A 71126-nucleotide genomic window follows, 5' to 3' on the forward strand; every position below is an offset into this window, starting at 1 on the left:
TTTATGGGCCAGAAGAAAGGCAATGGGCCCTGGTTGCACCTGGGTGTGCCCCGAGGGGGGCACAACCACCAGGGCGCGCCAGGAGGCCCAGGCGCGCCCTGGTGGGTTGTGCCCACCTCGGGTGCCCCCGGGACCGTCTCTTTGCTCTATAAATACCCCAATATTCCAGAAGCCCTAGGGGAGTCGGCAAAATATTCATCCAACCGCTACAGAGTCCAGAACCACCAAATCCAATCTAGACACCATCTCGGATGGGGTTCACCACCTCCATTGGTGCCTCTCCCATGATGCGTGAGTAGTCCTTTGTAGACCTTCGGGTCCGTAGTTAGTAGCTAGATGGCTTTCTCTCTCTCTCTCTCTTGCTGATTCTCAATACAATGGTGTGTTGGAGATCCATATGATGTAACCTGGGATCTGATGAACTTTGAGTTTATGATCAGTCATATCTTTTTATATCCATGAAAGTTATTTGAGTTTCTTTGATCTCTTATATGCATGATCTCTTATAGCCTCGTATTTCTTCTCCGATATTTGGGTTTTGTTTGGCCAACTTGATCTATTTATCTTGCAATGGGAATAGGTGCCCGGTAGTAGGTTCGATCTTACGGTGCTTGATCCCAGTGACAGAAGGGGAACCGGCACGTATGTATCGTTGCTATTAAGGATAAAAATACGAGATCTATATCTACCGCCATATAGGTAAACGGATCTTGTCTACATCATGTCATCGTTCTTATTGCATTAGTCCGTTTTCCCATGAACTTAATACACTAGATGCATGTTGGATAGCGGTCGATGTGTGGAGTAATAGTAGTAGATGCAGGGAGGAGTCGGTCTACTAATCTTGGACGTGATGCCTATGTAATGATCATTGCCTGGATATTGTCATAATTATTTGAAGTTCTATCAATTTCCCAACAGTAATTTGTTTACCCACCGTTTGGTATTTTTCTCGAGAGAAGCCACTAGTTAAACCTACGGCCTCCGGGTCTTCTTCTTCATATATTTGCCTTGCGATCTGCTTTTCCTTTGCATTTTTATTCAGATCTATTAAACCCAAAAATACAAAAAAATATCTTGCTGCACTTTATTTCATTTGCGTTCTATTATTTCAATCTATCACAATTTTCTCTCGTCACGTGCGTTCTGGCGCCATTACCCGGAAGGGATTGACAACCCCTTTAACTCGTGGGGTTGCGAGTGGCTGTTATTTGTGTGCAGGAGTTGTTTACGTTTTTTTTTGCTTGGTTATCCTACTGGTTCGATACCTTGTTTCATTACTGAGGGAAATACCTACCGTTGTTGTGCTACATCATCCTCTCCTCTGGGGGAAACACCGACGTAGTCTTAGCAAACATCATCATTCATCACGAAGTTCTAGTAGCTTGGTGATTGTGACTAGAGAACTTTGTTAATCACTATCTTGTCTGGAAGATTAACTCCCACTTGATTCAAGTGATTGTAGTGCCCAGACATTCTGAGCACATGCTCACTGGCTAAGCTATTCTCCTCCATCTTGTAGGCAAAGTACTTGTCAGAGGTCTCATACCTCTCGACACGGGCATGAGTCTGAAATACCAATTTCAGCTCTTGGAACATCTCACATGTTCCATGGCGTTCAAAATGTCTTTGGAGCCCCGATTCTAAGCCGTAAAGCATGGCACACTAAACTATCAAGTAGTTACCATATCGAGCTTGCCAAACATTCATAACGTCTGCATCAGCTCCTACAACAGGTCTGTCACCTAGTGGTGCATCAAGGACATAATTCTTCTGTGCAGCAATGAGGATAATCCTCAGATCACAGACCTAGTCCGCTTTATTGCTACCATCATCTTTCTACTTAGTTTTCTCTAGGAACATATCAAAAATAGGGGAGCTATATCGCGAGCTATTGATCTACAACATAGATATGCAAAAACTATTAAGACTAAGTTCATGATAAATTAAGTTCAATTAATCAAATTACAAATGAACTCCCACTTAAATAAACATCCCTCAAGTTATCTAAGTGATACATGATCCAAATCAACTAACCCATGTCCGATCATCACGTGAGATGGGGTAGTCATCAATGGTGAACATCTCTATGTTGATCATATCTACTATATGACTCACGTTCGACCTTTTGGTCTCCAGTGTTCCGAGACCATGTCCGTACATGCTAGGCTCATCAAGTTTAACTCAAGTATTCTGCATGTGCAAAACTGTCTTACACCCGTTGTATGTGAAAGTAGAGTCTATCACACCCGATCATCACGTGGTGCTTCGAAACGACGAACTTTGGCAATGGTGCATACTCGGGGACAACACTTTTATCATGAAATTTAGTGAAGGGATCATCTTATAATGCTACCATCATTATAAGCAAAATAAGGTGCATAAAGGATAAACATCACATGCAATCAAAATATGTGACATGATATGGTCATCATCATCTAGTGCTTTTGATCTCCATCTCCAAAGCATCGTTATAATCTCCATCGTCACCGGCTTGACACCTTGATCTCCATTGTTGCGTGGGGGTCGTCTCTCCAACTATTGATTCTACAACTATTGCTAACGCATAGCGATAAAATAAAGCAATTACATGGCGCTTGCATTTCATACAATAAAGAGACAACCCAAAGGCTCCTGCCGGTTGTCGATATTACAAAACATGATCATCTCATACAACAATGTATATCACATCACGTCTTGATCATATCACTTCACAACATGCCCTGCAAAAAAAGTTAGACGTCCTCTACTTTGTTGTTGCAAGTTTTACGTGGTTGCTACGGGCTTCTAGCAAGAACTGTCCTTACCTACGGCAAAAACCACAACGGTGATTTATCAAGTTTGCTGTTTTAACCTTCTTCAAGGACCGGCCATAGTCAAATTCGATTCAACTAAATTAGGAGAAACAGACACCCGCCAGCCACCTTTTATGCAAAACAAGTTGCATGTCAGTCGGTGGAACCGGTCTCATGTACGTGGACATTTAAGGTTGGTCTGGGCTGCTTCATCCCACAATACCGCTGAATCAAAATAAGACGTTGGTGTTAAGCATAATGACTATCACCGCCCACAACTCTTTGTGTTCTAATCATCCATATCATGTACGCATAGACCTGGCTCTGATGCCACTGTTGGGAAACGTTGCATGGAAAACAAAAAAAATACGCACACGCAAGATCTATCCATCGAGATGCATAGCAACGAGAGGGGAGAGTGTGTCTACGTACCCTCGTAGACCGTAAGCGGAAGCGTTTAATAACACGGTTGACGTAGTTGAACTTCTTCGTGCTCCAACCGATCAAGTACCGAAAGTACGGCACCTCCGCATTCAACACACGTTCAGCTCAGTGACGTCCTCTGCCTTCTTGATCCAGCATGATAGCAAGGTAGTGGATGAGTTCCGGTAGCACGACGGCGTGGTGACTGTGATGGTGAAGTTATCTCTGCAGGGCTTGGCCTAAGCACTATGAAAATATGACTGGGGTGTAAACGGTTTAGGGGGGCGCCGCACACGGCTAAGCAATTGTTGTAGTTGTTCTAGGCGCCCCCTCCCACATATATATAGGTGGAGAGAGGGGAGAGGCCAAGGGGAGCCCCAAGTACGGCCAAATCCTACTTGGGGACTTCCCCAAGCCGCACCCCCCACCTTCCATATATGAGTGCGGGAGGAAGGCAAGAGGAGGAAGGGCCCCCCCTTTACTTTCTCTCACAAGGAGGGAAAGGACGAAGAGGCCACTGATACATCTCCAACGTATATATAATTTATGAAGTATTCATGCTGTTATTTTATCATTCTTGGATGTTTTACAATCATTTTATAGCAACTTTATATCATTTTTTGGGACTAACCTATTGACCCAGTGCCCAGTGCCAGTTGCTGTTTTTTTGCTTGTTTTATACATCGCAGGAAATCAATATCAAAGGGAGTCCAAACACCGCGAAACTTGTTGGAGATTTTTTATGGACTAGAACACCCAAGATGGGCCAGAGCAGCACCTGGGGGTGCCCCGAGGGGGGCACAACCCACCAGGGCGCGCCTGGGGGCCCAGGCGCGCCCAGGTGGGTTGTGCCCACCTCGATGGCCTCCCGCACCCCCTCTTTACCCTATAAATTCACAAATATTCCAAAACCCTTCGAGGTTACCCTAGATCAGAAGTTCCGCCACCGCAAGGCTCTGTAGCCACCGAAAACCAATCTAGACCCATTCCGGCACCCTGCCGGAGGGGGGAATCATCACCGGTGGCCATCTTCATCATCCCGACGGCCACCAAGATGAGGAGGGAGTAGTCCACCCTCGGGGCTGAGGGTTTGTACCAGTAGCTATGTGTTTAATCTCTCTCTCTCTCTCTCGTGATCTATATCATGGGCTTTGTTAACATAGATGGATCATATGATGTTTCTCCCCTCTATACTCTTGTTGTGATGAATTGAATCTTTACCCTTTGAAGTTTTGTCTTGTCGGATTGAATATTCAGATATGAGAACACATGATGTATGTCTTGCGGTATGAATACTTGAGGTGATAATGGGGTATCATATTTATTCACTTGATGTATGTTATGGCACTCAACTTGCGGATTCCGAGGTGACATTGGCGTAATCTATGCATAGGGGTTGATGCACGTTTTTATTATCTTTTCTCTGATAGAAACTTTGGGGTCTCTTTGTAGTTCTTTGTGTGGATTGAATATTACGATCATGAAGTTGTTTGATGCATATCGTAGAATCAACTCACGGATACTCGTGGTGACATTGGAGTATCTAGGTGACATTAGAGTTGGTTGATGTGTGTCATATGGTGCTATTTTAGTACGAACTCTTGATTAGAACGATCGGAAAGAATAGCTTGCGTTATTTTAGTACGAACTCTAGGATAGATTGATCGGAAAGAATAGCTTTGAGGTGGTTTCGTACGTACCCTAAAAACAATTTCTATCTTTTGTTCTCTGCTAATAGGAACTCGCGAGTGATTCTCTATTGCACTTTGAGGGATAATCATATGATCCAACTATGTTAGCATTGTTGAGAGGTTGCACTAGTGAAAGTACGGACCCTAGGCCTCATTTTCAAGCATTGCAATACCGTTTTTGTGCCCGTTTACTATTTGTTACCTTGCTGTTTTTATTTATTCAGATTATAAAAACATATTTCTACCATCCATATTACACTTTTATCACCATCTCTTCGCCGAACTAGTGCACCTATACAATTTGCCATTGTATTGGGTGTGTTGGGGACACAAGAGATTTCTTGTATTTGGTTGCAGGGTCTTTTGAGAGAGACCATCTTCATCCTACACCTCTCACGGATTGATAAACCTTAGGTCATCCACTTGAGGAAAAATTGCTACTGTCCTACAAAACTCTGCGTTCGGAGGCCCAACATGTGTCTACAAGAATAAAGTTGCGTAGTAGACATCAGCCACCCCTCACCTTTCCTTCCCCTATGGTTGTCCGACCATGTAGAGGGGCACACCAGCCCCCTAGTGGGCTGGCCTATCCCCTCATTTGGCCCATTAAGCCCATACACTTACCGGCGGTGTCCGGAACCCCTTCCAGTGAGCCGGTGACTACCCGGTGCACTTCGAAACTATTCCGGTGTCTGAATACCATCGTCCTATATATCAATCTTTATCTATCGACCATCTCGAGTGTGACGCCCGGATAATCAAGCTACAGTAAACCTCTGCTAATGGTGCCACGTCACCTCGGTTACTGTTGATAACTGGAGTTAGTTAAAAAACGATTCAAATTAAAATCTAAAATATAGGCAAACAGTAACATTTTCAAATATCAAAACTAAAATGTTCGGGTTGTGTCAAATAAATCGCAAGTAATTATGGTGGAGAAACCAAGCTTTGATAAAATATTTAAAGGCTCTAAAACAATTAAAACAATAGTGAAAACAATTAAACAAATGCCTATTGAATTTATAAAATGCCAAAACTATTTTATTATGGGTTAAGGATTAATCTCACAGTAGTTTGTTGATAAATACAAATTTGGGCACTAGTGGTAATTTTTGTAAAACTAAAAAAATAAAAGAAACTACAAATAAAAAAAGAAAATAAGAAAAAGTAAAGACAAAACAAATATAAAAAAAGAAGGAAAGCAACCCCCCCAACTGGGCTCCGGCCAAGCAACAGGCCGGCCCAGCTGCGGCCCATCACCACTCCCCTTATCCCCTTGTCGGAGGAACCCTATCCACCCCGTCGCCCCCCACTACCCCACTCCCCCTCGATCCCCCTCTCGCTCTCTCTCCCCTCCCTCTACCCCGATCCAATCGGGATAGGCTCAGATGCTGCCCCGCCGCCGCTCCCCCAGAGGCCGCCGCCGGCGCCGAGCACCGTCACCCCCGGCCTCCTCCGCGCCTCTCCTCTCCCTCGCGCGACGCCCGCCTGGAGCCCCGGCCTCGCCTCGTCGCCGACCCGACTCCGTCGCCGGCGCTCCTCGTCCCCGTCGCTCGTCTCCGACCTCCTCCCCACCGGACCACGTCGAGCCTCGCCGCCCCGCTCCTCTTCAAACGCCGGTGAGGGCATCGCCCTCCCCCTTCCCTGCCTCCGCTCCGTGCCCGCCCCGTCGTTCCCCATGTAGCTCTCGGCGCGCGCCCCGGGCCCTCCCCTGCTCGCCCGCCGCACCGCACGCGCGCCCTCTGACCCGATTCGGCCGTGCCCTGGCCGCGCTTGCGCGTGCCCCCCCCCCCCCCCGCGCCGGCCCGCGCCCTCTTGGCCTCGACCGTGTCCTCCACGCCCGTGCGCGTCCGGCGCCCGCGCTCACGGTGCCTTGCCCGCGCGACCCTGCTCCGCCTTGCCGCCCGCTCGCGGTGGCCTCGGGCCCTGCTTGCCCGTGCTGCCGCGCCGGGGCTGCGCCTTCCGCCGCCACATGCAGCCTGTAGCCACCGGCGCCTACCGCACTCCCCCGCGCCTGCCGAAGGCCGCCACGGCTCGTCTCGCCGGCGCGCGTGCCCCGCAACTCCCCACGCCCGGTGCTGCTCCCGTTGTCGCCGGCCATCGAGGCCCCAGGCGCGCTCGCCCTCGCCTCTCATGGCGTCGGGTGCGAGCACCCGCACCAGTGCGCCCGCTGCACCCCCTGAGCCACTGACACGGGGACCCCACCCCAGAACGTAAAATAAAAAGATATAAAAAAATCATAAAAAAAATCATAATAATATATTAAAAACAATTAATTAATTAAAGAATTAATTAACCTAAATTAATTTTTGATTAATTAAACTAAACTAATTAAACTATTAGTTAATTAATTAATCAGTCAATGACAGGTGGGTCCCGCATGTCAGTTTGACCCAGTCAACGCCCTGTTGACTGCTGACGTCATGATGACGTCAGCAGGCACTATTCTGGATAATGTTGAATTAAATAAATTCTAAAATGATTTAAAACTTTAGAAAATCATATGAAATAAACCGTAGCTCAGATGAAAATACTTTCTACATGAAAGTTGCTCAGAACGACGAGACGAATCCGGATACGCATCCCGTTCGTCCGCCACACATCCGTAGCATAGCAAACCTGTAACATTTCACCTCCGGTTCATCTGTCCGAAAACGCGAAACACCGGGGATACTTTCCCGGATGTTTCCCCTTTCGCCGGTATCACCTATCCCTACGTTAGGTCACCCCTAGCACAACGTATCGCCGCGTCTTGCTTTGTGTTACATTTGATTGCTCTATTATTTATTGTGTTCCCCCTCCGTTACTTCTTTCCGGTAGACTCCGAGACCGCTGCCGATGTTCGTGTGTTCGACTACATCGAAGACGACCCCTCCTACTTGCCAGAACAACCAGGCAAGCCCCCCCTTGATCACCAGATATCGCCTATTCCTTCTCTATACTGCTTGCATTAGAGTAGTGTAGCATGTTACTGCTTTTGGTTAATCCTATACTGATGCATAGCCTGTCATTGTTGCTACAGTTGTTACCCTTACCTGCTATCCTACTGCTTAGTATAGGATGCTAGTGTTCCATCAGTGGCCCTACACTCTTGTCCGTCTGCCATGCTATACTACTGGGCCGTGATCACTTTGGGAGGTGATCACGGGTATATACTATATACATTATATACATGACACATGTGGTGACTAAAGTCGGGTCGGCTCAAGGAGTACCCGCAAGTGATTCTGATGAGGGGGCTGAAAGGACAGGTGGCTCCATCCCGGTAGAGGTGGGCCTGGGTTCCTGACGGCCCCCGACTGTTACTTTGTGGCGGAGCGACAGGGCAGGTTGAGACCACCTAGGAGAGAGGTGGGCCTGGCCCTGGTCGGCGTTCGCGGATACTTAACACGCTTAACGAGATCTTGGTATTTGATCTGAGTCTGGCCATTTGGTCTATACGCACTAACCATCTACGTGGGAGTAGTTATGGGTATCCCGGCGTCGTGGTATCAGCCGAAGCCTTCGTGACGTCAGCGACTGAGTGGCGCGCGCCGGATTGGACTGGAACGCCACTAGGCTAGGTCTGCTTCCGGCCGCGTACGCAACGTGCAGGTGTGCAATGGGCGATGGGCCCAGACCCCTGCGCGCATAGGAGTTAAACCGGCGTGCTGACCTCTCTGTTGTGCTTAGGTGGGGCTGCGACGTGTTGATCTTCCGAGGCCGGGCATGACCCAGAAAAGTGTGTCCGGCCAAATGGGATCGAGCGTGTTGGGTTATGTGGTGCACCCCTGCAGGGAAGTTTATCTATTCGAATAGCCGTGTCCCTCGGTAAAAGGACGACCCGGAGTTGTACCTTGACCTTATGACAACTAGAACTGGATACTTAATAAAACACACCCTTTCAAGTGCCAGATATAACCCGGTGATCGCTCTCTAACAGGGCGACGAGGAGGGGATCGCCCGGTAGGATTATGCTATGCGATGCTACTTGGTGAACTTACCATCTACTCTCTTCTACATGCTGCAAGATGGAGGTGGCCAGAAGCGTAGTCTTCGACAGGACTAGCTATCCCCCCTTATTCTGGCATTCTGCAGTTCAGTCCACTGATATGGCCCTTTACACATATACCCATGCATATGTAGTGTAGCTCCTTGCTTGCGAGTACTTTGGATGAGTACTCACGGTTGCTTTTCTCCCTCTTTTCCCCTTCCTATACCTGATCGTCGCAACCAGATGCTGGAGTCCAGGAGCTAGAGATCCCGAGGATGATTCTACTCGGAGTTCGGCTTCGAGGAGTAGTTAGGAGGTCCCAGGCAGGAGGCCTTGCCTTTTCGATCGTTGCTACTTTTGTGCTAGCCTTCTTAAGGCAATCTTGTTTAACTTATGTCTGTACTCAGATATTGTTGCTTCCGTTGACTCGTCTATGACCGAGCACTTGTATTCGAGCCCTCGAGGCCCCCGGCTTGTATTGTGATGCTTGTATGACTTATTTATGTTGTAGAGTTATGTTGTGATATCTTCCCGTGAGTCCCTGATCTTGATCGTACACATTTGCGTGCATGATTAGTGTACGGTCGACTCGGGGGCGTCACATCGAGACTCCTCGCCATGTCCATGATATCATCCGGGACTCCGAACAACATTCAGTCACCAAATCATATAACTCATATAACACTATATTGTCAACGAATGTTAAGCGTGCGGACCCTACAGGTTCGAGAACTATGTAGACATGACCGAGACACCTCTCCGGTCAATAACTAATAGCGGAACCTGGATGCCCATATTGGCTCCTACATATTCTACGAAGATCTTTATCGGTCGAACCTTATGACAACATACATAATTCCCTTTGTCCATCGGTATGTTACTTGCCCGAGATTCAATCATCAGTATCTTCATACCTAGTTCAATCTCGTTACCGGAAAGTCTCTTTACTCGTTCCGTAATACATCATCTTGTAACTACCTCCTTAGTCATTTGCTTGCAAGGCTTATTATGATGTGTATTACCGAGAGGGCCCAGAGATACCTCTCCGATACACGGAGTGACAAATCCTAATCTCGATCTTTGCCAACTCAACAAACACCTCTGGAGATACCTATAGAGCATCTTTATGATCACCCAGTTACATTGTGACGTTTGATAGCACACAAAGTATTCCTCCGGTATCCTGGAGTTGCATAATCTCATAGTCGAAGGAATACGTATTTGACATTAAGAAAGCAATAGCAATAAACTGAACGATCATATGCTAAGCTAACCGATGGGTCTTGTCCATCACATCATTCTCCTAATGATGTGATCCCGTTATCAAATGACAACTCATGTCTATGGTTAGGAAACCTTAACCATCTTTGATCAACAAGCTAGTCTAGTAGAGGCTCACTAGGGACACGGTATTTGTTTATGTATCCACACATGTATTTAAGTTTCCGATCCATACAATTCTAGCATGAATAATAAACCTTTATCATGATTTAGGAAATATGATAATAACCATTTTATTATTTCCTCTAGGCATATTTCCATCACTTTCTTCTTCGTGAGAGAGTATGCCCCGTGCACACAGTCAGTGTGATTGTCCTGAGCGTTGTTGGACATGAACATTATCGTAGGGCCCGCTCTTGGTGATTGATTATGGACTGCTGATCTTCTCGTGAGGCGGCAATTGCAACATCCGCCTACCTGAGTCCTTTGTTGCTAGGAGCCTGAGTCTTGTGATTAGTTACTGTTGCAATGCCCGTTCACTTGCAAGGTTTGGTTTCGGATCCTCCTTCCCTTGAGGCTACGTTATTTAACACCAACAATTGATGCTTCCATCACTAGCTAGTGGTCTACGCTCAATGCGGCGGCAACCGGAGAGCTCACCGGGAGCTCGATTCGCTGGTTATCCTGACACTTCGATACATTTGGTTGGAACGGAATAGTAGGGTGATCGATAAGGTTGTGATGCTTCTAGTGTTGGTATCGCTACGATGAAGGCGAAATTTGATTGTGGAAGGTAGCGTGAGAGTATCCTTTGTATTCGTCATTGCGCAATGCTGCCTGTTGATAGCATGTGTTGGCAACCAGCAATGACATAACATTCTCTCTCTTAACGATAAAGACGTGCAAAGCTCTAACATGTTCTTGAGAAAAAGATATGTGATTGGAGAGCTCGGTTGGACCGGCAGCTAGGACACCTCCCGAGTTTCTGTGGAGTAGTTTTTTTTTGCATGGTTGCATTTTTGGAGTTTATGGGCTATATATAGCTTGCTCATTTTACCCCTGTTCTTTTAAATGAGTTTATGATTAAATCTGAATGGCTAACTCCAAATACTAAAATTATCCACGAGACATAACAGTGACTTAACTCTGGAAATGCAAAGTTCCAAAGAAAAATTGGAAATGCAGAATATCAGATGCACACAAAAAGGTTAAAAAGAAGCCTTTACTAGTTATTGTTCTTTGTACTTTCATGATTGAAAATAAATTGATTGGAAGTTTCTCGCAAAAAAGCAACTTTTCAAGCCCCCAAACATGCATGCATGCATAGAACATGAATTTTCTCAACTACTCATTCTGTTCCTAAATATAAGTCATTGTTGAGATTCCACTGTAGAGTACATACAGAGCAAAATGAGTGAACATATGCTCTAAAGGTGTCCATATACATTTGAATGTAGTCTCTGTAATGAAATCTCTAAAAGACTTATATTTAGGAATGGAGGGAGTACTAATGAACGGAAGACAACCATCCAGTAATCATTGATTCTACTTCTTTTACCGTAGGATAAGGTTGATGTTATATGCACCAATAATCACGTAGAGAGGATGTGCTTAGAGGGATAAAATTGCAGGCTTGCATATTTGTATTCTTTTCTTTGCCAACATTCCCATAGTTTTTTTGACATCAACCATTCCCATAGGTGATAGGTTGGCTAATCCCCACCTAGAAATCTCTAGTCGAAAACGGAAACCTAGTAGAATCATTAGTGGGGTACTCATGCACTAAGTACAATTAATGGTCCATACACGCCTAACCCTAATTATGTAATCCACTATGTAAAGCAAGATAGTCTTCCCTGTGATAGAATACTTAATTAGCAAGTTAGAATAATTAAGCAGGTGATAGTTCCGCGGGTAGTGCAGTGAATGATGGATTGACGTGCAGGTTAACATCACCTTACCTTAGGAGGTTTGTGCACAGATCAATCTCTATCCTTGATTCCAACTCATGCATGGATGATGACAGATCCCTTCCAACTAATATTTTCATTTTTCTTTTCTTTTGCCCTCTAATTGTCTGTGGCTGTGAATGTGTTCATCTCTCCCTCTTCCCCTCTGTGCGATTATACATACAACTATTCGTTGGTGGGGTGTGGGGTCCGCGGAACATTTTCTCGATCGACCTAAAGACCAGTTGTGTTGAATCGTACTACGTAGCTTTCTTGAGGAGACCCGCAAGAAAAGCGCGTACGTATTTACGAGTACATGTGTGCATCGTGGAATGTCGACAACGAATTTGGAACAGAACAAATGCTCCTTTGCATGTTGGAAGACCAAGTCTGTGGTCCAAATCTCTGAATCCAACACATATAATTGGACATATCGGAATTGCGAAAAGAAACAAAAGATTACAAATTATCCGGAGAAGCGAGCCACCCGCTTTGATTCATCTTATGAATTAAAAAATAGCTATAGGGAGCAGGTCACTGGCTGACCCGAACGAGTCCAAAGCCGCATCGTCTTTACGCCCAACCTTGTCTTCACTTTTGTTTCCCACCCTTGTGTTGTGCCCGCTGGATCGATCGCCCAATATGATATGATGCTCTTCTATCCACGAGATCAGACAGATCCGGCTTGCTACCTTCATGGGTAATCTAATTCGAAAATCTTATTTGTCTAACGCTTGCTGGGATAGAGATGGCAAACGAATCGTCTTTTAATGGCAATTTAGTTCTCAGACGAGATCAAACGGTTTTTAAACGAAAAATTACCTTCTCTCACAAAAACTGCCATATCATTTCGAAGATACTCTCATCTCTTACAACTAAACTGCCAGCAAAATTGAACATATAAACCCTTCTAGGCAACCCGCCCATACGAGGCCATTGCATTTTGCGTTCGATCCGGTTCACCCAATTAGCATCGCTGTAAAGTTTTCAGTACCTTTTAACTAGCTGTCAAAGATCTAGCCGTCAGTTCTAAAATACTTTGTGTTATTGCTGTTTAGTGGATGACACATGGGCCAGGCATCTGGGTGGGTCATCGGTGCAGTGTGCGTTGCATGCGTACGTGTCGGTGAGAAAAAGAGGCGCTCTGCGGGGCGAGCGGGCAGCGTGGGCGAGAGAAAAGAAAAGGGGAAGCGAGAGAAAAGAAAAGGGGGCCAGACCTAGCCCGCGCCCCCGCAACGCCCGTCGCCGCCTCCTCTCCTGCCGCCGCCGCCGCCTCCTCTCCTGCCGCCGCCGCCGCCGCCTCCTCTTCGTCGGTGCTATCGAAGCCTGGGCTACGTGAGCGCGCGAGCCGCTGGTGATGCTCGAGGCGTGACTGTTGGGCCGGGGACAGGTGCGCGCGCTCGCCGCGACGGGAACGAGAGTTGTCCCCACTCCTTCTGTTCCCCATCGCCGGCCTCCTCTCAGCCTTGGCCTCGTTGCTCACGGGAGAGAGAGAGAGAGAGAGAGAGAGGAGGAGAAGGAGGCGGCGGCGGCCGCGGCGGCCAGAAGGAATGAGGGGGTCGGGGCGTTGGTTCTCCCCGACACCATCTGGCCTTCTCCCCGTCTCAGTCGTGTGGTCTCGACGACGCCGCCCTCACGCTCCTTCTCCTCCGCGTCGACAGGACTCTCTCTAGCCTCTCGCTCCACCTCCTCGCACACTCCTGCAGGTTTGCCTCCCCTTTTCTTCTTACAATCTTCCTATAGGTTCATCTGTCTGGCTTCCTTTTTTCCCTCAAAAAGAAAAAAAAAAACTGGCAAACTCGTCTTAGATTAGGTTGATTTGAGCAGGAGCAAGAAGTTCCTTTTTGGGATAATCCTTGATCTTAATTTAGATAATTAGGCTCCTCAATTTCGCTGTAGGTTGTTATGACATTCGTCTTCTTTTCTGGAATAGAGCAACACTGTTCATGGATCAGGACTAAACATGGGATTTTGAAATAACATAATTTTGTGGTAGACTATTGTTTTACAGAGTTAGGAATTTGTTCTTGATGTCTGCGTGTCAGATAAAATCAGGTATACTTTAGCCGCCTTCTAGAACAACAATTTTTATTGGGATAAAAATAGTAAGGAGGGACTGACCTTTCTCCAATTCTCAAATTCATGTGCACATGTACATTTTCGTTTATTCTAAAAAAGGGAAAGGTTAATAGGGCGGCAAAAGCTAATTGCATGCTTGATGTCTTTTACTCATGTATAGATTATCTTGGCAATCAAGCCAACAAATCAAAAGGAGACAAAGGAAAATGTGTGACCAAAGGAGTCAAGCAAAAGCACACCAAGCAAATCACCACCATTGAAGTTTCAGCATCTGTTTTTCGTAGTTGGACTAAATCCGATTAGAAGGAGATGGTGCCCAGCGATGGGGTGCTTGGCCGCTGCCGCCGCCTAGGATGACCTCTTCGTCGGTGCTATCGGGAGCCTGTGCTACGTGCCTGACGAGAACTCCGCGAGCAGGCACGTAACCCATCTTGCTGGCCTTTTCGTTTGTGTAATGTCGTGCTGCCCTTCTCCCGCTTGTTGTTTTGGTGCGATGTTAGGGGAGTTTCTGATGCATGGTGGCTGCTTGCAGGTGCAGAGGAGCAAGTTTTGGTTGGAATTGAAATTCCTGAAAGCAAGGTACTGTCAAATCATCCTTGTTTTGTTGTTCAGTGCTTATTTTCTTGTGGATATACATCTTTACTATCACATATGCTACCGATCTTGAATGATTTTCTGTTTAACCTTGGTTATTCTATTGAATACTGGCCTGATGCACTAAGAATTCCGCCCAACCTTTATTTGCATCACATGTATTTTTGAATATTCTGAACTCTATCTGAGAAAGCATATACTTGCTAACAATTACAGCTCTGCTAGAGAATCTTCTATATTGTTCTATTCTTTGTTATATGATAGAGCCCAAGGAAACTGAAGCAACTGATTTATGCAGGCAACTGAATGGATTAAAGCTTGAAAGCTCATACCTGGATGGTTTTTGTCACACCAAAATGAAGTATAAGAAAACCTTATAAAAGAAGAAACATACCTGTCTGGGCGTCCTTGCTATCGTCGTTTCCAACCCGTCCGCAGGTATTGCAGCTCCTTCCCAGATATGTGCTTAAGCGGCTACTGTTTGCTCAGGAACATTTATCTTGTGAGTTGTGGTGGTGCCATTGCTAGAGTACTATCTCGCTTATAGGTCGCCTTTTCTTGCACGTGGATGAATTTACTTTACCCGGTGTTTGTGAGCTATTGTAGTTCCATTGACCTACAGTTTTTACCTCATCTGTTTCCGCCAATCAATGTATTACAGAACTTTTGACAGTTTATAGGCTTTGATTATAAGCTTGATTACATAATCAGTTTTTAAATTAAATGACCATGAGCAGATGGTCTAGATTTTTTGTCATATGAGCATTGGAAGCACGCTTCTTTGTCATATGAACCGCATGCTACTGATGCTTTATGTTTGATGTGTTCTTTACTTAGGGTCTGCTGCTCTTGGGTGCCCTTTTGGGTAATGGTCTAGCTGTTTCCTTGCATCCATGTTGCTGCAGGGTTGTAGTCGTACCCGTGGCCATGGTTATTACTCATCAACTTGGTCGTGCTCATGTGGACTATTTATTTCCAACAACGCCATCAAACCATCAGAGGTACCGTCCCGCTCACCGTGGTCTCGTTTTGTATTAGTTCACCACCCATAGCAATCATCTGTTTTTTCGTTGCAGGTTCCTCGCCGGTTTCCTTTTGCTGCACCTTTGTTTGGTTGCTCTAGGGTGAGAGAACCTCTCTGCGTCTGTATGCTGATTTGGTCATGGAATTCGAGCCTCATTTACTGCACCTCCGGTTTGTCTATTTTCATGGAATGCCACTCTCAAATTAGTTTAGCTTTATCCACACATGTTATGATGTTTTGTGTCTATTGCTGCCTTTGACATATTTAATCATCTATGTGTCTGCCATGAATTTAACATGAATATATTCATGTTTTTTGTTACTTCTCTTGGCTTGGACTATGTTTGTTCTGCATTTGCCTTTCAATACATCAAGGTGAGCTTCACACATCGTTCCCTCTTTTATTATTTTCAGGCAATGAAGGATCAGTACACGCCCAATCTTTCGTGGCCTCCTCTCACAAGAACTTCTACATCGCTGTATGAAAATAGCTTTTCTTTGTCCATGTGATTATTTGGGGATTTTTGCCCATAAAAAAAGCTTTTGATGCCAACACAGAGATGTTATTGATGCACGTGAGCTGCTCTAATTGACTGTATTTTAGAAATCGTGTACCCCACGATTTTGGAAACCATGTAAATGAGTTACTTGAGGACTGTAAGATCCCTTATGAAATTATATCATTTGGAGCTAACTCATGTTCCTTCAAACGCTTGCAGGGTTGGATTGGATATTCACAGAACTTGATATCATATACTTTGGGCATTGCTGAAACAACTGAATGGCAAAGCTACATGCTTTCTTTTGATTGTTGTAGCCATCCTTCATCGCCAGAGCCATGGGGTATTTTCATACGCCCAGACCCAATGATTTCCCGATGATAAACTGCCTTTTACTTTTGTGTATGGTTTGCTCTGCTTATTTTAGCCCCTGCTAATTGATGCTAACTATGTTGGACATATTTTTTGGGTACCCAGGTGCCTATGGGCTGTCCATTTGTGTGGATGTATTTAGCTGTGGCGTTTATGGCAGCTGCAGCAGCTTGTCAATTAGTTCTTAGTCAAGGACAGGTAATTTGCCTCTTAACCCTTTGCAACCATGTAATGCACACATGTTATCCAAAAGATTTTTTTTGTAGGTTCTTGATTTTTTGCTCTTGCTTCACAGGCACCAATTCATGCTACCACTTAATTCAGGTCATGGTACCATTGATTTTTTTTTCATTTCATATTTGAAAACCTTTTTGACAATAGCCACACAAAAAAAACGTAGGCGGTTGTCTATCTGCTTCTTCCATTGTGTTATTTTCTTACTTTTGCTTGATTGCGAGAACTAGAGACCCTTATACATAGAAAAATGTACTAATGCACACAGAAAAAAAGGAAAGAAGAGGATGCCGTGAATGTGTACCATAACTTTTTTCCTTGGCTCATGTTAAAACCCAGAATACGGCCCTCTCTTCCTGAATATTCTATGCACTTTTCTCATTTACGCTCTTACAGGAGGCAGATAGAAAGTGAAATTTGCGGCGTGTTATGCGTTGCGAGCTATGTTCACTGTCCAAGTGTCCATGCACAAATTAAACACTCTCATATTACTTTTAAGCTTCTACGTAAGTACCTAGAAATTTATGCGATGCCTTTCAGTTGTGCATTAGTTACGAACTTTGCAGCATGTTGTGTTTTTCGAACTGCGTTCACTGTCCATGCACATAGAGCAGAACCTCGATTATTTAATTTTCCTTTATTGTGTTTCTTCATGGCCCTCTCCTCTGTTTAATGCTGGATATAATGCACAGGCTGAAGCGTGTTGATTCTAATTTTTGTAGTTATATGTGTGGTGTGAAGATGGTCGTTCTTCAATTTGAAAGTAAACAAGCGGCCTCCATTAAGGTCTACCGACAATCATGTAGGTGAGTCCATTCATGTATATCACATTCCCTTTTCCTTTTTTGTCCTTTTTATTCTTGATTCAGTACGTGACACAAGTGCTTATTAGGCAATGCGTAGTCTTAACCATAGTTGCCAAGTTCCCGGTTCGAGCGGGTCTAGGTACGGGAACGAGGGTCAAGGATCGCTGGTTGCCAAAACTAGGGATCGGTTTGGGTATACATCTCTGTAACGGCCGTTCGACGGCGGGAACGCGATCCTGTTAAATCGGGGATGATGAGCCCGGGTCGACCAGTCTGATCCTTCCAAGTATTGTATATGGAAAGCAAAAACAGATTAAGGAAAGAGTGCAATATCGTTCAAGGCAAGAGCAAATTAAGGAAGTCCATCCGGTATTAGAGGACCACTGTTATTTTACCTCCTTTCTGGCCTTCTGTTCCTAAATTATCTCGCCTACAGTTACGTCCACGGTGTTTTTTTTATTCCTTGTACCTGCAACGTCCGGTCTTCATGGGAATGCGTACCAGCCGTTGAATCCTATCGACCCGCACTCGATCCCGACCCTCGATTGGGGTCGATGAACCCGGTACATGGGACACGGCGTCGACCCGCGTTCCCGGCTACTATGGTCTTAACGCGAGGAGGTGCCAAGATACACGAGGGGTTGGAGCAGGACTACAGGAGGAGGTGAGGCCATGTTTTGTTTTAGGTCCACCTGATTAGTCCCAAGTTTTTGCAAGGTCTGCTTCTTATGCAGAGGTTTCTTTCGATGGGTCGCCTAGCCAATTAATTACGGTTAGTCCTTGTAGTTAGATTTAGTATTAGGTGAATTATTTGTTTCCGTGTCGATGAACACATGAGTCTGATTTAATTTTGCTTTAGATTATTATTGTTTTCGATGTTGGTTTGAAGTTAAAAGTGAGAAAGAGATTAGGTGACAGGGATTTGGTGTGACAAACTTTTATTTTGTCTTGTGTTTACTCCTATTTAGCTTTTGTAGATAACTCTATGATAGCATCTGTACTGACAACAGTTAGATCATGTATGTCGTAGAATGTTGAGTGCTTGAATTAACTTGATGGCCACAATAATTTGTATAGCTGGAAGAAATAGTGCTTATATTCGAATCACCTCCTTTTAGCTAAGAGTAGTAGGCAATGAGCAGCAGGCAAGTGAGTCAAATAAAAGGAATGCAAGAACTCGAATTTACCCTGATAGAAGGTTATTTAAACCATTTTGTTTTACTTTATGGGAATTGCATAACATACATATTCATACTGGAATGGGCTTCTTTTCTTCCATAATTTACTTTCATCAACATGGTCTCCAACTCCTTATCTTGAAACATCGGATTGGAGATTTCTAGAGAAAAAAAATACTTGTAATAATTTCACAGATTTTAGATGATCCGTACAGTAGGAAGGCTTGCAAGAATTCGTAAGATAGTTTTGAACTCTTCTCAAACTGAAAGGATCATATATTGACGCAAACAATTTATGTATTGTTTTGTACCAGTTTGGATTACTCTGGGCAATTCTCTCCGGAGTTGAGAGTACTCTGAGCACTGCCCATAGCGTGCCACGACGACCGTTTGCACTATAGGTGCCTCGCGACGCAGGTCATCTCTCTCCTTTCTCCTCCAACTTCCCTCCCTTTAGGTCTCATTGTAGCTTTTATGTGCGAGAGGCTTGATCATGGGCATAAGCCCAACAGTTTTCCATTTCATTTGTGCGTGTGCAAGAGCAATGAACTCGGACGGGTTTCTTTTCTAATGTGATTTGCTTCATTCCTAAATATAGCTCATCGTTTGTGCCCTCTTTTTGGTCGATGACGTGGATATTCCTATTGAAACAAAGGTCTGGAATTCACAGTTTGATGGATTAGTAGTCGTTACCGTATTTCTCATTTTTCTGTTTGCCTGGTCTCCCCTTGCTATGTTGAATGAAGTTTGCTTGCCAGCTTTTCGTTTACTATGAGAAGTTACATGCATGAGGCATGATAGATGCATTCCTCATATTTTCTTTCTATCTGCTAACTTTGACTTCCTTTTTCATGCATTGCTCCTTCTACAGTCCTCATATGAGAAGTGGGGATTCCACCAGCATTCTCACAAATAGGTACTATTCATTTTGCTTCAGAGAGATGTCGGTTGATGCTGCATTTAACTGGATTTGGAAAGCCAGGTGCAATATGAAATGGAAAGGTGTTCGCCTGGCTTCTCTTGGCTGACAGGCTGAATATGAATATGCTACGCAGGAGGCACTACAGAGTTGCTAATGACTATACATGCCTGTTGTGTGATAATCCTCCCGAGGAAACCCTGGCAATTCGCTAGGGTGACTTGGCCAAACTCTGAATGTAGACTTGAGATGTTGCACATGGGAAAACAAACTTGGCACAAACCCCTGTTCATGGAAACTTTCATTGTTGCCGTATGGGGATCTGGATGGAGAGAAATGACAAGTCCTTCAGAGGAATGCCCATGCAAGTATTATCCAACAATAACAAGTCTACTTATTCATGCATGCACACCCTCAGAAGACCACAGTCGGCCTAAGAAATCTTCTCTGCTCAAACTATGCATGCTTATCTATATAAGGCATCTCTGCCTATGTTGCTTGCTTTTTGAAAGCATTGTAAATGGCTATCAAAACTTCTTATAATGCTATGTATCAGCATCATACCGAAGTATATATTTCTTTATGACTAAATATTCTGACGAGCTTGCTTCAAATTCTTGGTTTGCTCTCGCCCTTTGCGCCATTGGCGCAACGGGTCATCTAGTCGTTTATAAATGCTGCCTCTTCTGGCGAACCATCTAAGTAATCACCTTTAGTTTCTTCACACTATCAATGCGCAAGTTCGGTTGCTATTGCTAACATATATCGAGTCTTAACTCTTGAGACTTGCGTGTCGTGGATAAATTCTACTCCCTCCTCTAAAATACATTTGTCCAAAAATGGATGTACCTATATACTAAAACATGTCTAGATACATGTATATTTTGACAAATTGAAGGCATGTATTATGGAACGGAGAGAGTATATACTAAGGATTTGCATATGCCATGTTAAGTATCGTGATTATTTTGAAATAATGAATAGCGTAACATTTATTTTATTTGTCTTTTACTCAAAAAGATCATGTACTTCTATATATACGTCCATGAGGTTTAAGCAATACAATCATTGATGCCACAAATCCCCCTCTCTATTCCTATTACATGGTATCAGCCTAACCTTGATCCAATAACTCTAGCCGCCGCTGCTTTCGCACCGAGAGCCTCCGGGGCAGTCAATCTCCATAATCGCGACCTGGCGTTGCGTCCCATGTACTTAGTGTTCGTCTGTCAATCGTGTTGATCAACTGCCCTAAAAAGTCTGTTTCCCCGATCCTTTGATCTGAGTTTTCTCTTTCTCACCGGTCGTCTTAATCAGCACTTGTATTTTGGTTTTCTGATCTAAGATCGGTCCGCCTGACCCGCCGCCTGCCGTCGACCCTCGCGCGTCTCTACTTCGACATCGGCGCGACCACCAGGCCTCTCTATGACACGGCGATCTCGCGCGACGCGGCGGCCCGTAACGGCTGCCGTCCACGCATCTGCCCCGCCGTCACTCTGCGCCGTCCGTCACCGCCCTGCTACAATCGGGACTACTCCATCACCTCCCACCTCTGCTGTGTATGTATGTCCGCCTCACGCACGGCGCTGTGTTGGCCGCTCGAGCATCGGCGCTGGACGCGCTCGCCCGCACGTCAGCCATCGTCACCTGCTTCTGCTCGGACTCCTCCATCACCCCATCTCCGTCGTTTGTGACTTCGACCTCATCACCGAGCAGCACCCCCGACCTCGCACACGATTGAATTGATCACCCGCCTGCCAATGATCCGCTCCATCCGCACCGCGGGACCGACCTGATCAATTAGTTGCGCGCGCCTCCGCAGGTCCCGTGAAGATCATCCCCGAGTACATCGTGCCACTCCATCGATCGAGCAACAGGCTTACCGATGTGTCGCCCCGTCGGGCCACCGCCCCTTGGTTCACCCCGCGGCTGCACCGACCCGCCCGCTACCACTATGTCACCCCTTTGGGCCGTAGTGCCACGGCGCGGTCCACACCGCCGCCCCGAGGCCGTCCCCGCAGTTGCACCGACCCATGCGCTACTGCTGCGTCGCCCCTTCGGGCCATAGCACCGCGACGCGCAGTCCACGCTGCCGCCTCGAGGTCTTCTCCGCCATCGCCCCGACCGGCATTGTTGTCGTGGTGTTGCCCTTCGGGCCGTAGTGTTGTGGCAGGCGATCCACTCCATCGTCCCCGCGCGTCGATTTCTACGTGGTATGCATTGTGCCACCTTCACGGGAACGCCATCGTCCACGCACGGTCTTCGTCATGCTGTTGGGTTCTCCTCGCTTACTTCGAGCATCGCCACCGCACTTCTACCGGTGATCGACGTGCCCCCCCCCCCCCCGCGGGTGCCTTTGGTTCTGCCGACCACATTGCCTCCACCTCTTCGTCTTCATCCAGCGTCAGCTCATCGCCAATGCCACCTTCATCTTCCCTGACCACTTCATTGCTCCAACAACCTCGAGCGACATCGGCACCTTCTACCCCACGCCGGTTAGTGCCGCAAATGCGTCGAGTCCTCCTCTACTGACCCCTCCGACTTGGTGTACAGTGAAGGAAATATGCCCTAGAGGCAATAATGAAGTTATTATTAATTTCCTTATTGCATGATAAATGTTTATTATTCATGCTAGAATTGTATTAACCGGAAACTTAGTACATGTGTGAATACATAGACAAAACATAAGTGTCCCTAGTATGCCTCTACTTGACTAGCTCGTTTATCAAAGATGGTTATGTTTCCTGACCATAGACATGTGTTGTCTTTTGATGAACGGGATCACATCATTAGAGAATGATGTGATGGACAAGACCCATCCGTTAGCTTAACATAATGATCGTTTAGTTTTATTGCTATTGCTTTCATCATGACTTATACATGTTCCTCTAACTATGAGATTATGCAACTCACGAATACCGGAGGAACACCTTGTGTGCTATCAAACGTCACAACATAACTGGGTGATTATAAAGATGCTCTATAGATGTCTCCGAAGGTGTTTGTTGGGTTGGCATAGATCGAGATTAGGATTTGTCACTCTGTGTATCGGAGAGGTATCTCTGGGCCCTCTCGGTAATGCACATCACTATAAGCCTTGCAAGAAATGTGGCTAATGAGTTAGTCACGGGATGACGCGTTACGGAACAAGAGTAACGAGATTGAACTAGGTATGATGATACAGACGATCGAATCTCGGGCTAATAACATACCGATGACAAAGGGAACAACGTATATTGTTATGCGGTTTGACGGATAAAGATCTTCGTAGAATATGTAGGAGCCAATATGAGCATCCAGGTTCCGCTATTGGTTATTGAACGGAGACGTGTCTCGGTCATGTCTACATAGTTCTCGAACCCGTAGGGTCCGCACGCTTAACGTTCGATGACGATTTGTATTATAAGTTATGTGATTTGATGACTGAAGTTTGTTCGGAGTCCCGGATGAGATCATAGACATGACGAGGAGTCTCGAAATGATCGAGAGGTAAAGATTCATATATTGGAAGGTTGCATTCAGACATCAGAACGGTTCTGAGTGATTCGGGCATTTTTCCGGAGTACCGGGAGGTTACCGGAACCCCCCGGGGAAAGATATGGGCCTTATGGGCCATAGGAGGGAGGCTAACCAGCCCACAAGGGGCTAGTGCGCCCCCCACAAGGGAGGAGGCCGGATTGGACTTGGGAAGGGGGCGCCACCCCCCCTTTCCTTCTCCTACTCCCTCTCCTTCCCCTTTTCCCCTTCGGTAGAAGGAAAAAAGGGTGGGGCCGAATCCTACTATGACTGGAGTCCTAGTAGGACTCCCCTCTCCCTGGGGCGCCCCTTGTTGGCCGGCCTCCTCCTCCCCTCCTTTATATACGGGGGTAGGGGGCACCCCAAAGGCACAACAGACAATTGTCTTAGCCGTGTGCGGTGCCCCCTCCACAGTTACACACCTCGGTCATATCGTCGTAGTGCTTAGGCGAAGCCCTGCGCCGGTAACTTCATCATCACCGTCGCCATGCTGGCGTGCTGACGGAACTCTCCCTCGTCCTCAACTGGATCAAAAGACCGAGGGCCGTCATCGAGCTGAACGTGTGCTGAACGCGGAGGTGCCGTACGTTCGGTACTTGGATCGGTTGGATCGCGAAGACGTTCGACTACATCAACTGCGTTACTAAACACTTCCACTTTCGGTCTACGAGGGTACGTACACACACTCTCCCCGCTCATTTCTATGCTTCTTCTAGATAGATCTTGCGTGATCGTAGGTAATTTTTTGGAAATACTACGTTCCCCAACATACATCTCATGCTAGTCCTCGTCTACGCATGCCCGATGTTGGCAACGCCGACGGGTGCCTTCGTCCATGATGTGTCCCTGGGCTTGGCAAACCTAGTGTGGGGCCTGGTCAACATCGACTTCTTCCCGTCTATGCATGCCCGGTGCTAGCAACACCGGAGCATGCATTCATCCCTGACGTGTCCCCGGGCTTGGCAAACATGGGGAGGTCCCTGGTCCTCCCTGTCTTCGTCCTGGCGCACCACTACACCGTGAATAACATGGTGCGTCCTTGCGCCCGCCGCTCCATGATTACCACCTCGACACCGGCCACCCCGACTCGACATTGACCACAACGTCCCTTGCACGGCTACCTCGACCACGGCTACACCACCCTACGCTCTTAGCTACCTCGACGGCACAAAGGGCTACTGCCTTTCTTGAGCAATTTCGTCAGTTTTCACTCCAGTCACAACTTCCGTGATGCATCAATCGTTACAACTGTGGGGGGATGTCCGTTGGCTTACAAACTTCGGATTATTCTCCAGTCTCACCATATGCATCACTACCGTTGTGACCACGGGGGATATTGAGTACCGTGATTATTTCGGAAACATAGGATAGCGTATGATTTATTCTACCTTGCCTTGTACTTCAAGATGATCATGTACTTCTATATATATGCCCATGAGGCTCAAGAAATACAATCATCAATTCCACCAATCTCCTCGTCTATTCCTCTTATATGTTGTTTCCGACATGCCTTCGGTTCCCTAGATATTATTCTATTTGTGGCTAATTGCTTTCATATTTCATAACGTGTTTGTCGATTGATGCTCTTGAAAAATCGACCGTCTGAGCTCTTCCCATGTAAGCCTAGCGCTCATCCCTCTACAACAGAAGCCTTGTTCCAAACAATCTGAACCGTTATTTCCTTCTGAAGCACAGACCCTTGTTGCAGCAAGAGCCTTGTTGCAATTGTAATAGGACCCTTGTTGCAAAAAAACCGCTATAGCTCGCAGACATCTACCTCACTACTGCAACAAAGGTTATGTTGCAAAAAAAAGCATCGACCGATTACGGCGGCAATCAACGGCGGTTGCATGCGATGGTGGCGGCCAATTGCGAGAGGGTGGTGGAGCTTGGGTAGCCACAACAGCCCGCAGCTCGGCGCGTGGCAGGCGTGCATGGCGGCGGTTGGTAGAGTGACGATGGAGGGTGAGAGGGGGAGCCGATGAAGGTGAGCGGAGCTCGGGGGTGCGCTCGATCAGACACGAGAAGGCGAGGAGTGGAAAAGGAGGAAAGGAGCAAGGGCAGCGAGCAACGAACTAACTCGCGCCTGTTCGGTCTGCAACTGACCCTGTGTTGCAATCGAGTCCACTGGAACAGGGACCAAGTTGCAAAAACTGAACTATGGGTAGAGATTGCTTTCGAGCCATCCGATCAAAATTAGATGTAACGTCCACGGAGGCGGTCAACGCGGGCAAAAATATCACCCGGTTGAACAAGAGTTTTCGTTCTTTCTTTGGAAATTCTTGGTGTCAAACGACTGATAACTTGCAATCGTCGGCCGTCCCCATGGTCGTAGGATTCGAGTTGATTGGATGGCATACAACGCTACTCTTCTCACGCGACCACACAATTTCATAAGCAAGAAAAAAACTATTCGGCGAGGACTACAACAAGGCTTGTGTTACACAGCGTTGAGTGAAACACGAACCTTGTTGAGGGGAATTGAGGATAATTTGCAGTCGCAAAAACATTGTTTGGCAGGGATTGCAACAAGGCTTATGTTGCAAAGCCTTGACAGCAATACAAACCTTGTTGCAAAGAATTACTTGCAGTAGTAGTCGTAGAAAAAAACTATTTGGCGGGGATTGCAACAAGGCTCGTGTTGCAAAGAATTATTTGTAGTAGTAGTCGTAGAAAAAAAACTATTTGGCGGGGATTGCAACAAGGCTCGTGTTGCAAAGCGATGAGCGCAACTTGAACCTTGTTGCAAAAAAGGTTGCAGTCGTAGAAAAAATTTGTTCGACGGAGATTGCAACAAGGCTTGTATTGCAAAGCGCTTTTTAAGCTCAACACAAACCTTGTTTCAAAGGCTCGAGGGCTCACATGGGGGGATCGAACGGTTAGTGACGGCTCCATCGAACGTCTGCCTGCACGGTTGATCTTCTAGGATTATCATCCGGCCAACATGTAGCGTCCCCTTCCTTCTTTCGTTTTTGCAGAAGGCCCAACTTTTTGAAACCGTGAATCTTATCGAACTCATGAACATTTTCTTAATCCCTAATTTTTTTTAAAAAACACACACATTTTCTTGAAAAGTCAATGATCAATGGTGGACCGGTCAACCATGACCAATGAACCGGAAAATCTAGAAACCGAGAATCTTTTCGAAGTCGCTTACATTTTCTTAATCCCTAATTTTTTTAACAAAAAAATTCACATTTTCTTGAATAGTCAATGATCAACGGTGGACCGGTCAACCATGACCAGCGAACCGAAAAATTCAATGCGTCCCGAGCGAGCGCTCGCCTTCTTGTTGGGCCGGCCCACAAGGGGGTGCATGAGCGTTGGCTACCTTCTTCCCCTTGGCGGTTAAAGCACTGGAGAGGGACGCCCCTATGTCTCGCTAATACCGAGACGTAGGGTCGTAGAGAAGCCTCGCGTCAAGGGGTCCACAGATGGGCCGATCCAGATGCGCTGGAGACCACAACCTCTTTTTTTGTTTGTTTTGTGTTTTTCCATTTTTACTTTTGTTTACACTTCCAAATATCCTTAATAAAATATGTTACAATTTTTTTATAAAAATATTAACCAAGCATTTAAAAAATGTTAAATGTGTATAGAGAAACTTTTTCTCATGTATATGAAAAATATACAGTGTGTGTGAAAAAACTTGGTCGTGTATTTAAAGAATGTAATCATTTAAAAAATAATAAATGTGTATAGAAAAAATGTTGACCATGTATTAAAAAATGGTAATCTTGTATTTAAATTTTTAATCAATCATTTGAAAAATATTAAATGTGAATAGAAAAAATGCTGACCATGTACTCAGAAATTGTTAACCTTGTATTTCAAGAATGTTAATCAATCATTTGAAAACAATATGTATATGAACAATATTGACCATAATTAAAATAAGTTAATCTTATATTTGAATAATGTTAAATATGTATTAGATATATACCAAAGTTTTAAAATATATATGGGAGAAAGTAGAAAAAATTAAGTTCTCAAAAAATGTTAATCACGAATTTAAAAAATGTTAAACATGTATTAGAAAAATGTATTAGAAATACCAGAAATGTACAGTGTGTATGGAAAAAAGACATTAAAAACTATGATTTCTAAAAAGTATTAATCATGTGTTTAAAAAATGTTTCAGATGTATACGAAACTTATTGAATGTGTACTGAAAAATGTTAACATACATTGAACCAAAAAGAAACCGATGGAAAACGACAAAACAAATAAAACTGAAAATACCCAAATAAAATAAAAAAAGAATAATGTAAATAGAAAAAACCGAGAGAAAAAACCCATTAAAACCAAGAAATAAATAAATGAAAATCGAAGATATAAAGAAACTAAAGCAAAAAATTCAATGAAAATCAGAAAGAAACAAATATAAACGAAGAAAAACGAACATCGGTGAAAACCGAGAAAAAACGAAGAAAATCGATGAAAAAGCAGACAAGAACGTGAAAAGACAAAGAAAAAAGAAAAAAGAAAAAGAATCCGGGAGAAAACGGACCGAACCGTTCAACAACCAAGCCACCGAGCGAGATGATCGAACGAAACCCAGCGAAGAAAACAAGAGAAAAACGAGCCGACCTATTAGCTACAGCGCGGGGGCAAAAGCTTGAATGAGACAGAAGAAGCACTCACACCAAACGAGATACATTGACTGTTTGGTTTGTAGCATTATGTTGCCATGCCTAATCTTAGTCATGCCACAACGTCTTAGGCATGTGTTTGGTTTATTGCCATACTTTTTTAGCTGCATAGTCCACATATCATAAGCTAATTTTTCATCAAATCTTGCCACACTTGTGGTCATCATTATATTAGCCACACTTTTTATGACGGCCACAATTTCTCTAAGATAAGTTGTGGCAAAGTTAGTCATGATCCAAACATGCCCATAGTCCCTGCGGCTGTGGACGAGGTCTGAACTTGGGAAAGTATCTGATGCACCGGAGCATTTGGTGCTACCTGTGCACCCGGTCTCTATAATTACCATTTGAAACATTGAAAAAACATTGGGCCCATTATGATCATCACATATTTTGTCATTTTCGTTTCCTGTATTATGTTTTGACTTTGAATCTGAAAAAAATGTAGCATGATGTATTCTTGTTACAATTACAACATAAAAAACATTCAGACTTATTTGACATTTGTAAAATGGCTAAATCAACGAGTGCATCGGTAGCATCAAATGGCTCGATGTACTAGTTGTTTCCCGTCTCAACTTCTTCCATGTGGTGACCTGTAGCGGCTCCCGGCCACAATGCATCTAAGATTAGTTTTGAGTTAAATACACTGTGAGTGCCTAAACTTGCCCTGTGCGGTCAGTTTAGTGTCTAAACTTGCAAAATACACAAAAGTGGTGCCGCAACTTGTCCCGTGGTTCAAATACAGTGCCTCCAGACGTATTCCGCGGTATGCACTGCCCGCGTGGCACGCCAGCGTGTCACCGGCCCACATGTCAGTGGCTCGGGGCGACGGAAGGGCTGGGTGAGGCGCACAGCCTGGTTTTTAAGCAGAAAACCTCCTGGGCTTTAATTAATTCTCTCAAAAAAGCCCTCGATCTGTATAAGACTCGATCCCCAAATCCCCCCGATTCACAAAACAAAAACCAAATCCCTAAACGTAGGTAGGCGGCGGCGGCGGCGGCGACAGTGGAATTCTTTGGTCGCTAACCGGCGACGAGCAGTTGAATGAGAGTAGGAGGCCAGGGTGCGGCGGGAGTACTCGCGCAGCGATGTGAACTCTTTCTCTGCTCCCCCTTCTCCTCTGCTACTAGGCGAGATGGGTGGCGCCGACGTTCCGAAGCGCGACGACGAGGAATGGAAGCAGACGGCGGTGTACAACCGGGGATCAAAGAGAAGCGCTCAGGTGATGGTTCCCCATTCTTGTGAATCATGTATGCATGTGTGTTGTGTTATTTGCTTACAAAGATTTGATTTTTAGGATGAGGAGATGCCGGGATTGGACTTGAGAAGGAGGCCGAGAAGCATGCTGATAAAGAGAAGCACAAGATGGAGAAGAAGGTCATTGCTAGGATCAACAAGGAGCAAATTATATGCAGAGATAGGATGCTACTGTTTGTAATCAGTATGTGTGCTAGCTTGTGTGTCATCCTGTTTGCAGTAGCAGGAAAGTCGTAGAAGTGGGATGATGTTTGCAATACGAGGAAATGAGTTTGTATTATGAACATGATCTATGTGTAAATGGCAAATGATATGTTTGTGCGTTTATTTGGAATTTGGCTTATAACAATCACATTTTCAGTTGCATTTTAATGTTTGAACTCATAAAAAATTGCTGCTTCAGTTGCAAACTAACATACATTGACTGACTGAAGCAGCAGCAAACTAACTGAAGATAACTGAAGTAATCTAACATACATCGGCTCGTTGTGTCTGGCAGCGATGGCGCGCAGGTTGGCCGCCCTGCGCTTGGCTTGTGCAATGGATAGAGAAGCCGCGAGGATGGCCTGGTTCAGCTACCGCTGCGCTGCTCGTCGTGCCTCCTCTGACTGCGCCGCGGCAAGCACGAATTTGTTACAGAAACAAATGAGCATATAAATTTAGCTACAGTTATTATGAAAATATGCCCATGCATTGCATACTGAACTGGCATTACATAACCATTTGAAGTAGCATTTGACAAACCAAATCCTTTGCCAAACTAGCATCTGAACCATACCAAAATATCATTTGAAACCAATTTTTGTCTCTGAACCCCAACAAAAGGAGCAGTTCATTTATGAACTTAACTAAGATGCTTGACAAGTTCATTCATGAACTAAAACACACATGACTTAAACTAAAGTGAAAGAAAATCATGAAGATCATTAGGCCAGCCATCCTCGTAGAGAACATTTGGTGCATTCTGGCTAACAAGAACTTCCTCCTCTGCTTGCATGAACTGTGGCGCTTGATGTGCACTCCCTCCATCATTTCCAAACAACAGATTGTAGAAGCCAGGGGCAGCAGCTCTAGCTCCTCTTGGAGCATTTGTTCCTCCAGTGCCAGAATCTGTTCCTCCTGTGGTAGCATGAGTTTCACCCCTTCCAACATTTCTCCCTCCTCTTGCAGCATTTTTTCCTCCTCTTCCAGCACTCCTCCCTCCTATTGGAGCTGTAGCTCCTCCTCTTCCAGCACTCCTCCCTCCTCTTGGAGCTCTAGTCCCTCCTCTAGCCTGCCTTTTCCTGGCACTAGATTCTGCTGCTGCATCTGCATTTCTTCTGACCCTGCCACTTGCCATTGCTGTTGTCACTCTTGCTACTGGGATTGAGTCTCTTGCATTTGCAATGAAGGTAGATTCTGGAAGAGGACCAAAGTCTCTAACTGTTGGGTATGTGAACTTCTCCTGGCACATGCATTTTATGTGAGAACATTGCAAGAAATTAGGTGGCAATAAATAAATATGTGGAATTTGATAAGTTACCTTTTCCTGCATCTTGTACACCATACAATCTGGCCTTTGTGTTGGGTCCAATTGAGGAATTACTCTGTGTGGCATAATGTTCTGCAAGCAATCATAGTAAGGTCAAAAAAATTAGGTACAAAGGGAAATAAGTACAAGAGAAAATGAACTTACAGCAGTGATGCTTGGATCAGCATAATCTTCTTCCTCCTCTGCCTCCTCTGCCGGTACTGGTCTTGGTTTTTCATTAGGTGATTGTGGTGTCCCTTCTTGTTATGGTCAGCAGCTCCACATATAGAATAGTGCATTGTAACACCATGTTTGGAAATTTTCTTCAGTCCATTCTTATCTTGTTTCTCTTCTGGCTCTTTCTTTCTATTTTTCTTTGGCCTACCCATGACTTTTGTGTATATAGGTGGGAAGACAGGGATACCAAGCATCTTTTCCCACTTCTTCATGTCACTCATAGGCATCAGGTTCCATCCATAGCAATCCTTGTAGTTTTCCACTGTATAGCACTCATGAACCATGCTCTCTGGTTCAATCCTCTCGTGCCTGAAACATGCAATAGCATGATGGCAAGGTATGGCAGATAGCTCCCATCTCTTACATTCAGAGCTATTCATGTTGAGATCCACAACATATGTGTTGTTTAGAGACATAACCTGAAATACACCTTTGCCATATTCTTTTACCCTGCAGTTCTTTGCCCACTCAACATATTTGTCTAATTTCTTCTGAATTTTGGGGCATAGTCTACCAGTCCACTTCTCAGCTTCTCCCTGCTTCCCAACTATCCTGTTAGCTAGCTTGTGGAAAATATAGTCCAACATGGACTTTATTGGCAGATCTCTTCCATCCAGAATATAACTGCGAATCAATATAATTGGATCAATGATTATGTAGGCAGAATAAAAGGAGGATTATCCCGCAAAAAAAGAATAAAAGGAGGATTATAAAAAATGAATGCATCTACAAAAGAGGATTTTGGATCAAACCTGTAGAAAACTTCACTCATGTTGTTTAGAAGGATGTCACATTTGCAGAAAGGGAAAAAAATGATTTGATCCATGTTTTAGGTGCCAACTTCTCCACCCACTTGTATGCAGCAAGGCTGTGTTCCTTCATCTGCTCCATGTTCTTACTATAAGCAATTTCATGTGTAGATCTTGCTATTGCCCATAGATCATTCTTGAGTTGGTCTCCCTTGTGTATTTTATGAAAGTTCTGGTAGATGTGCCTAACACAGTGTCTGTGTTCAGCATAAGGGAAAACTTTTTGCACTGCTGCTATTAAACCCTAAAAAAGAAATGTCATTTGGTGAGTAAGTATTGTAAGCAGATGATTGTCATGCAATAAATTAAAGAGGTAGCAAGTGCTAACCTTTTGCTTGTCGCTCATTATTGTATATGGAGAAGAGTTGCTTATATTCAAGTCATCCTTTAAAGTGGCTAAGAACCACTCCCAACTATATGTTGACTCAACTTCACATAGCCCAAATGCTATGGGGAAAATACAATCATTGGGATCAACACCAACTGATGTAAGTAAGTTCCCTTTGTATCTAGTTTTTATGTGGCACCCATCGAGAAAAATTATTGGTCTGCAAGCCTTAAGGTACCCTCTCTTACATGCATTATATGACCAGTACAGTGTTGAGAAGTGGTCTTTTGTTTCTTTAGTTTTATCATCAAAAACCTCCTTAGTGCACAGGAAGAACTTGCTTCCTGGGTTAGTCCTCCTAAGCTCTTGGCCATAGTCCCACAACATATTGTATTGGTCATCATCTTCACCTCTAATTTGTTTAACTGCTGCTCTTCTTGCTCTTCCCAGCTTACTTCTCTCTGCAACCATGTTGAATTCCTGCTCCACTTTATCTGAAAACTTTCTCAAAGGCATCTTCTCATTGTCTCTGAATTCTTCTCTGAATTGTGCAGTCAGGAATGGTGCAGTCAAAGCTTTTAGATCCCAAGCCTTGGTGCATGTGTGATTGTCAAGGTATTTCTTTATCTGAATGCTAGTACTCCTGTTATCTTTGCCTGCCTTCAAGTACCAAGTACATCCAGGCTTGCATACTGCCTCAAATTTGGTGGCCGTATTCCTTATCTTCTTAACCTTTACTCTGTTTCTTACACTGTATGCAACCACAGCAAGCCTTAGCTCTTTCATATCAGCAAAAAGCATGCCAACTCTAAAAGTTGGTGCTTTAAGGTCAGTGGACGGATTGAATGTGTTGAATTTGTATCTAAGCTTGTCTCCTTCTTCTTTTGATAGGTTTAGATGACTGTCATCTAGGGCATCTTCAGGAAGTTCTCCTTCAAAGTCAGGCACAATCTCCTTCTGTCTATGGTCATCAACATCTTTGTCTACATAGCTCTCAAACAGATCATCATCACCTTGTGCTACTTCGTAATCACTCTCATAGAAATCCTCATCAGTTTCAACTTCTGCATCTACATGTTCTTCACTACTGTCACCTGCATCTTCAGCACCACTATCATCACTGTCACAATTGCCATCTTCTTCCTCAAATTCTCGATCTGGAACCCTAGAGCTACAGCCCTCACCAAATGACATGAATCTCTTTGCTTTCTTGTAGTTACATCTCATCTCTGTTGCAATTTCTGGTTTCTCAAAGTTGTCCACATTTTCTTTTCCCTTTGCTAACTTAACTGGAGTAATAACCCTTGGCAGCTCAAGCATCCCCTCTACCAACACATCATCAGCAGTTAGTGACTCCAGGGTGTCACCATGGTCTACAAGCAAGACCAAGTTCTTGTGATCTACTATTGCAGCAATCATAAGGACAATGTCTGCATCACATGCAATCAACTGAAGGCCATCACACAAAGACTTTCCAGGTTTGCTCCAATACACATCTATCTTGGACATTGCTCTGTCATAGCCCAATTGGAGAAGAAAATCATCAATCCATAGAACTGACCAAGTATCACTGTCGCAGCTATCAAACCAGTCCACTTCATGATCCATGTAGGTCATGTTGCTATCACTTCCACAAAAAAACCTTTGTGATGTATCTCAACTGAAAACAGTCCATCAAATTGCCCTGCATTATGAAATAGCACATACTTTTAGTTAAATGCATCGCACACATTTAGAAAAATTCAGTTAAATGTACTGCAAACATTCAGACATATTCAGTTGACATAATGCGCATAACTTCAGTTAAATGCACTGCACACATTCAGACAAATTCAGTTAAATGTACAGCACACATTCAGTTAACAGAGTCTGCACAAATTCAGGTAAATGTACTGCACAAATTCAGGTAACAAAGTCGACACATTCAGAGTCCGCGCACATTCAGTAAACTCCATTCACATTTACTACATGAATCACACTACAGCTTCAGTACTAATCTGAATCAATCTAACTAAAGGAATCATAACACTTCTATACCCTGTTTCGATGGCCACATAACCAAGACCATCACCTTTCAAAGAAAAAGTACGCTGACTGATAACCCCCAAATAAACCCTAGCCATATTTTGACGTGAAAAGGGCCCAATGCCGTCCACAGCAATCCGCATCTTGTAAATAACACGGATAAGATGAACACCAACCACGAGAAATCGAAGCCCATTACAGTGGTTAACCCTACCCCTTGATTACGTCGTACATGCGCGAGAAAATCGAGAAGGAGGAACAGAGTGACGATGCTACTAACCATAGGAAGGAACTGCCTCGCCTGGACGTCGACGACGCGGGCCATCCATCGCCTCCGTCGCCGGCCGCCGTGCCGTGCCGCACCACCTCCGCCACCGCCTTGGACTGGTCGAGACCGAGGGAGAGGAAAGGAGAGGGATACGTAACGGTGGGGACTGTGAGCGAAGGGGCACGGGATTAAGGGTACCAAATAGAAAAACTGAACACGGTCCTTGTTTCTGCTTAAAAACCAGGCTGTGCGTCTCACCCAGCCCCTCCATTGCCCAGAGCCACTGACATGTGGGCCGGTGACACGCTGGCGTGCCATGCGGGCGGTGCATACCATGGAATACGTCTGGAGGCACTGTATTTGAACCAAAGGACAAGTTGCGGCACCACTTTTGTGTATTTTGCAAGTTTAGGCACTAAACTAACCACACAGGACAGGTTTAGGCACTCACAGTGTATTTAACTGGCAAAGTTAGCCATGAACCAAACATGCCCGTAACCTCACAACAGAACAGCAATGCTCCCCTAAAAAAATAGCAGAACAACGGCCCTCCGCGATTCAGACTTCAGAGTCATCCTGAATTCTCAGCGAACAACCTACCTTGTGCCAGCTGCTTTCCGCGGTTTTATTTGCAGGGATCAATTCCAGGACATGGTACAGCAGCGGGACACCGATCTGCGACCTCGAGGCGAGCCGGGATTGCTCCCTGCCTGGAGAATGATGGGGTTGGATTGCTCCCTGCCTGCCAATTCCCTATGCCTAATGTTCTTGAAGGTGAGATGAGCCACCTCGATGTACATCATACGCGTGCCGTTGAAGACTCGGTGGTTCCGCTCCTTCCAGGCATTCCACATAATGTAAATTAGGTAGCCGCTGAGGCACCTCCTTTGACCGTCATCCAAATGCCACACACATCCCTCCCACCATGCGTCCTCCGATGGTGAGGTGGATGCCATTACCGGCGAGAAATGTCCGTACGCCCAGGAGAGCACCAGCAGGCGGATCGCCGAAGTGTTTTTTTTTTTCTTTTTTTTTAGGCGGATCGCCGAAGTGAATGGGCAGTCCAGACAGAGGTGGGAGACGGTCTCCGGGGGCCTAAGGCAGAGCTGACAGACAGGATCTGTTGTGAAGGCGAGCCAAGAGAAAAGTCTGCACTTCGGCTCAGCATGGATGAGAGCCAATGAATTGCGACGTGTAGGTGGAACTAGCCGAATATTCGCCACTGGCATGCCTGTTCCAGGAAATGGAGTCAGGTCGAAATGGAGCCATGGTTTCTGTGAAAGCATCATCCCCATACAGAATTTCAATGTGACTTGGCCTGCATTTTCTCTGAATTGTTTCTCTTCAATGAGGACACAAAAATTGCCTATTGCCTACTACCAATTTCTAATCATGAACTCCTATGAACTATGATTTGCTTCTGCATCTATTTTGTATCAGGATAGAATCCAAGAGTAAACTGATGCTACTGTCAGCAGAATGTTGCTTTTAAACATATAATAAAACCCTATTTGGCAAAAACCAAATCTTGGACCAAAGAAACAGGACATGTCCCCATTCACAAATTGTTACTATCATGTAAGGAAATAATTGGGAATGAAATCGCTATGGTCTCCATTATTGCTTGAAACCTTGTAGAAGCACACAATCAGCAGGTGATGTTGTACAATGGATAACTCATAACTGAATAGTTAGTGCACACAAATGTGCGCAGTCATGAAAACCATATACATCAAGATAAATAAACTCAAGCCTCGGTCACAAACTTTAGTGAAGCTATATACACTCTCAAAATAGGGAACACACACTCACACACAAGATTCTCAAATTCTCTCCACTAGATTAGTTATGGGGACCCTCCAAACTTTGGTGGAGTCATGAGACTTTTCGTCAGCCATATCGCGGTCTCTCTAGATGACACAGCTCCTTCGCCGAACGGTCGAAGAACACCTGCGAGCTCATCAAGCCTCTCCTGCTCCAGTAGCTTTGCACAGATCTCAAGAAGTGACTCCAGAGCATCAGCTCTCTGCTGCACTATGTTCAGATGATCAAACTCGGCAGGTGCGCTGCCTGCATTTCCCAATTTTAGCGTGCTCACTGGTGATGATTCCTCTGTAACAACATCTACATCACCCATGCCTTGTTTTACTCCTTGACAAGACTCTGTCTCCACACCCTTCCTGTGCTCTTGCACCACTCCAATCGTCATTTCCTCATTTGGTACTGGTGCCTCATTAAGCTTTTGACTTGCACTGTTAACCGACGCAGCCTCTACTGGACTGCGGGTTCTGATAGTTTTAAGACGTATTGTCTCATCAATCTGTCCATCAGTTGTTGCTGCCAAATTCTCCTCTACATGTTGAGGTGATAAAACATGAGCTGTTAGCTCTTCCTTGTTTCTGGCTTCAGGATCCACTGACATTTGCAAAATGCAGGCATTCTGGGTACCAACAGTTGATAGATCTGAATAGTTTGTCGAGCTGTCTCTTGTTTCTGATGTTTGCTCTGCCGCTGCTTGTAATGCTTCGCTGGATCCGCTGGCTTTGCCGACTCTCTTTCTGCCACCACTTGGTTTTCTTGACTGCTTGTCTCCCAGGTTACTCTTGTTGGGTTTTACTGGAAGGTAGATTGGAGAGCAGTTGATTGATTCAGCCAGATATGGCTGGAAATATGGGTGTCTCAATAGCTCCCCAGCCTGTAAAATATATATTCATTTAATTTGCATGCTATTCATGTATCGACGGCTTTGATTGAAACAGTTGAACAAAGCTTCTGGTACTTACAGTTGGTCTATGTTCTGGATTTTTCCTCAGCATACTCTTAACTATCTGTTTCCTGTGAAAGAATGCTCAATTTGGTAAAAATACAGTTGATCCGCAGTACTGAGAGATCATTTAAAGTGAGGTACTCACAGTGACGATGAGTATATTGGGGGCATTGGGGATATTGACGATCTGTTTATTTTGTTGACTAAGGTTGCCATGTCCTTCACACACACATAAAAGAGTATTTCATGAGTTGCCAACATATATAGAGAGAAACTGAAGCAGGTAATAAAAAAATTGTGTTGTATAATCACTAACTGTAGCTTTGAATGCAGAGCGGTGTGCTAAAATCTCAAACATACAGCAACCTGACAGTAAAAGAAGAAAGACAAGCTTTTTGAGCAGCTGTTTAATTCTGTCAATCATTATCACAGAAGACTAGAGTTAACTTCAAAACTAATAGTACTGGGAGCTCACCAAGCGACCATATATCAGATTTGTAACCATAAGGTATGTCCGCGAGTATTTCTGGGCACATGTAGTTTGGGGTTCCTACTACCTGAAAAACATAAATTTCAAAGATTGAAAATTGAGAAGTGGAATCTGGCCAATCGTTTATATATCTTATAAACTTTGGTCGGTATATCCCTGGGCACATGCTATTTACTTATTTTCATGAACATTTATTCATGTTATACAGTTTTTGCTTTCACGTTTAACTACTGTCAATACTTAATTGGGACTATACACAAGTTACAAGTAACAGATGGTTGTGAATGACTGAACATGTCCTGCCAATAATATGTACATAAATAATAAGTTAGCAAAAGGTTGAGGCGTACCGACGAGGCAAGATCCTCCATGAGTAATTTTGCTAACCCGAAATCAGCTGTTTGGAGAAAGAATGAATACACACGTCATGATATTTTCATCTGACCAATGAAGTTGTGTAGTAATTTGAGCCTATATATATGTATCTTACCAAGTCGTATGTTGTTATCCTTGGTTAACAAGATATTGGAACACTGCAATGCAACAGGTGGTGAGGAAAATGTTAGCCAACGCTAATACCTTGTACTAGAAATGAAATGATGGATCCATGGGGGCCGGCAATTATATTTTACCTTGAGGTCACGGTGGAGCACACGGTTGCAGTGCAGGTAGTCAAGGGCCAAGAGCAACTGTGTGAACCACCGGCACACCCTCTTCACATCACACAAGCACCAAACATACAGTAAGTTTCTGAAGCCTGAACATGTAGGAGTAGCATATTTATTCATCTGATTACAGTAAGTAATAGCATTGGTACCTCTTCCGAGAAGAGGACGCCTCTTGCCTTCTTGATCCTCTGCGCCCTGTGAATTCGACGTTAGTGAAACCAGCAGGTAAGGTGACTTGATTACAGTGAGGAGGCAAAGTGCAACGAGATGTTCTTACATGTCACCTCCTTCGCAGTAACTTGTGACGATGCAAACGGAGGTCCCCTGCAACCACGAAACAGATTCAGTTCAGTCTTGGCCGACAAGAGGAACACCCACCCCAATCAAAATTCTAGTCTAGTCTAGTTTAGAAGAAGAAGAAGAAGAAAAATGTGCGGTACCTCGTCGACCCATCCGTCCTTGTACTCGACGATGTAGGGGTTGCTGAGGCTGGCCATGAGGGACATCTGCAGACGGACGGACTGCCAAGCTGAGGCGTGGGATTTGCGAGGGTTTATTAAGGTTTGAGGTGATTGATTGATTGATCGATTACCTCCTGGTAGGCGGTCCGCTGGAACTTGTCGTTCTGCTTGGTCAGCCGGATCTTCTTCATCACGTACCTGCTTGGTGAGCCAAAGATTGGGTTGGTTCAAGGGGAAGGAACGGCGGAGAAGAGAAATCTGAAGAAGCGAGGCTGCAGCTAGCTGCAGAGGAGAAGGAAGATTGAAGAGAAGAAGTAGAACCTCTTCTTCTCGGCCTTGTGGTGGACGAGGTAGGCGGTGCCGTAGGCGCCCCGGCCGATCTGCTCCACCACCTCGTACTGCTCCATCGGATTCCTCACCTCTTCCTCTTGCTTGCTCGTCTTGTGGCGCAGTCAGTGTTGCTGGCGGTGGCGGCTGGGCGCGTATAAATGATTCTTCGATGGCGCTCAGGTGAGGACAGGACACGGGCACGGCGCTGCCCCTGGTAATGATGGTCGCGGAGAGGAGAGGAGAGCGGGCATGCACTGCACGGCTGCACGCGGCCCGTGTCCACGCGTGTGGAAGTGGCACAATAATGGCCGCCGCGCTCGCTCTCTCTGTGTGTCGGGTCGGGTGTGGTCGAGGAGGAAGACGGAGACCCAGGGAAGGGAATGGAGTGCAGCAGTCCGTGTGTTTGTTTGCTTTCCCTTGATTTTAGGGGTGGTTAGGGCGTGCTTTATGTGGAGCTCAACTAATTAATCCGTCGTCGGTTTCATCATTCGATTCCATTCCATTCTCTGGCGGTCGCGGTGCGGTGCATAGATTGAGTTGAGTAGTGGAGGAAACGTTGCGCCTGCGGGTGGTGGAGTGGGCCCCTATTGACTCACGGTGGATGGAGTAGTATTTTCTCTTCTTCTTTTTTTTAATAAAAGAGTCACACTTGCATCTCTCTCAAGTCTGAAGAAAGAAATCCACCCAGAGAGAGAGAAACGTGTGCGTGTGTGGTGGGGTCGGCTGCCGCTGCTCCTGCTTGCCTTTTCCCAGTGAAAAGAGCACCGACCCTTTCCTTTGGTCTGGTCTGGCTGGCATGCAGAAGAATCAAGAAAGGTTTCTCCGTTTCACACTCTCCATGGCATGTGACAACTGTAAATGCCGTCAGCTCCACTCCACTGCGCTGCGCTGGTGTGTGTTTAATACTACTCCATGGGTAGCCAGTGTAAGTAAATGGCGAGCAGTTTTACCTTGTGCCCACCCATGCAGCAGCAGTTGCATGTGCCTTTCCTTCGGGCAGCGTGCATTGTGGATCAGCGCCACTGCAGTACATGTCACGGCTCCTTTTTTTTCTATGTTGGTCATTTAATTCATAGGATTGGATCCCGTAGGAATTTTTCTTATGGAATCTTTTGTACTACATCTCATAGGAAATCTAACATCCACTTCAATCTTTTTTTACAATTCCTTTGTTTTTCCTGTGGCATCAAACACTCATTGCTAATCCTATAGGATTCAAGTGGGCATGCCACTCCAACTCTATACTTTTTCTATTTCTATGTTTTCAAAATCATACGAATCAAAGAGGCTTTCAATGTCGAGATTTTGCGCCACTGCAGTCTGCACGCAGTCCTGCTCTCTCTGTGCTCCGGTGAAGATGCTGATTGCGACACAAGACAAGGGCACTAGTAGGCGTCGAAACAAATTCACAAAATAAACTCTCCACAAAAAGTATTTCACCCGGCTAATCTTTTTAGACAGTGTCCCATCCATCGGCGCTATACTACGCTGCACAGCGTCCTGTCTGATAGGTGCTACACGTCTCGCCAGTGTGACATCCCAGGGTCAGGCCGGGCCCCACCCCTAGTGAAGTAGCGCACAACTCATTTCATCCGAAAAAATGCTCACATTTGCTCAAGTCTTTCAAGTTTAGGCAAACCCTAGTTCTTCATGTGTTTTGAAATGTGTATGGAAATATGAAATGATTGTTGGGTGTTTAGCATATGCATTGGAATTTTGTTAGGGTTAGGGTTATAGTTCTTGTTATGTTGGGGTTAGGGTTATTGTTCGATTTCTATGTTAGGGCTAGGGTTTGGTTATGTGACTAGGATTTTGTGTTAACCTTCGCATGAGTACTATGAAATGTATTTTTGTTGTGTTGTTTTAATTATTTTAGGGATGAGGAGAACATGTGTTTATGTCCATCATCTTTGACCGGGAGGATTCAGAGAGGGATTTGAGAGGGGGCGAGAGAGGAAACCATGGCGCCCCCTTCTCTGTTCACCAACTTTGTGTGCACGCTGGCTAGAGAGGGCCGGCCCGTGTCGGTTACTAAGTCACAGTGTATCGCCTTACGGAGAGGCGCTACACAAGGTAGTATAGCGCCTATGAGGCGACGCTACTTAACCAGAGATTGGGCCCGGCCTAGCTCAGGGAGCCACGCTGGCGAGGCATGTAGCGCATGTTAGACGGGCGCTATGCAGTGTAGTATAGCGCTGATGCGGCGGACGCTACTTGAAGGGTTAGTTGAGTGAAATAGTTTCGCGAAGAGTTCATTCTACGAATTTGTTATGCCTCTGGGTCATTTTTGCCAATTTTACCGCACTATTAAGAGTACTTACCACACATGAACATTCAGAAAAAACAAATTAACAAACTTAATTTATTTAAACTAACAGTTACATCGTCCTATAAGAAGAGGTAGAATTTCGCTCAGAGGATGCTCAAACAATCCTTAGTGATGAAAACCTAGCTAATCTAGCAAGTTCCGGAGCAACCTTATTCGCTTCTCTATAATAATGTTAAAAACTAGTGAGAGGAACAATGTTCAAAACAAGTGAGAGGAAAATTACAAGAAGAAAAAAAGAACAATCAGCAAAAATTGCCGCCGCCGCTCCCACGAAACGTCCTACGTTCTTCATGATGTCGATGACCTCCACATTATCATAATTAATAACAAGATGGTTGCAGCCCGCCTTTTGTGCAGATAAGCAATATCTTAACACCAAAGCTTCAACCGTCAAAATATCAACACACCAGTCAATCTTCCAATTTCCTCCAGCAATGATTTTTTTTCTTTGCCATCTCTGATTAGAACATCAGCTATCGTCTAAGAAGGTATTGATCAAAAGATGTATCAACATTAAATTTTGCAAATCCCGAGGAGGCCTAACCCATCCCCCTCTTTTACTACTCCCTCCGTCACGGTTTAGAAGGCGCGCTTGGAAATTCTCTGAGACCTAGGTGGTTATCTATTGGTTGTGAGATGGGCTAAAAAATAGCATTCACACTACGCATGCATATAGAAATAGTATATCAGAGTACTAATTAGCTACTAGAAATAAATGCAATGCGCCCTAAACTTTGTCTATTGTGGAAACGCACGCAAATTTAACTGTGCCTTCTAAACTATGACGAAGGGAGTAGTTGCATTGGGGGAGGAAGCATTAACACAGTTTGATGTTGTAGCACGAATCCCATAAAAAAATAGATACACGTTTTGAGTCTTCCCATCGTAGACCATCTTAGGTTGGTTGTAATAGGGAGTATCATATATTAGTATCATGCATATGGTACTATTGTATGATACTACCTCCCTAATGCATAGTATTATATATTAGTATTATGTAGTATTTTATTTATTGCCATGCATGACACATATAGTAGCTTACTATTTATTATGATACGGTATCATGATATGATACTCAACTCTCTTTTTCTTTACTTAATTCTATGACACCTCATCAAAATTGCCTAGTTGGCATGCATGATACTAGTTATGATACTCCCATTACGACCAGCCTTACATAGTATTTCTCACCATAAGTACCAAGAAGTGATAGTGATTGACTCACGAACATTCTGAAGGCTCAGAATACACAGATCTTGCTCTGGCAAAAGGAGTAAGGGCATCTCCAATGCCAACCCTCAAATAACCCGCATACTTCGAACCGCACTGTCCGGATCGCGAAAGCCATCAAACACGGATCTGTATCAGTCCGCAGGACGGTCCATACGCACTTTCTCCCGCAAAAACAGGATAGAAACATGGGGGGCTTTACGGGCATTCGGACATCACCCACGCGCGCTTCTGACCACCCTGGCCCACCCAAAATCATTCTCCCTCGCCCGCGCGCGTACCCGCCCGGCACTAGCTGCCCGCATTCATGCTACTGTATAGCGGCCGCTCCACATTGAAGTCAGCCCAGAGCGAACGCGACCTCTCACTGGCTCCGCCATTGAAGCGGCGCGCCGACTGAGGGCGCCGCACGTGACGCATACTTGATGTCCGCGTCTGTTCAATTCCGGAGACACGTTACTGGACGGGACAGATATCTACCATGCCCATTCAATGCCCAGTCCATCCGGATGCCGCCATTAAGCAGGCTTACCGGCCGAGAAACCCACTCCGATGGCACGCTTTGACACACCCGGACGCCTCGGCTCACCGGAATCTGCTATTTAAAGGTGGCCACACCCAGCTAGCTCCACGTCACAACGCAAGCCGCTCCACATCCTCCTCCCTTACATCGCATCCGCCATGACTGCATGCGGCAACACTTCGTGGGAGAGCCTTTCCATGGAGATGAAGCACGAGGTAGCCGCCCTTGCGGCCGCCTGGCAGAGCCACCATGCCAGGCGGATCGAGGCCGGCATGCCGGCCAACTCGCCTGAGGTCTCCGACGACGAGGACGAACCCATGATGGAGACGGGCTCCGACGATACTGCACCGGAGCCCGCACCTATGCACGCTGGCTTCACCATGGAGCAGGCGTAAGCGCACTTACAACGCTACAATGGCGGAGGAGCAGCCTGCGTCGGCGCCTATGTCGGTGTTGCAGCAGGCACAGGAGGAACAACGATACAACCCGTTCCTCGTAGAGCAACACCGGCTGGCGGAAGGCCAGATCGACGGCGAGCGCGTGAGCGAGGAGGCCATGGCGGCCATGGCCGCGGTGAATCCCAACTTCGTCGCGGAGCAACGTGCGATCTACAAGGCCGTCCGCGCTCAAGCCGCCACTCGCCAGGAATCGGCCGCCGCGAAGGCACAACTACAGGCGATCCCGGACAAGAACAACACCACGCGCCACCGACAAACTACCAGGCAGCCCGGTGGGATGACGACAGCGCAGGAGCCACCATTTCCATCGTGGACCTCATGTCCACTGGTGACGGACAAGGCGTGGACTCCTTCGAGGATGAGTAGGGCATGGGAGGCGGCATGGCCTTGCATCCCATGTGGGCAGGTCCGTCTCCCATGTTCTACTCTTCCTTGCCGGAGACCGCAGCTTCACTTCATCGGTGTTATCGTCGGTGTTCATGGAGACGGCAGATGGAGGACGACAAGGGCTTGGACGCCGGCCGCCGCCGTAGGATAGGTTTAGGGTCAGCTCTGCATGTTTTGTTTTTCTCTAAATGTTGAAAATCTAATGAAAATCTGTCGTGTTTGCATGAAGGTCGTCTAACCTGTATGAAATTCGCCGTGTTCGCACGATTTCGTTCGGTTGGTTCATAAAGTAGTTGAAATGTTTGCGGACTATCCCCCTTGTTTGCGAACGGGTGTGGGAAGAAATGCGCGGGTGACCGTTGAAGATGCCCTAAGAACTCAATTTCACAAGCTTTTCTAATCACGCCATCTATTCCCAAATTACACCAAATTTCTATTGCCTTCTAGCAATGAAACAACACGTGTCCTCTGGCCTCTTAGAACAAGAGGAACAAATGAGCGAGACCTTCATATGTCTATTGACAAGCATAATATGACATGTGCGTCAAATAACTTATTTACCTTTGCTGAACAATATAGTTTTCAAATCTTACACCGAACAGGGTTAACATTAGTTCATCCCACACCATTAGTAAGTGGTGGACATGATCATGCTACCACCACAAGTGTTAATTTTCTTGTGCAGTGGCATCATTGATGCTACCCTATCGCAGCTACTGATACAGTAGTACGTTTGGAGCCCCCCGCCCCCTTTTTTAAACGTCAGCAAGAGGAATTGCTGAATTCTTATTCTGTTTGGAGCTTATAATCCTGGACCTGGAGGTTACAATTCTCTTTTGTTTAGTCTCGGGCGATTCCTAGAGCGAGATATTATGCTGGTATGAAATGAAACGCCACCAAAGCGCTCAGCCCTCAATTATCAGATGCTTCTCTTTTCCTAAATGATTGATTGGTTTGGTTGGCCGATGATTGGCTAATTGCTGCTCGTACCTTTCGACCTGACGTCCACCACGATATATATACATGTGCTACTCTAATAGTGGTGCTCTACCTAAAATGCAGTATGTGGTAATCCCTAGTTGATGGCCACGGTCCGAGGTGAGGCCAACTTCACCGCATGACCCTAAACGGACGTCCGATTTGACCGGATTTTATCCCTTTGGGGCGCTGATGGGTTCACTCGTGTCCGGTCCGTACCGTAAATCACGTCCGCGTTGGACATGATTTAAAAAAACAGAAAAATGTAAATAAAATGACTAAATAAATAAATAAACGCAGTTTAATAAACATAAAACTTAGTTACGGAGGTCACGACCACAAAACGACCCAGTTTAGCAGTTCACTTGTCTTAATTAACATAAACAAAAAAAAAACGCCGCCGCACGCTCCAGCCGTGCCCGTCGATGCCATGGCCCTCCCGTCTTCAGTGGCCGCCGGTGTCGTCGTCGTCGGTGACGAGGTCGACGTAGGCCGGCGGCGTCCAGAGGTGGGACGGCGGCGCGTGGTACACAGGGGCGGCCTGGAAGGCCGGAGGTGCCTGCACTACCTCCTCTCGTGGCGAGGCCTCCCGCTCCAGTGACCGCGGCGGCGTGGGGCGCCAGTTCACGCCCCCCACGGCGTCGAGCATCTCCGGCGCGGTGCACGACCAGCTCCATTGCTGGCCCACCAGGCCGGGGTGGAACGCGGCCACCGGCTCCGCCTCCATCGGCTCCTCCTCCATCGGCTCCTCCCTCCTCTCCTCCTCCTTGACGGCCACCATCTCCATCTCGGGGAAGGCGACGTCGCCGGCGGCAGAGAGTGCCAGCGCCTCCTCCAAGCCGTGCCATTGGCACTCGTCGTGCGTGTTCATGGAGTCCTTCATGACACGCTGCATGAGCCGGGCCTCCTCCTCCGCTGTCATGCGAGGAGGTGGAGGTGGTGACGGAGAAGGGGAAGGCGACGGCGTGGGCGTGAGGCCGCGCACCCGCGTACGCCCGCACACCTCTCGTCATGGCCGCCGCGGTCCCGACACCGTGCCGGCGAAGTAGGACGCGCGGCGCGTGTCGTGCTCGTCCTGGAGCCATGTGTCCCAGAGCACGGAGTCGGGGGCGTACCTGTCGTCGTAGTACAGGTCGTCGGGGAGGAGGCGGCGGCGGCGCTTAATCTCATCGCGGCGCGCACGGCCGCCCATCGGCACCGGCGGGATCGGGACCCGGTCGGCGCTGAGGTGCCATCCGTTGGGGAGGTGGACGTCGCTCCACGAGACCGGCGTCCTCGTCTCCCAGTACCTCCGGCACACGTCCGCGCAGAGGTACTGCCGGGCGCGCTCGCCGGCGGGCCTAGCGGCGATGGTGAAGGTGGCCGGCGCGGGGGCTCGACGGGAGGAGCGCGGCGGTGACGCGGGCTCCTCCTTCTTCACGGAGCCGCGGCGGCGGCCCGAGGAGTAGCCGGCCTCGCGGTCGTGCTTCCCCTTGCGGCTGTAGTTCCATAGCCCCATGGCTGCTGCCGGCCGGCGAGTTCGAGGACGGGGAGTGGCTAGGGGTTGGGTATGTCGGCTTTCGAGGGGGCAGAGAGGGGCCGGAGTGGGAAGTGAGGACGACGACCGGTCCACGGGTCCCATTTAAGAAGGACGGCGACCTTCCACTGGGCCGATGACAGGTGAGGCCGGCTGCCCGTGCGCATTGATGTTGGCGGGTGGGAGGTAGGTGGCCGCCCCGCCACGCGGCCAGACGCGGACGAGCGGCGCGTCCGTTCGGTGTCCGCGGCGACCCAAACCCGGCGCAAGTTTGCGTTCGAAATGGGTCGGTCCGGACATAAAACGGATAAGATGAGTCCGGGCCGTCGCGCGCTGGGCTGCCCGATTTTTTTTTTATCCTAAACGAACGGGGCCGAATAAAATGGGGTCGTGCGGTGGAGTTGGCCTGATTGATCGATGATGATGCTGCTGCTGCTGCATCCACCCTACCGATGATAGTACGTAGTACGTGTTCGTTGGCCGGTCAAATCGTCACTAAGCTAACATACAAGCTGCTTTCTCTAGTTCTTTATGTATCTACGTATTTTATTTGAAGCTCAACCTGGCTTCGTTATATTATATTATCAAGTAAGCTCTTATCCGTCCATCCGGGGTGATTGATCAGTATCGATGGGATAGATATGCTGTCCTTCAGCATCCGACCAATTTTTTTATATCGTGATGTGTTTGCCCTCTCCTTTCCACAGGAAGAGAACAACCTGTGTTACACTTGTGGATTGTGGTGGTGAGAACTGAGGGGTGTTTGTTTACAGGGACTTTTTGATGTAGGGACTAGAAAAAGTCTTTTTTAAAGATTTTTTAACCAAACAGGAGGGACTATTAGGGATTAAAAATTGTTTTTTGGGACTAAATGAAGAAGACTTTCAAGGAGAGTCTTTTTGGATTTTTTAAGACTTTTTCAACAATGCCCTTCCATGCATCCATTGGCCCGCCGTCCCATAATGTTGTTTGGTTGTTATTTTTCTGTATACTAAGGTAACATGGTCATTTAATAACCTCTAGGGAGGGACTAGGGATTTTTTAGTCCCTGAAAACAAACAGGAAGGGACTTTTTAAGGACTAGAGACTTTTTAGTTGGGACTAGAAAAAATCCTAAGACTTATCAACCAAACAGGGCCTGAACCCCCACTGCCGAGCCGATGACGCAACTTGTTTGACATTTTGGGCACCCCCCGTACGTACCAGGACGAGTGTATAAGTGCTACTAGTATTAACTGCTTGGATCTCTACCCTTTTAAGAAAAGCATAGTACAGTAGTATTACTAGCAGTACATCACCTAGGCCAAGGCCAAGCTCTCCCGTTTCCGATCATGTCCTTGTAGCCTTTGTTTGCCTGGCTCGATCACGAGTGGGAGTACCTCAGCAGTACTAGCAGTAGAGTTATTATATCAAGAAGAGATCAGGGCCATTTAGTAGGAGTACTCCTACGTACTACTACGTGTAGCCTTTCTTTTTTCTTTTCTTCCTTCGCGGGGGGTACGTGTAGCGTATCGGTGCAGGGGATATGCAGTACTGTACTCTCTAGCAAGCACAAGAGGCAGAGGGTGTGGGATCTATGAGGAAGTACGCACGCCAAAGTTAATACGGTTCAGCAATAGCTATCGTCTAGTGTAGACACAGGGAGGGAGGGAGGGAGACCGGCTAGCTGCTCCTACAATGGAATGGAATGGATGGATTGCCAGCCGGCCCGGAATCCGGATGCGCTCCGTCCGTATGCAACCCGTGCAGCACTGTATTTCCTACTGGTGCTACCAAACTCGTGTGTATCACCTGCAGAAAGAAAAGAAAAGAGGGCTACCTACAACCATGCGGTACGTGAGCTAGGAAAACAAAGGTTTATCTACTTTCATGGGCTGCTTAGCACTCATCTTGTTTTTTCTTATTGCATGGGAAGAGCTTTGCTATTTCAAAGTTTTGGGCGTCCTCGAAATGCAATTTTTTTGCTCGGCTTACCATAACAGTTGAGTTTGGACGGCGGTCCGCCTTGTGAACCGTGGATGGCCGCTTTGCCCTTTATGCAAGAGGACTCAAGAAAACGGTGGTGCATTTGCTCTTTCAATGCGGCTTCTCCCTTAGCATTTGGAGCATGGCTAAGGATTGGCTTGGAATTCCCGGCCTCGACTCGCTTTTTTGGCAACCTTTTAATGATGCCAAGATTTGATGGAATCACTTGGTGCACAATGGCCATTGTTGCTATCCGTGTGTGTTGGGAAATTTAAAATGAACGCAATGTGAGAGTATTCAACAACAAATTCAAGCCGTCTTCAATCATCTTCACTCAAATCCGGAGGGAGGCTACAAATTGGGTTACCACGGGTGCGAATCATTTGTGTAAATTATGTTGCGAGAGTAGTTGAAAGGATCGATACGGTTGACTAGAGGGGGAGGTGAACATGAGACTACAAATTTTAAGCTCATCTTTCAATTTTAGGAAATTGCAGATAAAGTAGGTTCTCTACATATACAACTAGATGAACACAACCTATACGACAAGCAAGTTCAAGGCAAATATGCAAGGTAACAAACTAATTAGCAAGTCAAAAGCATACAAGGCAAGTAAAAGTGCAGAAAATGATTAACCACAAGTAGCCGGGGACATGTATCCATCCACATGTTCACATTTTTTGGGAAGTGCCCATCTTCACTGGAGCGGTGCCGAAGCCAAAACTCCGGAACAACACCAACGCTCATCGTTACTCCCTCCGGGTCACCCCATCGGATGAGCCTAGAATCACTCGAGGTTGATCTTGACACTGAAAAAAAAGACACATCCGTGACATTATGACCCGAACGGAAAAAAATTGTCATGATTATGACACTTCTATGACAATAATTATGACAAAAACACGTATCATGTAGATGTGGTGGGCTCATACTTCTATTACAAAAAATCATGACATAAAATGGATTTTTCGTCCTGGGCGGGCCGCGGACACACCTGCATGACATTCTTTGGGACGTCCATCACATAAAAAAGCATGGTAGAAGTGAGGGCGAGGAAATTTTCGCGGAGTTACCGGTTACGGTGTGTGGTCGGGGCCGAGTTATGCAGTGTAGTTTGCGCATTTCTCTCTCGCATGCGACCGTGGTGCAAGCCGTGTTCGTTATAACTAAACCCGAGCAAGATGTTCGCTTACTGAACCCGAGCGGTCGCACTGCTACGTACTGAAGCCGATCGATTGATCCCTGCACTACTAACTGAACCCGAGCTGTTAACTGAACCTAAGCGATCCCTTCGCTGCTTACTAAACCCGATCTCGCCCTCGTGCGAGATGTAGCTAGCCGGTTGGGTTGCCTCTGGATGAACAGTGCTCGTTGCTGCCACGCGCGCGATATGTAGAACGAGTCGAGACATGGTGAGTCTAGCCGGTTGGTTGCCTGTGGATGAATAGTTCCCGGTGGGGGTTGGATGAACAGTACCTCGATCGTGTGTAGGCGGTTGCCGCTTGATACGTTTCCGTCATATCTATAATTTTTTTATTGTTTCATGCCAATATTATACAAGTTTTACATACTTTTGGCAACTTTTTATATGATTTATTGGACTAACCAATTGATCCAGTGCCCAGTTCCAGTTCCTGTTTTTTTTTCATGTTTTTTGTATCGCGGAAATCCATATCAAACGAAGTCCAAACGCGATAAAAATTTACGGAGAATTATTTTGGAATATATGTGATTTTTGGGAGTTGGAATCACCGGAAACGGAGTCCCGTGATGGGCACAACCCACCAGGATCCGACCCCTGAGCCAGGCGTGTGGTGGTGGGTTGGGCCCACCTCGTACGTCGGTTGGAGCTCTACTTCGGGCGCAAGGAAGCTTATATCCGGAAAAAAATCGTGTTAAAATCTCAGCGCAATGGGAGTTACGGATCTCCGGGAATATAAGAAACGGTTTTCGGCCATATCTGGGGAACGCGAAACAGAAGAGAACAGAGAGGGAGATCCAATCTCGGAGGGGCTCCCGCCCCTCCGCCACCATGGAGACCATGGACCAGAGGGGCATCCCTCCTCCCATCTAGGGAGGAGGCCAAAGAAGAAGAAGAAGGAGGCGGGCTCTCTCCCCCTCGCTTCCGGTGGCGTCGGAGTGCCGCCGGGGCAACGATCGGGACGGCGATCTACATCAACAATCTTGCTACCGTCAACACCAACTCTCTCCCCCTCTATGCAGCGGTGTAACACCCCTTCTCCCCGTTGTAATCTCTACTTAAACATGGTGCTCAACTCCATATATTAATTCCCAATGATATATGGTTATCCTTGCTGGGGAACGTAGTAATTTCAAAAAAATAATCCTACGCACACGCAAGATCATGGTGATGCATAGCAACGAGAGGGGAGTGTGTTGTCCACGTACCCTCGTAGATCGAAAGCGGAAGCGTTATGACAATGCGGTTGATGTAGTCGTACGTCTTCATGATCGATCGATCCTAGTACCGAACGTACGGCACCTCCGCGATCTGCACACGTTCAGCTCGGTGACGTCCCACGAACTCATGATCCAGTAGAGCTTCGAGGGAGAGCTTCGTCAGCACGATGGCGTGATGACGGTGATGATGAAGCTACCGGCGTAGGGCTTCGCCTAACCACTACGACGATATGACCGAGGTGGATTATGGTGGAGGGGGGCACCGCACACGGCTAAGAGATCAATGATCAACTTGTATGTCTATGGGGTGCCCCCCTCCCCCGTATATAAAGGAGTGGAGGAGGGGAGGGCCGGCCCTCTACTATGGCGCGCCCTGGGGAGTCCTACTCCCACCGGGAGTAGGATTCCCCCCTTCCAAGTAGTAGGAGTAGGAGAGAAGGAAGGGGAAGAGAGAAGAGAAGGAAGGAGGGGGCGCCGCCCCTCCCCCTAGTCCAGTTCGGACTAGGCCTTGGGGGGGCACGCGGCCTGCCCTAGGCAGCCCCTCTCTCTCCACTAAAGCCCAATAAGGCCCATATACTCCCCGGCGAATTTCCGTAACTCTCCGGTACTCCGATAAATACCCGAACCACTCAGAACCTTTCCGATGTCCGAATATAGCCTTCCAATATATCGATCTTTACGTCTCGAACATTTCGAGACTCCTCGTCATGTACCCGATTTCATCCGGGACTCCGAACAAACTTCAGTCATCAAATCACATAAACTCATAATACCGATCGTCACCGAACGTTAAGCGTGCGGACCCTACGGGTTCGAGAACTATGTAGACATGGCCGAGACACGTCTCCGGTCAATAACCAATAGCGGAACCTGGATGCTCATACTGGCTCCCACATATTCTACGGATATCTTTATCCGGTCAAACCGCATAACAACATACGTTGTTCCCTTTGTCATCGTATGTTACTTGCCCGAGATTCGATCGTCGGTATCTCAATACCTAGTTCAATCTCGTTACCGGCAAGTCTCATTACTCATTCTGTAATGCATCATCCCGCAACTAACTCGTTAGTCACATTGCTTGCAAGGCTTATAGTGATGTGCATTACCGAGAGGGCCCAGAGGTACCTCTCCGATACACGGAATGACAAATCCTAATCTCGATCTATGCCAACCCAACAAACACCTTCGGAGACACCTGTAGAGCATCTTTATAATCACCCAGTAAAGTTGTGATGTTTGATAGCACACAAGGTGTTCCTCCGATATTCGGGAGTTGCATAATCTCATAGTCATAGGAACATGTATAAGTCATGAAGAAAGCAATAACAACATACTAAACGATCAAGTGCTAAGCTAACGGAATGGGTCAAGTCAATCACATCATTCTCTAATGATGTGATCCCGTTAATCAAATGACAACTCATGTCTATGGCTAGGAAACTTAACCATCTTGGATTCAACGAGCTAGTCAAGTAGAGGCATACTAGTGACACTCTGTTTGTCTATGTATTCACACACGTACTAAGTTTCCGGTTAATACAATTCTAGCATGAATAATAAACATTTATCATGATATAAGGAAATATAAATAACAACTTTATTATTGCCTCTAGGGCATATTTCCTCCAGTCTCCCACTTGCACTAGAGTCAATAATCTAGTTCACATCGCCATGTGATTTAACACCAATAGTTCACATCACCATGTGATTAATATCCATAGTTCACATCGCCATGTGGCCAACACTCAAAGGGTTTACTAGAGTCAGTAATCTAGTTTACATCGCCATGTGATTAACACCCAAAGAGTACTAAGGTGTGATCATGTTTGCTTGTGAGAGGAGTTTAGTCAACGGGTCTGCCAAATTCAGATCCGTATGTATTTTGCAAATTTCTATGTCTACAATGCTCTGCACGAAGCTACTTTAGCTAATTGCTCCCACTTACAATATGTATCCAGATTGAGACTTAGAGTCATCTGGATCAGTGTTAAAACTTGCATCGACGTAACCCTTTACGACGAACCTTTTGTCACCTCCATAATCAAGAAACATATCCTTATTCCACTAAGGATAATTTTGACCGCTGTTCAGTGATCTACTCCTAGATCACTATTGTACTCCCTTGCCAAACTCAGTGTAGGGTATACAATAGATCTGGTACACAACATGGCATACTTTATAGAACCTATGGCTAAGGCATAGGGAATGACTTTCATTCTCTTTCTATCTTCTGCCGTGGTCGGGCTTTGAGTCTTACTCAATTTCACACCTTGCAACACAGGCAAGAACTCTTTCTTTGACTGTTCCATTTTGAACTACTTCAAAATCTTGTTAAGGTATGTACTCATAGAAAAAAACTTATCAAGCGTCTTGATCTATCTCTATAGATCTTGATGCTCAATATGTAAGCAGCTTCACCGAGGTCTTTCTTTGAAAAACTCTTTCAAATACTCCTTTATGCTTTCCAGAAAATTCTACATTATTTCCGATCAACAATATGTCATTCACATATATTTATCAGAAATGTTGTAGTGCTCCCACTCACTTTCTTGTAAATACAGGCTTCACCGCAAGTCTGTATAAAACTATATGCTTTGATCAACTCATCAAAACGTATATTCCAACTCCGAGATGCTTGCACCGATCCATAGATGGATCGCTAGAGCTTGCACATTTCGTTAGCACTTTTAGGATCGACAAAACCTTCTGGTTGCATCATATACAACTCTTCTTTAAGAAATCCATTAAGGAATGTAGTTTTGACATCCATTTGCCAGATTTCATAAAATGTGGCAATTTGTAACATGATTCGGACAGACTTAAGCATCGCTATAAGTGAGAAAATCTCATCGTAGTCAACACCTTGAACTTTGTCAAAACCTTTTTCGACAAGTCTAGCTTTGTACATAGTAACACTTGTTGGAAATATGCCCTAGAGGCAATAATAAATATGTTATTATTATATTTCCTTGTTCATGATAATCGTTTATTATCCATGCTAGAATTGTATTGATAGGAAACTCAGATACATGTGTGGATACATAGACAACACCATGTCCCTAGTAAGCCTCTAGTTGACTAGCTCGTTGATCAATAGATGGTTACGGTTTCCTGACCATGGACATTGGATGTCGTTGATAACGGGATCACATCATTAGGAGAATGATGTGATGGACAAGACCCAATCCTAAGCCTAGCACAAGATCGTGTAGTTCGTTTGCTCAGAGCTTTTCTAATGTCAAGTATCATTTCCTTAGACCATGAGATTGTGCAACTCCCGGATACCGTAGGAATGCTTTGGGTGTGCCAAACGTCACAACGTAACTGGGTGGCAATAAAGGTGCACTACGGGTATCTCCGAAAGTGTCTGTTGGGTTGGCACGAATCGAGACTGGGATTTGTCACTCCGTGTAAACGGAGAGGTATCTCTGGGCCCACTCGGTAGGACATCATCATAATGTGCACAGTGTGACCAAGGAGTTGATCACGGGATGATGTGAGTTACGGAATGAGTAAAGAGACTTGCCGGTAACGAGATTGAACAAGGTATAGGGATACCGACGATCGAATCTCGGGCAAGTAACATACCGATGGACAAAGGGAATTGTATACGGGATTGATTGAATCCCCGACATCGTGGTTCATCCGATGAGATCATCGTGGAACATGTGGGAGCCAACATGGGTATCCAGATCCCGCTGTTGGTTATTGACCGGAGAACGTCTCGGTCATGTCTGCATGGTTCCCGAACCCGTAGGGTCTACACGCTTAAGGTTCGATGACGCTAGGGTTATAGGGAAAGTATGTACGTGGTTACCGAATGTTTTTTGGAGTCCCAGATGAGATCCCGGACGTCACGAGGAGTTCCGGAATGGTCCGGAGGTAAAGATTTATATATGGGAAGTCCTGTTTTGGTCACCGGAAAAGTTTCGGGTGAAATCGGTAATGTACCGGGACCACCGGGAGGGTCCCGGGGGTCCCCCAAGTGGGGCCACCAGCCCCAGAAGGCTGCGTGGGCCAAGTGTGGGAGGGGACCAGCCCCAGGTGGGCTGGTGCGCCCCCCACCAAGGCCCAAGGCGCATGGGAGAGTGGGAGGGGGCAAACCCTAGGTCCAGATGGGCCTTAGGGCCCATCTAGTGGGGCGCCCCCCCTCTCCTCCCCTTGGCCGCCCCCCCTTGATGGGATCTAGGGCTAGCCGCCTCCTCTTGGGGGTGGAAACCCTAAGGGGCCTCCCCCCTATATATAGTTGAGGTTGTGGGCTGCCCAAGACACACGAGAACGTCTCTCTTTTGGTGCAGCCCTACCCCTCTCCCTCCTCCTCCTCTCCCGCAGTGCTTGGCGAAGCCCTGCGGGATTGCCACGCTCCTCCACCACCACCATGCCGTCGTGTTGCTGCTGGATGGAGTCTTCCCCAACCTCTCCCTCTCTCCTTGCTGGATCAAGGCGTGGGAGACGTCACCGGGCTGCACGTGTGTTGAACGCGGAGGCACCGTTCTTCGGTGCTTAGATCGGAATCAACCGCGATCTGAATCGCTACGAGTATGACTCCCTCATCCGCGTTCTTGCAACGCTTCCGCATCGCGATCTACAAGGGTATGTAGATGCACTCCCCTTCCCCTCGTTGCTAGATTACTCCATAGATTGATCTTGGTGATGCGTAGAAAATTTTGAATTTTTGCTACGTTCCCCAACAACACTACTATCAGCGTTCGTCTTCCTCTTGAAGATCCATTTATTTTCTATGGCTTGCCGATCATCGGGCAAGTCAACCAAAGTCCACACTTTGTTCTCATACATGGATCCCATCTCAGATTTCATGGCCTCAAGCCATTTCGCGGAATCTGGGCTCATCATCGCTTCCTCATAGTTCGTAAGTTCGTCATGGTCAAGTAACATGACCTCCAGAACAGGATTACCGTACCACTCTGGTGCGGATCTCACTCTGGTTGACCTACGAGGTTCGGTAGTAACTTGATCTAAAGTTACATGATCATCATCATTAGCTTCCTCGCTAATTGGTGTAGGAGTCACATGAACAGATTTCTGTGATGAACTACTTTCCAATAAGGGAGCAGGTACAGTTACCTCATCAAGTTCTACTTTCCTCCCACTCACTTCTTTCGAGAGAAACTCCTTCTCTAGAAAGGATCCATTCTTAGAAACGAATGTCTTGCCTTCGGATCTGTGATAGAAGGTGTACCCAAATGTCTCCTTTGGGTATCCTATGAAGACACATTTCTCCAATTTGGGTTTGAGCTTATCAGGATGAAACTTTTTCACATAAGCATCGCAACCCCAAACTTTAAGAAACGACAACTTTGGTTTCTTGCCAAACCACAGTTCATATGGTGTCGTCTCAACGGATTTAGATGGTGCCCTATTTAACGTGAATGCAGCTGTCTCTAATGCATAACCCCAAAACGATAGTGGTAAATCGGTAAGAGACATCATAGATCACACCATATCTAATAAAGTATGGTTATGACGTTCGGACACACCATTATGCTGTGGTGTTCCAGGTGGCGTGAGTTGCGAAACTATTCCGCATTGTTTCAAATGAAGACCAAACCCGTAACTCAAATATTCGTCTCCGCGATCAGATTGTAGAAACTTTATTTTCTTGTTACGATGATTTTCCACTTCACTCTGAAATTCTTTGAACTTTTCAAATGTTTTAGACTTATGTGTCATCAAGTAGATATACCCATATCTGCTCAAATCATCTGTGAAGGTCAGAAAATAAAGATACCCGCCGCGAGCCTCGACACTCATCGGACCGTATACATTAGTATGTATTATTTCCAATAAGTTAGTTGCTCGCTCCGTTGTTCCGGAGAACGGAGTCTTAGTCATCTTGCCCACGAGGCATGGTTCGCAAGTATCAAGTGATTCCAAAAACCCATCAGTATGGAGTTTCTTCATGCGCTTTACACCAATATGACCTAAACGGCAGTGCCACAAATAAGTTGCACTATCATTATTAACTTTGCATCTTTTGGCATCAATATTATGAATATGTGTATCACTACGATCGAGATTCAATAAACCATGCACCTTGGGTGTATGACCACAGAAGGTTTTATTCACGTAAACAGAATAACAATTATTCTTTGACTTAAAGGAATAACCATATTGCAATAAACATGATCAAATCATATTCATGCTCAACGCAAACACCAAATAACATTTATTTAGGTTCAACACTAATCCCGAAAGTATAGGGAGTGTGCGATGATGATCATATCAATCTTGGAACCACTTCCAACACACATCATCACTTCACCCTTAACTAGTCTATGTTCATTCTGCAACTCCCGTTTCGAGTTACTAATCTTAGCAACTAAACTAGTATCAAATACTGAGGGGTTGCTATAAACACTAGTAAAGTACACATCAATAAGAAGTATATCAAATATACCTTTGTTCACTTTGCCATCCTTCTTATCCGCCAAATACTTGGGGCAGTTCCGCTTCCAGTGACCAATCCCTTTGCAGTAGAAGCACTTAGTCTCAGGCTTAGGTCCATACTTGGGCTTCTTCACTTGAGCAGCAACTTGCTTGCCGTTCTTTTTGAAGTTCCCCTTCTTCCCTTTGCCCTTTTCTTGAAACTAGTGGTCTTGTCAACCATCAACACTTGATGCTTTTCTTGATTTCCACCTTCGTCGATTTCAGCATCACGAAGAGCTTGGGAATCGTTTTTGTTATCCCTTGCATATTATAGTTTATCATGAAGTTCTAGTAACTTGGTGATAGTGACTAGAGAACTCTGTCAATCACTATTTTATCTGGAAGATTAACTCCCACCATTTTGTAGGCAAAGTACTTGTCAAAGGTCTCATACCTTTCGACATGGGCATGAGTCTGAAATACTAATTTCAACTCTTGGAACATCTCATATGCTCCGTGGCATTTCAAAAACGTCTTTGAAGCCCCGATTCTAAGCCATAAAGCATGGTGCACTAAACTATCAAGTAGTCATCATATCGAGCTTGCCAAACGTTCATAACGTCTGCATCTGCTCCTGCAATCGGTCTGTCACCTAGCGGTGCATCAAGGACATAATTCTTCTGTGCAGCAATGAGGATAATCCTCAGATCACGGATCCAATCCGCATCATTGCTACTAACATCTTTCAACTTAGTTTTCTCTAGGAACATATCAAAAATAAAACAGGGGAGCTAAACGCGAGCTATTGATCTACAACATAGATATGCTAATACTACCAGGACTAAGTTCTTGATAAATTAAAGTTCAATTAATCATATTACTTAAGAACTCCCACTTAGATAGACATCCCTTTAATCATCTAACTGATCACGTGATCCATATCAACTAAACCATGTCTGATCATCACCTGAGATGGAGTAGTTTTCAATGGTGAACATCACTATGTTGATCATATCTACTATATGATTCACGCTCGACCTTTCGGTCTCAGTGTTCCGAGGCCATATCTGCATATGCTAGGCTCGTCAAGTTTAACCCGAGTATTCTGCGTGTGCAAAACTGGCTTGCACCCGTTGTATGTGAACGTAGAGCTTATCACACCCGATCATCACGTCGTGTCTCGACACGACGAACTTTCGCAATGGTGCATACTCAAGGAGAACACTTATACCTTGAAATTTAGTGAGAGATCATCTTATAATGCTACCGTCGATCTAAGCAAAATAAGATGCATAAAAGATAAACATCACATGCAATCAATATAAGTGATATGATATGGCCATCATCATCTTGTGCCTTTGATCTCCATCTTCAAAGCACTGTCATGATCACCATTGTCACTGGCGCGACACTTTGATCTCCATGTAGCATCGCTGTCGTCTCGCCAACTATTGCTTCTACGACTGTCGCTACCGCTTAGTGATAAAGTAAAGCAATTACATGGTGATTGCATTAATACAATAAAGCGACAACCATATGGCTCCTGCCAGTTGCCAATAACTTCGTTACAAAACATGATCATCTCATACAACAAAATATAGCATCATGTCTTGACCATATCACATCACAGCATGCCCTGCAAAAACAAGTTAGACATCCTCTACTTTGTTGTTGCAAGTTTTACGTGGCTGCTACGGGTTGTGCAAGAACCGTTCTTACCTACGCATCAAAACCACAACGATATTTCGTCAAGTATGTGTTGTTTTAACCTTCACAAGGACCGGGTGTAGCCACACTTGATTCAACTAAAGTTGGAGAAACCGACACCCGCCAGCCACCTGTGTGCGAAGCACGTCGGTAGAACCAGTCTCGTGTAAGCGTACGCGTAATGTCGGTCCGGGCCGCTTCATCCACCAATACCGCCGAATCAAAGTATGACATGCTGGTAAGCAGTATGACTAGTATCGCCCACAACTCACTTGTGTTCTACTCGTGCATATAATATCTACGCATAAACCTGGCTCGGATGCCACTGTTGGGGAACGTAGTAATTACAAAAAAATTCCTACGCACACGCAAGATCATGGTGATGCATAGCAACGAGAGGGGAGAGTGTTGTCCACATACCCTCGTAGACCGAAAGCGGAAGCTTTATGACAACGCGGGTGATGTAGTCGTACGTCTTCACGATCCTAGGACCAAACGTACGACACCTCCGCGATCTGCACACGTTCAGCTCGGTGACGTCCCACGAACTCACGATCCAATAGAGCTTCGAGGGAGAGCTTCGTCAGCACGGCGGCGTGATGACGGTGATGATGAAGCTACCAGCGCAGGGCTTCGCCTAAGCACTATGATGATATGACCGAGGTGGATTATGGTGGAGGGGGGTACCGCACACGGCTAAGAGATCAATGATCAACTTGTATGTCTATGGGGTGCCCCCTCCCCCGTATATAAAGGAGTGGAGGAGGGGGAGGGTCGGCCCTCTACTATGGCGGGCCCTGGGGAGTCCTACTCCCACCGGAAGTAGGATTCCCCCCTTCCAAGTAGTAGCAGTAGGAGAGAAGGAAGGGGAAGAGAGAAGAGAAGGAAGGAGGGGGCGCCGCCCCTCCCCCTTGTCCAATTCAGACTCGGACTTGGGGGGGGGGGCGCGCGGCCTACCCTAGGCAGTCCCTCTCTCTCCCCTAAAGCCCAATAAGGCCCATATACTCCCCGGCGAATTCCGTAACTCTCCCGTACTCCGATAAATACCCGAACCACTCGGAACCTTTCCGATGCCCGAATATAGCCTTCCAATATATCGATCTTTACGTCTCGAACATTTTGAGACTTCTCGTCATGTCCCCGATCTCATCCGGGACTCCGAACAAACTTTAGTCATCAAATCACATAAACTCATAATACCGATCATCACCGAACATTAAGCGTGCGGACCCTACGGGTTTGAGAACTATGTAGACATGACCGAGACACGTCTCCGGTCAATAACCAATAGCGGAACCTGGATGCTCATATTGGCTCCCACATATTCTACGAAGATCTTTATCGGTCAAACCGCATAACAACATACGTTGTTCCCTTTGTCATCGGTATGTTACTTGCCCGAGATTCGATCGTCGGTATCTCAATACCTAGTTCAATCTCGTTACTGGCAAGTCTCTTTACTCATTCCGTAATGCATCATCCCGCAACTAACTCGTTAGTCACATTCCTTGCAAGGCTTATAGTGGTGTGCATTACCGAGAGGCCCCAGAGATACCTCGCCGATACACGGAGTGACAAATCCTAATCTCGATCTATTCCAACCCAACAAACACCTTCGGAGACACCTGTAGAGCATCTTTATAATCACCCAGTTACGTTGTGACGTTTGATAGCACACAAGGTGTTCCTCCGGTATTCGGGAGTTGCGTAATCTCATAGTCATAGGAACATGTATAAGTCATGAAGAAAGCAATAGCAACATACTAAACGATCAAGTGCTAAGCTAACGGAATGGGTCAAGTCAATCACATCATTCTCTAATGATGTGATCCCGTTAATCAAATGACAACTCATGTCTATGGCTAGGAAACTTAACCATCTTTGATTCAACGAGCTAGTCAAGTAGAGGCATACTAGTGACACTCTGTTTGTCTATGTATTCACACATGTACTAAGTTTCCGGTTAATACAATTCTAGCATGAATAATAAACATTTATCATGATATAAGGAAATATAAATAACAACTTTATTATTGCCTCTAGGGTATATTTCCTTTAATCCTATGATGTTTGAGTAGATATATTTTGTCCTATGGGTTAATCGTGATCTTGGTTGGTATGATTGTATATTTTATTTATAGTGCTGTCCTACAGTGCCCTCCGTTCTCGCGCAAACGTGAGGGGGCCTGATACGTCTCCAACGTATCAATAATTTTTGATTGTTCCATGCTATTATATTATCTGTTTTGGATGTTTAATGGGCTTTATTATACACTTTTATATTATTTTTGGGACTAACCTACTAACCCAAGGCCCAGTGCAAATTGCTGTCTTTTTGCCTATTTCAGTGTTTCGCAGAAAAGGAATATCAAACGGAGTGAAATCTTCGGTAGCATGATTTTTGGAACAAACGTGATCCAGAGGACTTGGAGTGGATGTCAAGAAATCAATGAGGAGGCCACGAGGCAGGGAGGTGTGCCTGCCCCCCTGGGCGCGCCCCCACCCTCGTGGGCCCCTCGCAGCTCCACTGACCTACTTCTTCCTCCTATATATACCCATGTACCCCGAAACCAACCGGGAGCACCACGAAACCCTATTTCCACCGCCGCAACCTTCTGTACCCGTGAGATCCCATCTTGGGGCCTTGTTCGGCGCTCCGCCGGAGGGGGAATCAATCACGGAGGGCTTCTACATCAACACCATAGCCTCTCCGATGATGTGTGGGTAGTTTACCATAGACCTTCGGGTCCATAGTTATTAGCTATATGGCTTCTTCTCTCTCTTTGGATCTCAATACAAAGTTCTCCTCGATCTTCTTGGAGATCTATTCGATGTAATTCTTTTTGCGGTGTGTTTGTCAAGATCCGATGAATTGTGGGTTTATGATCAAGATTATCTATGAACAATATTTGAATCTCCTATGAATTCTTTTATGTATGATTTGTTATCTTTGCAAGTCTCTTCAAATTATCAGTTTGGTTTGGCCTACTAGATTGATCTTTCTTGCAATGGGAGAAGTGCTTAGCTTTGGGTTCAATCTTGCGTTGCTCGTTCCAGTGACAGAAGGGGAAACGACACGTATTGTATTGTTGCCATCGAGGATAAAAAGATGGGGTTTATAGCATATTGCTTGTGTTTATCCCTCTATATAATGTCATCTTGCCTAATGCGTTACTCTGTTCTTATGAACTTAATACTCTAGATGCATGCTGGATAGAGGTCGATGTGTGGAGTAATAGTAGTAGATGCAGGCAGGAGTCGGTCTACTTGTTGCGGACGTGATGCCTATATACATGATCATGCCTAGATATTCTCATAACTATACACTTTTCTATCAATTGCTCGACAGTAATTTGTTCACTCACCGTAATACTTATGCTATATTAAGAGAAGCCACCGGTGAAACCTATGGACCCCGGGTCTATTTTCCATCATATTAATCTTTCGTCAACTAGCTATTTCTGTCGCCGTTTATTTTGCAATCTTTACTTTTAATCTTTATCATAAAAATACGAAAAATATTATCTTATCATCTCTATCAAATCTCACTTTTACAAGTGGCCGTGAAGGGATTGACAACCCCTTTATTGCATTGGTTGCAAGGTCCTTATTTGTTTGTGTAGGTATGAGGGACTTGCGTGTGGCCTCCTACTGGATTGATACCTTGGTTCTTAAAAACTGAGGGAAATACTTACGCTACTTTGCTGCATCACCCTTTCCTCTTCAAGGGAAAACCAACGCATGCTCAAGAGGTAGCAAGAAGGATTTCTGGCGCCGTTGTCGGGGAGTCTACGCACAAGTCAATACATACCAAGTACCTATCACAAACTCTTATCCCTCGCATTACATTATTTGTCATTTGCCTCTCGTTTTCCTCTCCCCCACTTCACCCTTGCCGTTTTATTCGCCCTCTCTTTCCGTTCGCCTCTTTTTCGCTTGCTTCTTGTGTGTTTGTTCTCTTTGCTGCCGTCATGTCTAAAACTGGGGAGGTTATCGTTGATAAGCATAATAATATGGAAAAATTTGATGTTTTTGATGATCCTCTTGAAGATCCTACTATTTTACACACTAATGTTTTTTGGTTTGGTAGCGGTAATATTATTGGGAAAGGAGTTATTCAAGATTTCTTTACTTGTGTCGGTGCCTAGCCCTCTATGGGTGGGTCTATTCTTCATAGAACTAGCAGTCTTGCGGATGCTATATCCTTGCTCGTAGTTGAACTTGAAAGACAATTTATCCATCTGCATCCTTGCATACAAAGGATTTTTCTAGAGTTTTCCAACATCGAGCATTCTTCCGTTAAGCGAGCGGCTACTATCTTTTTGGCACATGAATTCAGATTTATAATGAAAGAGGCCAATGAAATTTTTGCGCATTATAGGGTGGACGCTGGTCCTCCTCCCATTGAAGCTATCCTTTTTAATCAAGAAGACTTAATGCGTTTACGATCTTTAGATCATGTTGCCTACAATGAAAACCTTACAAAAAGGTTCCTACCGATGTTCTAGTTGATAGAATTTCTGAACTCAATGATGACTTTGCTATTCAGAACAACGGGTTAGGTTTTTCTCTTTAACAAAGGCTCATGACTTATTGCCAAAAGAATGCTTATAATGATGAATTGGTTGTGCAATATAAGGGGCCAAAGGAGGAACCTATACCTCCTGAGCTTGATCTTGGGGACTTTTGTCCCATTAAATTTAGTCCTTTTGATTACTTTTGCTTGCCACAAAGAAAACTTGCTGCTGAACATAGGGAATATGAGATGAGTTTTCGCGATTTACCTTACCATTATTATGGCAATACCTAGATCTATCCTTGCCTTTATGCCTAGCTAGGGGCGTTAAACGACAGCGCTTGTTGGGAGGCAACCCAATTTTATTTTTGTTTCTTGCTTTTTATTTCTGTTTAGTAATAAATCTTTGATATAGCCTCTGGTTAGATGTGGTTTTATGTTTTAATTAGTGTTTGTGCCAAGTTAAACCTATAGGATCTTCTTGGATGATAGTTATTTGATCTTGCTGAAAAAGTCAGAAACTTTCTGCTCACGAAAACAATTGTTAAAATCACCAGAACGTGATAAAATACTGATTCCAATTTCAGTACATCAATAAACAAATTATCTAGATCATCCTATTTTGGTAGAATTTTTGAGTTACAGAAAGTATGCGTTTGATACAGATTACTACAGACTGTTCTGTTTTTGACAGATTCTGTTTTTCGTGTGTTGTTTGCTTATTTTGATGAATCTATGGCTAGTATCGGAGGTTATGAACCATAGAGAAGTTGGAATACAGTAGGTTTAACACCAATATAAATAAAGAATGAGTTCAGTACAGTACCTTGAAGTGGTGTTTTGTTTTCTTTCGCTAACGGAGCTTATGAGATTTTCTGTTAAGTTTTGTGTTGTGAAGTTTTCAAGTTTTGGGTAAAGATTTGATGGATTATGGAACAAGGAGTGGCAAGAGCCTAAGATTGGGGATTCCCAAGGCACCCCAAGGTAAAATCCAAGGACAACCAAAAGCCTAAGCTTGGGGATGCCCCGGAAGGCATCCCCTCTTTTGTCTTCGTCCATTGGCAACTTTACTTGGAGCTATATTTGTATTCACCACATGATATGTGTTTTGCTTGGAGCGTCTTGTATGATTTGAGTCTTTGCTTTTTAATTCACCACAATCATCCTTGCTGTACACACCTTTTTGGAGAGACACACATTAATCGGAATTTATTAGAATACTCTATGTGCTTCACTTATATCTTTTGAGCTGAATAATTTTGCTCTAGTGCTTCACTTATATCTTTTAGAACACGGTGGTGGTTTTATTTTATAGAAATTGTCGATCTCTCATGCTTCACTTATATTATTTTGAGAGTCCTTTAGAACAGCATGGTAATTTGCTTTGTCTATAAAATTAGTCCTAATATGATAGGCATCCAAGATGGATATAATAAAAACTTTCATATAAGTGCATTGAATACTAAGAGAAGTTTGATACTTGATGATTGTTTTGAGATATGGAGATAGTGATATTAAAGTTGTGCTAGTTGAGTAGTTGTGAATTTGATAAATATTGTGTTGAAGTTTGCAAGTCCCGTAGCATGCACATATGGTAAACGTTGTGTAACAAATTTGAAACATGAGGTGTTCTTTGATTGTCATCCTTATGAGTGGCGGTCGGGGATGAGCGATGGTCTTTTCCTACCAATCTATCCCCCTAGGAGCATGCGCGTAGTGCTTGGTTTTTAATGACTTGTAGATTTTTGCAATAAGTATGTGAGTTCTTTATGACTAATGTTGAGTCCATGGATTATACACACTCTCACCCTTCCATCATTGCTAGCCTCTTCGGTACCGTGCATTGCCCTTTCTCACCTTGAGAGTTGGTGCAAACTTCGCCGGTGCATCCAAACCCCGTGATACTATACGCTCTATCACACATAAACCTCCTTATATCTTCCTCAAAACAGCCACCATACCTACCTATTATGGCATTTTCATAGCCATTCCGAGATATATTGCCATGCAACTTTCCACCGTCCCGTTTATTATGACGCGCTTCATCATTGTCATATTGCCTTGCATGATCATGTAGTTGACATCGTATTTGTGGCAAAGCCACCATGCATATTATTTCATACATGTCACTCTTGATTCATTGCCCATCCCGGTACACCGCCGGAGGCATTCATATAGAGTCATATTTTGTTCTAGTATCGAGTTGTAATCATTGAGTTGTAAATAAATAGAAGTGTGATGATCATCATTAATAGAGCATTGTCCCAAAAAAAAGAGAAAGGCCAAATAAAAAAAGAAAGGCCCACAAAAAAAGAAATAAAAAGGGACAATGCTACTATCCTTTTTCCACACTTGTGCTTCGAAGTAGCACCATGATCTTCATGATAGAGAGTCTCTCGTTTTGTCACTTTCATATACTAGTGGGAATTTTTCATTATAGAACTTGCCTTGTATATTCCAACAATGGGCTTCCTCAAATGCCCTAGGTCTTCGTGAGCAAGCAAGTTGGATGTACACCCACTTAGTTTCTTTTGTTGAGCTTTCATACATTTATAGCTCTAGTGCATCCGTTGCATGGCAATCCCTACTCCTTGCATTGACATCAATTGATGGGCATCTCCCAAGCCCGTTGATTAGCCGCGTCAATGTGAGACTTTCTCCTTTTTTGTCTTCTCCACATAACCCCCATCATTATATTCTATTCCACCCATAGTGCTATATCCATGGCTCACGCTCATGTATTGCGTGAAAGTTGAAAAAAGTTTGAGATTACTAAAGTATGAAACAATTGCTTGGCTTGTCATCGGGATTGTGCATGATGAGAGCATTCTTGTGTGACGAAAATGGAGCATGACCAAAATATATGATTTTGTAGGGATGAACTTTCTTTGGCCATGTTATTTTGAGAAGACATGATTGCTTAGTTAGTATGCTTGAAGTATTATTATTTTATGTCAATATTAAAATTTTATCTTGAATCTTTCGGATCTGAACATTCATGCCACAATAAAGAAAATTACATTGAAGAATATGCTAGGTAGCGTTCCACATCAAAAATTCTGTTTTTATCATTTACCTACTCGAGGACGAGCAGGAATTAAGCTTGGGGATGCTTGATACGTCTCCAACGTATCTATAATTTTTGATTGTTCCATGATATTATATTATCTGTTTTGGATGTTTCATTGGCTTTATTATACACTTTTATATTATTTTTGGGACTAGCCTACTAACCCAAGGCCCAGTGCAAATTGTTGTTTTTTGCCTATTTCAGTGTTTCGCAGAAAAGGAATATCAAACGGAGTCCAAACAGAATGAAACCTTCGGGAGCGTGATTTTTGGAACAAACGTGATCCAGTGGACTTGGAGTGGACGTCAAGAAATCAACGAGGAGGCCACGAGGCAGGGAGGCGCGCCCCCACCCTCGTGGGCCCCTCACAGCTCCACCGACCTACTTCTTCCTCCTATATATACCCATGTACCCCGAAACCAACCAGGAGCACCACGAAACCCTATTTCCACTGCCGCAACCTTCTGTACCCGTGAGATCCCATCTTGGGGCCTTTTCCGACGCTCCGCCGGAGGGCGAATCGATCACGGAGGGCTTCTACATCAACACCATAGCCTCTCCGATGATGTGTGAGTAGTTTACCACAAACCTTCGGGTCCATAGTTATTAGCTAGATGGCTTCTTCTCTCTCTTTGGATCTCAATACAAAGTTCTCCTCGATCTTCTTGAAGATCTATTCGATGTAATTCTTTTTGCGGTGTGTTTGTCGGGATCTGATGAATTGTGGGTTTATGATCAAGATTATCTATGAACAATATTTGAATCTCCTCTGAATTCTTTTATGTATGATTTGTTATCTTTGCAAGTCTCTTCGAATTATCAGTTCGGTTTGGCCTAATAGATTGATCTTTCTTGCAATGGGAGAAGTGCTTAGCTTTGGGTTCAATCTTCCGTTGCTCGATCCCAGTGACAGAAGGGGAAACGACACGTATTGTATTGTTGCCATCTAGGATAAAAAGATGGGGTTTATATCATATTGCTTGAGTTTATCCCTCTACATCATGTCATCTTGCCTAATGCGTTACTCTGTTCTTATGAACTTAATACTCTAGATGCATGCTGGATAGCGGTCGATGTGTGGAGTAATAGTAGTAGATGCAGGCAGGAGTCGGTCTACTTGTTGCGGACGTGATGCCTATATACATGATCATGCCTAGATATTCTCATAACTATGCACTTTTCTATCAATTGCTCGACAGTAATTTGTTCACCCACCGTAATACTTATGCTATCTTGAGAGAAGCCACTAGTGAAACCTATGGCCCCCGGGTCTATTTTCCATCATATTAATCTTCCGTCAACTAGCTATTTCCGTCGTCGCTTATTTTGCAATCTTTACTTTTAATCTTTATCATAAAAATACCAAAAATATTATCTTATCATCTCTATCAGATCTCACTTTTGCAAGTGGCCGTGAAGGGATTGACAACCCCTTTATCGCGTTGGTTGCAAGGTTCTTATTTATTTGTGTAGGTACGAGGTACTTGCATGTGGCCTCCTACTGGATTGATATCTTGGTTCTCAAAAACTGAGGGAAATACTAATGCTACTTTGCTGCATCACCCTTTCCTCTTCAAGGGAAAACCAACGCATGCTCAAGAGGTAGCAGGCCCCCGCTGTAGGATGTTGCAATATGTTCATGGTTCGCTTATGGTGGGTTGCGAGAGTGACATAAACTTAAACCCGAGTAACTGGGGTATGACGTATGGGAGTAAAGAGACTTGATACTTAATGCTATGGTTGGGTTTCACGACTGATACGTCTCCAACGTATCTACTTTTCCAAACACTTTTGGCCTTATTTTGGACTCTAACTTGCATGATTTGAATGGAACTAACCCGGACTGATGTTGTTTTCAGCAGAATTGCCATGGTGTTATTTTTGTGCAGAAATAAAAGTTCTCGGAATGACCTGAATCTTCACGGAGAATATTTTTGGAATTAATAAAAAATACTGGCGAAAGAATCAACACCAGGGGGCTCGCACCCTATCCACGAGGGTGGAGGGCGCACCCACCCCCCTGGGGCTCGCCCCCTGCCTCGTGGGCCCCCTGAGGCACCACCGACGTCAACTCCAACTCTATAGATTCAGGTTCAGGGAGAAAAGGGAGAAGGATTCATCGCCTTTTACGATACGGAGCCGCCACCAAGCCCTAATCTCTCTCGGGAGGGCTGATATGGAGTCCGTTCGGGGCTCCGGAGAGGGGAATCCGTCGCCATCGTCATCATCAACCATTCTCCATCACCAATTTCATGATGCTCACCGCCGTGCGTGAGTAATTCCATCATAGGCTTGCTGGACAGTGATGGGTTGGATGAGATTTATCATGTAATCGAGTTAGTTTTGTTAGGGTTTGATCCCTAGTATCCACTATGTTTTGAGATTGATGTTGCTATGACTTTGCTATGCTTAATGCTTGTCACTTGGGCCCAAGTGCCATGATTTCAGATCTGAACCTATTATGTTTTCATGAATATATGTGAGTTCTTGATCCTATCATGCAAGTCAATAGTCAGCTACTATGTGTTATGATCCGGCAACCCCGAAGTGACAATAATTGGGACCACTCCCGGTGATGACCGTAGTTTGAGGAGTTCATGTATTCACTAAGTGTTAATGCTTTGGTCTGGTACTCTAAAGGAGGCCTTAATATCCCTTAGTTTCCAATAGGACCCCGCTGCCACGGGAGGGTAGGACAAAAGATGTCATGCAAGTTCTTTTCCATAAGCACGTATGACTATATTCGGAATACATGCCTACATTACATTGATGAACTGGAGCTAGTTCTGTGTCACCCTACGTTATAACTGTTGCATGAGGAATCGCATCCAACATAAATATCCATCACTGATCCAATGCCTATGAGCTTTTCACATATTGATCTTTGCTTAGTTACTTTTCCGTTGCCACTGTCACAATTACTACAAAACTGCTACTGTTACTTCTGCCACCGTTACCGTTACTTCTACACTACTTTGCTACTAAGTACTATGCTACAAATATTAAGTCTTCCAGGTGTGGTTGAATTGACAACTCAGCTGCTAATACTTGTGTCGGATCACGGGTTCCGGCAAAACCCTCAAGGTTCGAACACTGGGGTGCGCGCGAAGATTTCCTAGCTCGCTAAAATCTCGCGGGCGAACTCGACGAACTCGCAACACAAAAAGACACAAGATTTATACTGGTTCGGGCCACCGTTGTGGTGTAATACCCTACTCCAGTGTGGTGGTGGTGGATTGCCTCTTGGGCTGATGATGAATAGTACAAGGGGAAGAACAGCCTCCTGAGGTTGAGGTGTTCTTGTGCTTGGCGAACTTGTGTGGGTGAGATGCCTCTGAATCAGTTGGAAATGAGTTGCCCCCTACTGTGGTGCTAGCTCTATTTATATAGGCCCTGGTCCTCTCCCCAAATATTGAGCGGGAAGGGAGCCAACAACGGCCAATTTGAAAGGGGGCAACTAGTACAGCTTATCCTGACAAAAGCGGTCTTCGCCTACAAAAGGCTCTGGTGGTGACGCCGTCTTGGGCTCCATGGTAACCTCCGTATTGCCGTCCTATTGGTCTCGGTCTCGTTGCACTGATATGGAAACCTTTGCTTGATGCCTCGGTACTCTGCGCCTGCGCTTGCCTCCTTAGCACCAAAGAGAAACAAGGACACTGCGCGCGCTGGCGCCTGCCTGGTCTCGATCGTGATGGCTTACATCACGAGAACCTCGCGAGGTTTTCCTTGCCTTGATCTCTCTGCCCCTCGTGAGCCTGCCTGGCGAGGCCGCTCCTGAGGAGGTCTTGCGTCGTCCGCCCCGCGAGGCTTGGCCCCTCGCGAGGGTCTTGAATGTCTTGCCGATGAAGATGGGCCGTACAGGCCTGCTAGCTCAGCCACACCGTGGGCTGCAGGCAGGCAAGTCTGGGGACCCCCGTTCCCAGAACGCCGACTGTAGCCCCCGGGCCCAAGGCGCGCTCGGGCTTGGGCTTCGAGGCGAAGCCAAAGGTCAAGCGCGGAGCGCCGCGGGCCCCAAAAGCCTGCGGCCTCGGTCGACGCGTGGCGGTTGATTGGACGTGGGCGTCTCCGCTTCCCCACGCTGCCTCGGCAACTGCCTGACTTGACAAGTCCCTGCGACATGCAAGGAAGACCATCATTACCTGTGATCGTGGGGGGCGCTGGTTGGCCTTCTCCTGCTATAAATGAGGGAGGGGGCGGAGCCCCCGTCCCCCACTTCTTCCCATTCCGCCTGCTTCTTCCTCCTCTACTCCACTGCTAGTAGCAACTTCAATGGCGCCGATCCAAAGGTTCTCAGCTGAGGAGAAGGGAAAGGTTCCCCTCGACGTGCCGGCACTGCTCCCACCGAAGAACAGGTCAGTCCACCGCCGCGACGCAGCGGCGATGCAGGTGGTGACGAGGCCTTGGTGCGAGCGGCCTCCTCCTGGGTATTCGCTGCCCTTGTACGCCCAAGCCGGGGGCTCGGGAGGAAGGAGCGACGAGTGCCGGCGTGCGCGCCGCGGCCCAGGCCGATGCGCCGCGGCGACGAACGCTGTCACTCCTGGAGTCCACGCCGCGGACT

General features: G+C 45.6%; 4 protein-coding genes and 1 long non-coding RNA gene across 45 annotated transcripts; 2 read left to right on the top strand and 3 right to left on the bottom strand.

The window, feature by feature from the left end:
* Positions 1–13154: 13154 nt before the first annotated feature.
* On the top strand, positions 13155–20371 carry LOC109781442 (uncharacterized). 41 transcript variants are annotated; one of them, XR_012187770.1, is made up of 15 exons: positions 13210–13758; positions 14292–14548; positions 14664–14710; positions 15024–15163; positions 15563–15726; positions 15802–15849; positions 16163–16227; positions 16468–16591; positions 16726–16818; positions 17577–17674; positions 17747–18029; positions 18165–18324; positions 19153–19255; positions 19710–19754; positions 19821–20371. XR_012187770.1 is itself a non-coding variant. In XM_073501406.1 (15 exons), exons 5-9 carry the CDS (start codon positions 15619–15621, stop codon positions 16806–16808), a joined length of 498 nt encoding a protein of 165 aa, XP_073357507.1. In that variant the 5' UTR covers positions 13210–13758; positions 14292–14548; positions 14664–14710; positions 15024–15163; positions 15563–15618; the 3' UTR covers positions 16809–16818; positions 16916–16944; positions 17577–17660; positions 17747–18324; positions 19153–19255; positions 19710–19754; positions 19821–20371. The 41 variants fall into 41 exon arrangements, 30 of the variants coding, with proteins under 30 accessions (XP_073357517.1, XP_073357507.1, XP_073357508.1 ...); XM_073501406.1 differs by adding an exon at positions 16916–16944 and having other exon boundaries at positions 15802–15919; positions 17577–17660; positions 17747–18324; XM_073501407.1 differs by adding an exon at positions 16916–16944 and having other exon boundaries at positions 15802–15919; positions 17577–17656; positions 17747–18324.
* Positions 20372–28766: 8395 nt separating this feature from the next.
* Positions 28767–29510, top strand: LOC120966443 (uncharacterized). Its single transcript, XR_005760175.2, has 2 exons — positions 28767–29150; positions 29226–29510. It is a non-coding gene; the product is annotated as an uncharacterized lncRNA (long non-coding RNA).
* A 344-nt stretch (positions 29511–29854) lies between these two features.
* Positions 29855–34510, bottom strand: LOC120966444 (uncharacterized). Its single transcript, XM_040392497.3, has 6 exons — positions 34375–34510; positions 32070–33753; positions 31685–31985; positions 30861–31556; positions 30708–30788; positions 29855–30629 (listed from the first exon to the last, which is right to left on the bottom strand). The coding sequence occupies exons 2-3, from the start codon at positions 33684–33686 to the stop codon at positions 31710–31712; spliced, it is 1893 nt and encodes a 630-aa protein (XP_040248431.1). The 5' UTR covers positions 33687–33753; positions 34375–34510; the 3' UTR covers positions 29855–30629; positions 30708–30788; positions 30861–31556; positions 31685–31709.
* Positions 34511–35952: 1442 nt separating this feature from the next.
* On the bottom strand, positions 35953–39579 carry LOC109781444 (serine/threonine-protein kinase Nek6). The gene is made up of 13 exons (XM_020340047.4): positions 39070–39579; positions 38880–38946; positions 38728–38793; positions 38565–38611; positions 38437–38482; positions 38252–38332; positions 38110–38152; positions 37970–38016; positions 37605–37686; positions 37446–37495; positions 37275–37348; positions 37146–37197; positions 35953–37057 (listed from the first exon to the last, which is right to left on the bottom strand). Exons 1-13 carry the CDS (start codon positions 39153–39155, stop codon positions 36209–36211), a joined length of 1590 nt encoding a protein of 529 aa, XP_020195636.1. The 5' UTR covers positions 39156–39579; the 3' UTR covers positions 35953–36208.
* Positions 39580–45992: 6413 nt separating this feature from the next.
* On the bottom strand, positions 45993–46481 carry LOC141026030 (uncharacterized). Its single transcript, XM_073501978.1, has one exon. It carries the CDS (start codon positions 46479–46481, stop codon positions 45993–45995), a length of 489 nt encoding a protein of 162 aa, XP_073358079.1.
* Positions 46482–71126: the final 24645 nt, after the last annotated feature.

This window comes from Aegilops tauschii, chromosome 6 (assembly GCF_002575655.3).
Source record: "Aegilops tauschii subsp. strangulata cultivar AL8/78 chromosome 6, Aet v6.0, whole genome shotgun sequence".
NCBI lineage: Eukaryota > Viridiplantae > Streptophyta > Magnoliopsida > Poales > Poaceae > Aegilops > Aegilops tauschii.

Bases quoted from the DNA above. Each gene is read 5' to 3' on its own strand.
- LOC120966444 (XM_040392497.3), bottom strand. From the start codon at position 33,686: ATGACCTACATGGATCATGAAGTGGACTGGTTTGATAGCTGCGACAGT. The intron at 31,986-32,069 runs GTTAGCACTTGC...TTTCTTTTTTAG, and splicing joins TAATGAGCGACAAGCAAAAG to GGTTTAATAGCAGCAGTGCA.
- LOC109781444 (XM_020340047.4), bottom strand. From the start codon at position 39,155: ATGGAGCAGTACGAGGTGGTGGAGCAGATCGGCCGGGGCGCCTACGGC. The intron at 38,794-38,879 runs GTAATCGATCAA...GTCCGTCTGCAG, and splicing joins AGCGGACCGCCTACCAGGAG to ATGTCCCTCATGGCCAGCCT. The intron at 38,483-38,564 runs GTAAGAACATCT...TCGAATTCACAG, and splicing joins TACTGCGAAGGAGGTGACAT to GGCGCAGAGGATCAAGAAGG.
- LOC141026030 (XM_073501978.1), bottom strand. From the start codon at position 46,481: ATGGGGCTATGGAACTACAGCCGCAAGGGGAAGCACGACCGCGAGGCC.
- LOC109781442 (XM_073501416.1), top strand. From the start codon at position 15,619: ATGTTGCTGCAGGGTTGTAGTCGTACCCGTGGCCATGGTTATTACTCA. The intron at 15,727-15,801 runs GTACCGTCCCGC...TTTTCGTTGCAG, and splicing joins ACGCCATCAAACCATCAGAG to GTTCCTCGCCGGTTTCCTTT. The intron at 16,228-16,467 runs GTATGAAAATAG...AAACGCTTGCAG, and splicing joins ACAAGAACTTCTACATCGCT to GGTTGGATTGGATATTCACA.